The sequence below is a fragment of the Phyllostomus discolor genome, chromosome 6 (genome assembly GCF_004126475.2).
Source record: "Phyllostomus discolor isolate MPI-MPIP mPhyDis1 chromosome 6, mPhyDis1.pri.v3, whole genome shotgun sequence".
Taxonomy (NCBI): domain Eukaryota; kingdom Metazoa; phylum Chordata; class Mammalia; order Chiroptera; family Phyllostomidae; genus Phyllostomus; species Phyllostomus discolor.
Window position 1 is genome coordinate 83,956,069 of NC_040908.2, and position 60,948 is coordinate 84,017,016.

General features: G+C 40.3%; 1 protein-coding gene across 1 annotated transcript; it reads right to left on the bottom strand.

The window, feature by feature from the left end:
• Positions 1-16,222: 16,222 nt before the first annotated feature.
• HTR3B (5-hydroxytryptamine receptor 3B) lies at positions 16,223-60,413 on the bottom strand. Its single transcript, XM_036029979.1, has 9 exons — positions 60,252-60,413; positions 58,769-58,942; positions 29,334-29,378; positions 28,894-29,003; positions 28,294-28,463; positions 27,580-27,737; positions 18,113-18,323; positions 17,795-17,977; positions 16,223-17,174 (listed from the first exon to the last, which is right to left on the bottom strand). The coding sequence occupies exons 1-9, from the start codon at positions 60,411-60,413 to the stop codon at positions 16,939-16,941; spliced, it is 1,449 nt and encodes a 482-aa protein (XP_035885872.1). The 3' UTR covers positions 16,223-16,938.
• Positions 60,414-60,948: the final 535 nt, after the last annotated feature.

Consider the following 60,948-nt stretch of genomic DNA (forward strand, 5'->3'; position numbering starts at 1 on the left):
TTAGGTCTTGTGACTTGAAAGCCTGGACTCTCCACCGCTTGGTCACACGTAGTCACAGAGGATTATCTTGGATTAGACCCAGGCTGATCAGACCCTGGATCCAGTCATGGGAACAGATGGGGTCCTCATTCTTGCCTTGATTCCTCTTGTTGCAAGGGCAGGCTCATTGCACTGATCCTACAGGAACCTGCTAATTAAAGATATTTTTATTGAAGAGTGTCATAAATAAGAATACATAACTTAATGGACCATTAAGTTTACTGTTTTTCTAAGTACAAAGTGCATTCAGCAATGCTGCACTCTACCATCCTGGTCCCAGCAAAACCAGTTTCAACAAATGTCATCTATGGGGTGCTGTGGTCTATTTCAGACTGGTGACTTCTGCAGCCCCTCCTTGTGGAATGGCAGTGGTGAGTCCAGATGCATGGTCTGGGGCCTCCTTAGAAGGGGATTATTTCTTATCTTCTGTCACCTGGGGAAGAGGCCTTGGCTAGCCTTCTGTCCAGACAGGCTAAGATCAGGAAGTAAACAGCATAGTGGGGTTTCTTCCCTCAGTACTGATCCCAAAAGTTCAAGATGACTGAGAGTTTGTTTTTGGGAGGTGAGTGCTTATGTTGCCACATTCCAAATGGAGACAGGCAAGGTGAAGGAATGGAGAAAACAAAGCAAGGGCCCATGACCTTGTGCTGATCTTTCAGAACTCCATGAAACTGTTTGGGGACTCTGGGAAGGATGTGACAATTCTAGGAGAACTGAGCACTTTGTGCTGTACAAGACAGACTCTTTCCATCTTTGCACATGGCTTTGCTTATGTTCCCTGTCTTGTAGCCTTCATCTTTCACACTAAGGGGAGACAGGAAGGGGACTTGTTTTCTGAGTAGGCCAGTGTTGTGACAGCAGCACTGGTCTGAGAGAGAGAAGCATCAAAGCATAGTGAAACCCAAGGGACCACAGTGGACTGCTTGGTCTCACTGTCCCTCCTGCCTGGAGATCTTCCTGCTTTAAGCTTTGGAGATTTGGGGACTTGTTTTCATACGGGAGGTGGTGATCACAAGCCATGAGGGAATAATGGGTATGAGAAACAGCAGAGCAGGCAGGACCCGTCCTCTCTTCTCCCTCTTCCCCTCCTTTCTGGCATGGAGGGATGATGGTCTCATACTAGTCCTTGCACGTACCCAAGGAGGGATATTACAGCCTCCTGAGTATGTCTGATAAGGTGACACTTTCCCCCACCCCTTTCCCCAAATCTCTATCAAATTCTAGCCTTTTCATCTCTTTGAGGGTGGAAACTTATTCTCTGTGCCCTAAACAACAGAGCCAATCCCAGGGTGGTCTCTAGAGTGGGTGACCCTGGAAAGTGCTTCTAAGATTAGCAAGCTGATGGCAAAGGCTAGGCCTTCATGGTGCTGGTGATGAGTCATTAGCCCATCTGGTTAACCTAAAGTTGAAACTAGGTTTGGAAGGGCATCTGGCCAAAATGTCTCTTTAACTCAAGAGAACTACTAAATTTGGGAAGGGACCAGAGAGACCATCTTATTCCTGATGAGTGGCTATTAGTCCATCTGGTCACTCCAGAGCTGGACCTGGGGGCAGAAGATGGATTGGCTTTAATTTCTCTCTCACTTAAATTCCAATCCAGAGACAAAAGGACTGGAAAGTTCTTTCCGTCAATCCCCTCCCACTGCCCCCACCCATTCCGGGACATTAGTGTCTTAATATACTGTTATTAGAATTTTCTGAGAAAATTTCAAAGGAAAAAACCTCACAAACCCCTTTGGGATTCCAAAACAAAGTTTCTTCTAATATATAACTTTAATTGCACTTGGTAAAATTTGAATCATTTCCTTTTATCCTGTAGAAACGACTCCCATCTCCCATCTATCCTCTCCACTGCCTCTGAGAGGCAATGAGAACATAGTGGTCATTTCTGGGCTCTTCCAGAGAAAAGAAAGCACAGGCAGAGAACAATAACATTCACCAACCTTTGGACATTCCTGTATGGTTTACAATTAACCTCCATGCATGTTCTCTTTTTTACTTTGAAACTCTAAGGTAAGTGACATTACCTCCACTTATAGATGAAGAACTAGGATGCTGAGATGTTTAGTGACTTGTCCAAGGCCACTCAGTTAATAGGTGACCAAGCCTGGTTAGAACCCTAAGCCAAGCAAGGGCAGCACCATGAATACCTGATTCTGTCTTCTACCTTTTCCACTAGGGTAAGATATGAAGAGGAAAGAACAACAAACTTAATGGTCATTGCCTCTTGGGGGTGGTGGGATGTGGATATGGAGGATACCAATTATGCCTTTAAATTTTGTAGCATGTAAATCTATAACCTATGCCAAAAAAATTAAATCAGTTTTTAAAAGAAGTAATGGGAAGAATGGTAAATACAAGCCTGTTGTAGTCCTGGTTCCATCAAAAACTATCTGTGTTACCTTGATTAAACCAATGAAAAACTATCTTTTTTTTTTAGAATTCTCTATTTTTATTTTTTAAAGTATATTTTATTGAGTATGCTATTACAAGTTATCCCATTTTTTTTCTCCCCTTTGTCCCTCTCCATCCTGCCACCAACATTCCCCACCCCTTAGTTTATGTCCATGAGTCATACCTATAAGTTCTTTGGCTTCTCCAATTCCTATACTATTCTTAACCTCCCCCTGTCTATTTTGTACCTACCAATTATACTTCTTTAAAAATATATTTTATTTATTTTTAGACAGAAGGGAAGAGAGGGAGATAGAGAGAGAGAGAAACATCAACGTGTGGTTGCCTCTCGTGCAACCCCTACTGGGGACCTGGCCCACAACTCAGGAATGTTCCCTGACTAGGAATCGAACCAGTGACCCTTTTGTTCACAGGCCAGTGCTCAGTTCACTGAGCCATGCCAGCCAGGGTCCAATTATGCTTCTTATTCCCTGTACCTTTTTCCCGTTTTTTCCCCTTTCTCCCCCTTTCCAGTGATCTCCATTTCTATGATTCTGTTCCTGTTCTTATTATTTACTTAGTTTTCTTTCTTTCTCTTTCCTTCTTTCTTTCTTTCTTTCTTTCTTTCTTTCTTTCTTCTTTCTTATTTCAGTTGTTGACAGTTGTGAGTTTGTCATCATTTTACTGATCATAGTTTTGATCATTTTCTTTTTCTTGGATAAGACCCTTTAACATTTCATATAATAAGGGCTTGGTGATGATGAACTCTTTTAACTTGACCTTAACTGGGAAGCACTTTATCTTCCCTTCCATTCTAAATGAAAGCTTTGCTGGATAGAGTAATCTTGGATGGAGGTCCTTGCTTTTCATGACTTGGAATACTTCTTTCCAGCCCCTTCTTGCCTGCAAGATTTCTTTTGAGAAATCAGCTGCTAGACTTATAAGAACTCCTTTATAGGTAACTGTTTCCTTTTCTCTTGCTGCTTTTAAGATTCTCTCCTTATCTTTAATCATCAATGTGTGGTTGCCCCTTGTAGGTATGTCCTCAAGTGGGGACCTGGCCTGCAACCCAGGCATGTGCTCTGACTGGGAGTTGAACTGACGACCTTTTGGTTCACAGGCCAGCACTCTATCCACTGAGCCACACCAGCCAGGGTTACTTTTGGAATTTTGATCTGTTTTTTCATTTGGGCTATATATTTTTTGTCTTGGTGTGCCTGTGACATTGTAAGGGGTGGAGCCTTATGTATTCACCAGGGCAGGGCACCCCACATTGCTGAAATATGGTGTTTTATGTGGGGTAGGGCTGTGAGAGGGAACAATATTGCTTGCTCAGCTCTCAGCAGGCTTTCAGTCCCTTCTTTCACTACTCACAAGCAAATTGGACCCTTCTGGTGCTGATTCCCAGGTGTGTGGTTTATGTACATTCTAGGACCTTGTGGGTCTCTCCAACGAACTCTCCTGTGAGGCTGGGAGTTTCTCCTGCCATCACGATCCCCACAGATTTTAACAGTCAGAGGTTTTGAGGCTTTATTTCCCTGTGCTGGAACCCTAGGTTATACAGTGTGTCTCACTTCCCAGTTCTTCTTCCTAGTTTATCCACACGCAAGTGTGGGACCACCTAGTCCACCACCTCCCCTGCCTAGTCCTCCAATGGCCACCTTGCCCAGTCCTCTCCACCCTCCTACCAGTCCAGATGAATGTTTCTCCTTTAACTCCTTGGTTGTTGGACTTCCATATAGTTTGATTTTCTGGCAGTTCTGGTTATTTTTTGTTTTTAAATTTATTGCTGTCCTCCTTTTGCTTGTGTGAGAAGGCATAGTGTATCTACCTACGCCTCCATCTTGGCTGGAAGTGTTTTTGCAGATATTTTTCTTGTATTGTTCCCAGATCTATTTCCTTAAACCTTCTGCCTATCCAGTGCTATCCTTTGGGACTATTAATAAGTAGTCTAATTCCTTGTCAATGCAAAGTCCTTTCATCATCATGCCTTCTTGTCCATAGGCCCAAGCCCTTCAATTCTTTCAGCACAGAGAATTAGAGCAGGAAAGACCCTGGACAGGGAGGGCAGACACTGTGCATAACCCATCTTGGAGCCTGCAGCACTGTGCCATGTGTCTTGGACCCCACTGGTGCTTGACAGAGTCCATTGAATGAATGGATGAAGGGCAGAACCTGGTGCAGTTTATAACTGAGGAAAATGAATCTCAGTAAGGATCAGTGACATCAGCAAGGTCACCCAATTGCTAACCCCAGAACTAGTTTGTAGTTCAGAGGATTTTTCAGAGTTCCATACCAGAGTGTTTAGAGACTTGGCATTGCTTTGTCCCCTCTTTTCCTTTCAGGTTTGGCCTGGTTGCCTCCACAGAGGCCATCCTAGCCCATCAGCCTTCCTCCTGCTCCTAACACATACCAGACATTTTCTGCCTTACAGCCTTTGCTGTAGCTTTTCCCTCTGCCTGGAGCTCACTTCTCCACCGATGGCCACATAGGTAATTCCCCTTTACCTCCTTCCAATCTTTGCCTAAATCTAACCTGCTCAGTGAAGGCTACCCTGACTACTCCATTAATTCCCTCACCTGCCCTGTCCCACTGCAGCCTTCCTGATCCCTCTTATCCTGCCCTACTCTTTTCTTTTGTTCATGAACCATCACCTCCTAGCATTCCATATGATTGACTTACTTTGATTCTTTATTCTCTGTTTCCACAATAGAATGCTAGCTCCATGAGAGCAGGGAGATTTTGGGACTTCATCTACTGATGTATCCCAAGTACCTAGAATAGTGAATGATACCTAAAAGGGGCTCAATAAATATTTGTTGAATGAATCTCCCTACTCAAAGAACACAGCAGGGGTCCTGTTCTGAATCACCTCACACAGGACACAGTAGGTGCTGAACATACACTTGTTAATAGATAGATGGATTGGTTACATGACATATCTTTGTCAGTCTATAGCACTCTGTCCTAATAAGAAGGAGGCAGAAGGGAATTTGATGACAGAACAGGCTATGTGATGACAGAAACAGGAATGATGAGTCTTGAAGATGGAGGAAGGGGCCACAAACCAAGAAATGCAAGTGATCACTAGAAGCTGAAAAGGGCTAGAAAATGAATTATCCCTTCAGAGCCTCCAGAAGGAAACAGTCCTGCCAACACCTTGAGTTTAATCCAGTGAAACTGATTTTGGACTTCTGACCTCCAGAGTTCTAAGAGAATACTGTATATCTGAGTGGTTTTAAGCCACTAAGTTTGTGATAATTTGTTACAGCAGCCATAGGAAACTAATACATGCCATGCCTCAGCTTCCTCTTCACAACCACCAGCACAAACCCAGGTAAGTTTTCTCACATCATATAAAATCTCAAAGACCAAGTTTGGGATGGGAGGACCCTGCAATCTCTGGAGTGATTTCACCCTGATAGCCTCATGCTCCTCCTCCAGAGTGTGGTTCCAAGCTGAGCCACCCACTTCCTCCTCCTCTGGAGCTTTCCAAACACTGTAAAGAGGCACTGAAGTGTCCTGCTGGCCTGGAGTAGCTTCCCCAAGAGGACCCTCTCAATCTTCCTGCTTCCAAGTATTTAATTAGTCCTAAATGAAGAGTCCTCCAGAAGTGTACAGCATTTTGCCCATTTGCTGACATAATCACATTTGCACATTTGCTGTTGCCACTGATTATCATTCTGTAAAATTTCCTTCCCTTTGGATCCCCTGAAGGTATTTTTATGAGCACAGAGAACAGCAGCACTTTGTAAGGCGTGCTCTCTCATATCACGGGAACATTCTGAACTCTACAGCTTGAGTTGTCATTCCATCAAACTGGGGTTGCTTCTCTTTAGCCTGAGCAGGAAGCAGATGGGGTCTTCAGATTCTAGTCCAGGACAGTGCATATGTCTTTCACGTGAGGGCACTGGAGTAGGGGCCTCTTTTCCAGCAGGATAAACCTCAAGGGAAGCACACTGCACTGGGAAGCAGAAGGCCCCAGCTCTCCTTTATACTCTGCAATTGAGAGTACTAATTCCTTACCTTTGCAGCTTCCACCCCTCATAGGAGTTCATTTAACTGCCACATCTCCCTGTGACAGAGGGGGCCTTTGTTATTATCATCCCTTCTCTAAACATTAGAGATACTCAATGCATCTAGATACTAACAAAGCTACTAGATAATACATCAGATAATCCTGAGTTCAAATTCTACTCTTTTACTTACTCATTGTATGATGGGAGAGTTACTTAATCTCTCTGGGCCTTGGTGTCTGTATATATCCATTTACCCTACCACAGAACTAAATTAGATACAATATGAGAAGTCCTCATGCAATGTACTACACACAGTAAGTGCCCCATAAATGTCCCACAGGTGTTAGCTATCAGTAATCAGCAATGTTACCATCATCCTCATCACTACTTTGGGTTAATTGTTATCCTTTTTCAGCCTCATCTACAAAATGAGAGCTTTGAACAAGCTGGCATAGTTCCTTTCCAACTTTGAGTTACCACTTCAAATGCATGTGCACACAGATGCCCATTCATACACCCCACTGCCCAAAGAGGCAGTGCGGGGGACCCGAGGCCTACAAAGCCACAGTGACAAGCCTGGGCTCTGCACAGGAATCCTCAGTGTCAAGTTCAGGTGTCAGGGTGAGCATCATGGTAGATGAAAGGCAAGAGGGCACGGGATGATGGGGGAGATGGTCTTAGTGGCCGGAAGGGTCAACAAGCAGTAGGGAAACCTGATGACTGGAACTGCAGCCCAGAACCATCTCCTCCTGTAACCCTGGAAGCAGTGCCCATAAAACCTAATGGGCATTTGAAATCTCACCAGCAGGGGCAGGTCTGACGTGGAGACAGCTTTTATCCCTCCCAGGGACTGGAGCTGAGACAAGGTGGTGGGGAGAGAAGGCCACTGGGTGGCCTTGGGGATCTGATGGAGAGACAGGATGTCGGCTGTACTTGAGTGGCACATCCTGCCAACACTAGTACTGCTGGAGGCAGAGTAATAAATTTGGTGACAGCAGCATGGCCTATCTGGTTACTTGGGGTTCTTCCCCTCCTTATCCCCAATACCTAGTGCTTTAATACAGCTTCCCCTGCTGTAGCTTGGCTGGCCTCCTTTCAGGGAGATTGGAGTGCAGTTCCTTCATCTAGAACCTCCTGTGACCATTCTCTGGGCCAGAGTGGTACTAGGTGCCAAAGGTACCAGAAGGATGATTTCAGCATGCTTCCTCCAGTCTTGGGTATACCTCCACCTGGTGTTCTCAGTGTGAAGCTCTGTGCAGTGGAGCTGGTTTGGGTGAACTAAGGGACTGCATCTGTACATCACACAAGGCAAAGGATTCACACAACTGAGGTCCCTGGAGATCCTAAGGCCATGACACAGCAGACAGGAAGGCTCAGGGATTTGTCCTCTGCAGTGAGTGGGTTTTGGGGGGAAAAGGGGGCTTGTCTGACTGCTGGTGCTGGCAGCTTAGTTCACCAGAAAAGAGGGTGTCTGCTGTCAGGGGAAGGAGGGCAGTGGAAGGGGCCTTCCTTTATCTTCACTCCCTCTCTCTTTGGACAGCACACAGAACCATTGCCACCACCTGCCCACAACCTATAATTCAGCTGCCCAGCTGCACTGAGTGGTTGACTGCTCTGATTGTGAGGAGGACAGATTACTGAGTGGATTGCAGTGATTGGCAGGAGCCTGGACGGCCCAGCTGCCCTGGGAGCCGAGGCAGGCCCACATGGCCCTGTATTGTCCCTGAACCCCTAGCTCCCGGGCTTGCTGTGAGGCTCCCTCCCAGAGCTCCCACTTTCTCCCTCTCCATCATTCTTTAGATTCATGCTTATCTAACTGTAATATGCAAATGTGAACCCCCTGGGACTTGGTTAGAATTCCAATTCCCATTCAGTAGGTCCAGCAGGGCCCAAGCTTCTGCATTTCTAACCAGTTCCCAGGAGGTGCTGATGCTGTTAGTCTAAGGACCAGATATGGAGATGGAAATCCTTAGCATTGACATAGCTTTTCCACATATGTCATCTCTCTGGGCTCTTGGAACAGTCCTGTTGAGTAACAAGGTGTTGAGTAATAATAATAATAATCGTTGAGTTCTCAATGTTTCTAGTACAAGGCAATGTGCTGCGCACTTTGTAAACTATCTCATTCTGTCTTCACAGCACCTCGGTGAAAGAGCTCTTTCCCAGAAGTTACAAGTGATAAAAAAAACTGAGGTTCAAGGATAACTCAGTAACTTGTTCAAATCACAATTTGAATGAGCAGTGGAGTTGGAATTCACATTCACATCTTCTTCTAACACCAGACCCAATGGTTTTACCCTTAGAGTCAGTCCATTGACTTGTATTGCCTCTTTTCAGTGAAGTACCAGAAAAAAAATGATTGTATACTCCTGTGTTATTCAGATGGGCTGTGTTACCATTTCTGTTATTTTCCATATTCTGAGGCTATGACATTTGGGGCCTTGCCGGTCCTAGACAGCTACTAGAGACAGCAACAACTCACCCATCTGTTCACTTCTCACGTTCAAACCAACCAATCCAGAGTTCATTGTTCCAACCACCTCTTTTATGGGGTTCTCTACTCTAGGCCACATTATCCACCTGCCCTGACCACCCTAGGGCTCAGGTACTGGATGGCTAGGGACAGTCCTATGCACCAGAGCCTGCTGAAATTATTCAAAATGGGCATTCTTAAGCCTGCTTCCCCTGCCTCACCTGTTTCTTCTGGGGAAACTGCAGTGAAAGCTCTGGCCCAAACTTCCCCTTTCCCTCTCTCTGCCTGCAATCAACATTGGTGTTTCCTTGTGTGGGTTCCCCTGCCCTGCCCGTCCCATGGCATGCCCCCTCCCTCCTCCTAGGATCTGTAAATAATAAACTATTTTTTCAGTGGCAATTGTCTCCTGATCTGTTGTCTTTGGTACACCTCAGACTGTCTATTAATACACTATAGTTTAAAGCAGGAGCATAGCCAAAGGAGTCCCCACCCCACTTCTGTGAAGTCTTAAGTTTTATCTTAATTCTAATTTTTTGCTTCTTCACCAAAGTATCAGAATTTGTTCTTATCAGAGAGTAAACACTTTTCCTAACAACACCATATTGAGTGAAACTGATGATCCAAAAGATGGGCCTTGTTCATTCTGGGCCTTTGAGTATACCCAGCTCACTTCTGTGCCCCTCTGGGGACACATGTGCACCTGTTGAGAATTTGGCATGACCCCTCTCACCTATTAGTACTTGGGGATAGCAGAGTTTCAAACAACTCTCTAGGAATGGGCATAAGTGGAGGGATTTTGATTGGTTTTGTGCATGGTGTTGGGGAAGGTGGACTTAGGAAGAGCATAGCAGTAAGAGGGTTTTTGGTCAGTGTGGTGACATAGGTCCCTAGGTAAGTGCAGAAGGTGAAGAGTCGGGAGCAGACTGAAATTTAGGCAAACTTCAGTTATTGCAAAACTACCAAATTCAGTCTTGGTGCTCAAGGAGCCAGGAGGTGGGATGAGGCAGCGGGAGGATGGAATTGGGGTGGAGGAGGAGGCTTGTGTGGGGAAGAGCTGAGAAGACAAGATTAACAGAGAGGTGGAGAGAAAAAGAATGGTCAACAGCCCCTTGATTTCCTTGCTCTGGGCTTGGAGCTCTCCTGAGAGGATTAGCAAGGTGACTGAGAGTGGGGTCTGATTAGGGGCTGGCTGTCCATGTGCAGCTTGGTCCCTAGTGACACTGAGTAGGGCTGATAATCCCACTGGGCCTCAGAGGGCTCCAGGTCTTTGGAGCCTGGCACTAGGCTTGGGGAGAGGTAGCAAGCTCAAGGTGAAGGGGAAGGAGCAGGGGACTCCCCCCACCTCCAGACCTGGAGTCTGTTGTCTGTCACAGAGCTTGCCCGCTGCCCAGGAGCCCCTTCTCACCCCTTCAGAAACCCTCCCTGCAATTCCTGCTTTACAGACTCTGCCAAATGAAGCGCAAACTTAACTACATCACCCCCCTGACAGGACAGGGAAGGGCACTGCGCAGTCCCCCAATCTAATCATTGGTGTGGGTCATTTCAATTACAGATACCAGAGTGTGGTGGGGGTGTTGCTGCTCATAAAAGCCTCCATGCTGTTGCTCAGCTAATTATGAAGCTCTTACTGTCTCGGCAGGTAGATAACTCAGAACTGAGAGGTTCTGGCTGCTGAGATGGAGTGTGAGCCAAGGAACAGGACAGGGAGATGCCTGTGATGGGTCCCAGGACACAGCTGGAGTTGCAGGGAAGGAGGCATAGCCTTCCTGGAGTGAACATGGAAACAGAGGTCTCTGCTCTGAGGTGACCAGTCACCCACAATCCAGGAATTGATGGAGGAATGCCTTACCTGCAAAGCAAAGATCTGAAGTTTTCTGGACACCCGAGCCATAGGGTAGGGTAAAAATGTGAGTTCCACCTCCTGCTACTAACCTTGCTTTTAGATGTATAATTAGCTCCCTGAGGGGAGAGAGGATCTGGGAACCCTGGAGTGTGCACTGAGAGGAGGGCTAATTCTGCCAGAGGCAGTCTCATGCTGGCAGCTCTTCGGTTTGCTTCCTGGTCTGACCTGTCCAGGCTTAAAGCCAGACCACTGGAGATGACTGGATCTTAGACATGTAAGAGGTGAGGGCTCAGCTTCCTTAACCACAACAGCTCTCCTCCTCCAGCATATCTCAAGAAGGAGATGGGGATGTCTTGGGAGGAGAGTGAGACCCACTGGCACCTAATTAATGGCCATGCAAAAGGCTGCAAAGGCTATAAGAAAACATTACAGCAGTACTTGGAGGTTATTCCAAGATGTAATGACAAACAGAGGGCTCCCTCTCTAGCTTGGGGCTGTGCTTAACCAACTCTATTCTAGATGTCAGTAAAGTCCCCAGCACTGAAACTATGATTTCTTGGTGAGCGCTGAAACTACCTTAGAGATTCTAGGGAACAGCAGATGGTAGAAGCAATCACAGCTGGGAAAATCCTATCTTTGCTTTGTTCTTCAGTTTCCTTCCCCTATGAAAAAGGAATCATGAAATTAATAAACATTTGGAGGGGCTGAGCTAAAACTGCTCTGTAAGTAAGGGCTGTTGGGACTCTATCTTCCTCCCACAGCAGAGGCACGCCATCCCAGGAGCAGGTCTCTAGTGCCATTTGTTAATAATGGCATTGCTTTTGGATGTACAATAGACCTGACTCTAGGACTTAGAATGAGTTCCTGGTTGCCATGTTGAGATCAGGGACACTTGGCACATAAACAGAGGAGGGCTCAGCTTACTGGCCAGTCTCCACTCCTGAAAGGCTGCTTCTTATAGGCTGACATAAAGAACTTGAGACACAGTCTCTGGAAAGGGAACAAAGGAACGAGCTGTAATGGAAGTGGAATAGAGAGTCCCTTTGGCAGCCCCCAACATATAAGTCTCCTACAAGAAGCCAGGTGATGGCTTCAGCCCTTGGCCTCAGGATCCTGGGATAAATGCACTTCTGGGGAGTACCAGAGCCTATTACTGAATTCTGATGGAAGTAGCTGAAAATGGGACCTCACATGAATACCGAGGACTCAAAACTGGAATCCATCTGTTAAAGCAGGTGGCCTTATTTTTATTTTGAGATGTATTATTTACTTTTAAAAGTGATGTTAAATACATTGCTTCATTCTGATCTCCAAAACTCTACAATATGGACAGAGTAAGTATAAACAACCCCAATATCAAATAGGGTAGGCTGAAGCCCTGAGAATTTAAGCTCAAAGTCCCCTAGCTATGCAGTGTTAGAGCCAGGACCAAAATCAGGTGCTTTATCCAAACATGGTTGGAAAGGAAGGAGACTTCATAGTGGGGAGTTCACAGCAGGCTTTCTCCTCCTCTAATAACTGAGGAAGTGAAGAGAGATTTAGGGATCAATTTAGAGGCTAACTGAGCAGGTGGAGGCAGAAGAGGCCAATTGTAGAAAGTAGGAAGTGAGGAGGGAAACAGGTGGAAGTTTGTGTGGACACTTCCTGTTCACAAACTTCTTATATTCCTCATTTCATTAACAGCAGCAGTGGAATTTCATGGACAATTGGCACTGAGCACTAACTGGGAGGTAATGAGAGAGAAGGGATGCAGGTAAAGGCTGTTTGAATTTAAATTCTTTTTCTTCCAGGAGGTGGGGAGGATGGAGAGCGACAGATTTTTTTTTAAAAGCAATTTTAGAGCTGGAAAAGTTTCTAGCAAACAGCTTTGGACTTTTATGTCCTCTGTGGCAGTATTAGGGGTGATAACTGTCATTCAGCCCACTGTGTTCATCTACCCTCCAACTCTTCGTGGTTGCCCTGAGTGAGGGACAACCTGGGTGTATGACCTTAGGTAGATTTTGTCCTTCAGACTTTGGAAGACACACTAGAAATATGTCCACCATCTCTGAGCTAGAATGAGTGGCTCTGTGATAGTTATTGTGGAGTCACCATAAGCAAAACTCTGTATGGATCTGGGCAGAGAGGAGAGATAAACTAGAAACAGAAAACAGTATTACTATTCTAGGAGTTTGTTTTCTACTTGACAAGTGATGTACACAGACACACACACACACACAGCCACAAAACATTCAAAGGGAAAAGAATAAAAGGTAATGTAAGACTAAAGATAGAGAAGAAGATAGAGTCATGAGGTGATACAGTGAAAAAGGTTGGGGGAAAAAGGCTGTGACTTACAGGTTGGTGAAACAAAAGACTATGTCAACTAAAAGTGGAGGCCTACATGGAAATAAAGCCTGTACTGATGAGGATGGCAAGCAAGTTGGCTTGGCTGAATTAAAGACTCAGTAATAGGAAGCAATCAAAAATGAAGAAAGTCAAGTATAAGGGGAGGGACATTTTGTGGTAGGCTTGAATTTCAATCTTAGGATTCAGGATATGAAGACACAGGAACTGCCATATGATAGGCTAATCAATGCAGATATGGCTATGAAAGAATATGATCCAGAAATTGATTAGCTACCCAAGTGTCAGGTGATCTGGGCTCTTTTGTTCAAGATGAGTAGCTGTAGGCATACATAAGAAGCTAAGAGGCCATTGGGACTATGATGGTTATTTTATGTGTCAACTTGGCTAGACCACAATACCGAGATATTTGGTTAAACATTCTAGTTGCTTCTATGAAGGTATTTTTTTTCACGTGGAATTAACATTTAAATCAGTAGACTTTTTTAAAAGTATATTTTATTGATTATGCTGTTACAATTTTCCCAATTTTTTCTCTTATTCCCCCCTTACGCTGAACCTCCCAACCCTCCAGCACCCCCCCCCCCACCCCCGCTTAGGTCATGTCATGCCTTGTACACTTAAGGTTTTTTTGAGTTCTCTGTTTCCTGTACCATTTTTATCTCTCCCTGTCTAATTTTATGCCTACCAATTATGCTTCTTTCTCTCTGTACCTTTCTCCCACTGTTCCTTCCTTCCCTCTCCCTACTGAAATTCCTCCATCTGATGTCCATTTCTCTGATTCTGATCCTGTTCTAGTTGTTAGCTTAGTTTTTGTTTTCATTGTTTTTCTTTTCTTTTTGGTTCATTTGTTGATAATTGTGAGTTTGTTGTTATTTTACTGTTCATATTTTTGATCTTCCTTTTCTTAGATAAGTCCCTTTAACATTTCATATAAGAATGGCTTGGTGATAATGAACTCTTTTAACTTGACCTTAACTGGGAAGCACTTTATCTTCCCTTCCATTCTAAGATTATTTTTTTAAAGATTTTATTTATTTATTTTTAGAGAGGAAAAGGAAGGAGAGAGAGAGAGACAGAGAGAGAGAGAGAGAGTCACCAATATCAATGTGGGGTTGCTAGGGGCCATGGCCTGCAACCTAGGCATGTTCCCTGACTGGGAATCGAACCTGTGATGCCTGGTTCGCAGCCCACGCTCAATCCACTGAGCTACACCAGCCAGGGCTTCCCTTCCATTCTAAATGAAAGCTTTGCCAGATAGAGTAATCTTGGATGGAGGTCCTTGCCTTTCATGACTTCAAATACTTTTTTCCAGCCCCATCTTGCCTGCAAGGTTTGTTTTGAGAAATCTGCTGATAGCCTTATGGACACTCCTTTGTAGGTAGCTGTCTCCTTTCCTCTTGCTGCTTTTAGGGTTCTCTTTTTATCTTTAATCTTGGGTAACTTAATGATGATGTGTCTTTGTGTGTTCCTCTTTGGATCCAACTTCTTTGGGACTCTCTGGGCTTCCTGGACTTCCTGGAAGTCTATTTCCTTTGACAGATTGGGGAAGTTTTCCTTCATTATTTGTTCAAATAAGTTTTCAATTTCTTGCTGTTGTTCTTCTCCTTCTGGCACCTCTATATTTTGAGTATTGGAACATTTCAGGTTGTCCCAGAGCTTTGTAATACTCTCTTCACTTTTCTTGAATTTTCTTTCTTCATTCTGTTCTGGTTAGATGTTTATTTCTTCCTTTTGTTCCAAATTATTGCTTTGAGTCCTGGTTTCCTTCCTGTCACTGTTGGTTCCCTGAATATTTTGCTTTATTTCATTTTGGGTATCTTTCACTTGTTCTTTCATTTTTCAGCTAAGCTTAATCAGTTCTGTGAGCATTTTGATTACCAGGGCTTTAAATTCTCCATCAGATAGGTTGGGGATCTCCTCCTCGCTTAGTTATCTTTCTGAAGCTTTGCTCTATTCTTTCATTCGGGCCATATTTCTTTGTTTCGGCACACCTGCTTAATTGTAGGGGGGCAGGGCCTTAGGTATTCACCAGGCCTGGGAACCCTCCTTGCTGCACTGTGGGAGATGGGCCAGAGAGGGAACAATGCAGCTTGCCTTCTTGTCTGTAGCCACTTTTCAAGGAACTCTGATGTGAGGCTGGGAGTTTCCCCCAGTGCAGCAACCGCCACCATAGTCCACAGTCAGCTCTGAGTCTCAGTTTCGCCTTCAGCCAGCCCTGCCTACACAGTCCACCACCTTGCCACAGCCAGCCCCTCCCACTGCCTCACTACAATTGTTCTCAGCCCATCCTGCCCACACCACGGGGTTTTATTGGTCTGGTTGTTCTGGTTGACTTTTTCTTTAATTTCTTGGTTATTAGAGTTCCATGCAGTTTGATTTTCTGGCACTTCTGGTTGTTTATTGATTTTAGATTTGTTGTTATTCTCCTTTTGGTTGTGAGAGGAAGCGAAGTGTTTCTGCCTATGCCTCCATATTCTAAATTGGTAGACTTTGAATAAAACAGATTATTCTCCAGAAAGTGAATGGGCTTCATCCAATCATTTGAAGGTCTTAATAGGAAAAGACTGACCTACACGGAAGAGGAAATCCTGCAAGCAGAGTGTCTTTAGACTCAAACTGGAACTCTTGCCTGTTGTTTCAAGCTTGCTGGCCTAGCCTGCAGATTTTAGATTTGCCATCCTCTACAATCACATTAGTGTTGTGGGCTGAATTGTGTCTCCCCAAAATTTGTAGGTTAAAGTCCCAGCCCCTAATATCTTACAGTGTGATTGTATGTGGACACAGGGTCTTTAAAAGTAATTAAAGTTAAATGAAGTCATTAGTGTGGGTCCTAGTCCAATATGACTAGTTTCCTTACAAGAAGAGAGAATTTGGACAGACACACACAGAGAAAAGACTATATGAAAACACATGGAGAAGTCAGTCAACTATAAGCCAAGGAGAGAGGCTTCAGAAGAAACTGACCCTGCCATCACCTCAATTTTGGACTTCTGGCCTCCAGAGCTGTGAGAAAATAAAGCTTTGTTTAAGCCATACAGACTGTGATATTTTGTCATGGCAGCCAAAGCTAACTGATATGGAATAGATTATAAATTCCTTGAACCCAAGGGCCATGCATTAAGCCTATCCCCCAGTTCAGTGTCTTACGTGTGGTGTATGCTGACTAAACATTGTACTAGATTGAGCCTGGAAGCCTTGGCATGTGGATTCCCTCCAACAGTAATGCTCTGACTGCTGAGGTGATGTGGGGGAAGATGGACTCAACTGGGATAGTGGAACAAGAGCTTCAGGACACAGATATGGCAGAAATTTTGTGCCCTGGTTGATACAAGCTTGACTTTAGGCATCAAGTCAAACAAAGATGATACACGACTAGCCTGTTCTGTATTTTCTGGTGTGCTTAACACAATGCCTAGAACTTAATTGAATGACTGACTGACTAAGTGACCAAGACAGGGTTGGGAGATGAAGGGATCTTACACTGAAAAAAACCCCTGCTAAAAATACATAATATGCATGTATATCTAGAAATTTGCTAAGAAAGACTGCTATCATTGGTCACTTTGGGGAATGAACTGGGATAAGGGCAGGCTTACTTTCCCCATATGCCCCATACTATTTATGCATTTTCATCATGAGTACATTATTCTTGGGCCATGTAATAGCTGATTAGGTGATCATAACTGGACTGAATGAAGACTTATAGGGGTTGGAGAGCCTTTTAACCCACCATTCCTGTCCTCTAATCTCCCCACAGGAAACATTCAGCTTTCTCAAAGTGTTGTAAGAACATATTGATTGAGAACAGCCAGGTTCATTCTTCACAAGCCGCTCCACAGTGCCCAGAGTGAGCACAGGGTGATGGTGTAGAGTACCAACACCACAAGGTAGCCTTGAAAGAGCAGTCGGTCAAAGCGTTCCAGGAGGGCCAGCCACCCAACCTCCTGTCGGTCCATCTGGTCCTGGGTTTGGAAGTAGCTGCTGATGGAGTGAAGCTGGGACAAGACTTCATTCAGGGTCCCTGACTGGGCCTGGTGCTCCTGACAGGCAGGGGACTCTGTGTGAGAGAGGAAAACAGCCTAGGTCAATCAGGGACTACCAAGACCTCTTACCCCTGGACTTTCCACTGAGGCTGATGGCCTCATCCTTCACGGAAGATTGTGGGCAAAACTGGGAAGTGAGTTGTCTTGGAGTTGGGGACTCTCTCCCTACCTGCTGAGGGGAACCAAGACTGCTGAAGGAAGCTCTGGATAACATGGCAGAATTCTGTTGTGTAAGTAGGGTGTCTAGGCTAGATCCCTCCAGGAATTTTCTGAGGTAGGGGCCAGCCCCTGTTGACTCAGTTGGAGCTTTACTGCCTAGATGATTCTTAAACCTTTGCACATTAAGCAACTACAATCCAAAGTTACACACACTGTTTGTATGTGTCTAAAAATAGAATGAGCTAAGGGAATTGAGGATCTGACCCTCAAGTTAAAATGAGACTTTCTTGGAAGCCAGCAAGAGGTAGCCTTCGGTCTCCAGAGAAGTAATGTAAAATGCAGCACAGAGGCTAAGAAGTAGATGTTTCACATTTTTTCACAAAGCCCAACACACCACCTGGTGCTCCACCAGTGAGAACTAGTGCTGAGGGTGAGAAAGAAAGACAGGTTAGGGAACTCAAGGATTCTCACAAACCTGTCACTCCAACAAGCTGAGCCCTGGGATCCATTCTAAGTCCATCAGTATTGGTGTCCCCTTGAAGGCACAAGAGGGGCTGCTTCTGCCCACTGCACTGCTCATTGTGAAGGAATTTGACCAACAAGATGGACTTAGATAAGCTGAGAATCAAGAAGGCCATGCAAACTGTGAAGAAGACCCCTGAGAGAAGGAATCAGAGGAGGTGGAGTTAGCTGGAGTCACGGGGGCCTCTCCCTCCCCAGATCTGAAATGCAACAGCAGGTCTCTTTCACAAGTCATGCAAGATGGGTGTCTGGCACCCCCAAGGCTGCATACCAATCAGAGGGGTGCTCACTGCACTCTGTGGAATGTCATCAGACATGTTGACCCTAAAGACGGTGTATCCCACCAGCACGCTGGTCTTGAACACAATCCTGGCATGGCAGGTGGGTGGTATGTAGAAGCTCCCCAGGTCCACAAGCATGAGGAAGATGCTGGGAATCAGAAGGCTCACAACATAGATCAGTGGGCGCCTGCGAATCACCACCTGACCAGGGACAAGAAATCTGTTGAAAAGAGGGTCTAAGCCAATGAACAAGTATTTGGCCAAACCCATAGCCAAGAAAGTGTCCTGAAGTCCCAACATTTTGTATGATATGAAAAGTTTATGTAGTTTAGAAGTAGGAGACTATTTTGTGGTTTAGAAAATAGAAAACAAGCTTTTAAGTTTTTACATACAATTAATATTAACATTGATAATAATAATAATAAGCTACCATTTATTTGCCACTTTCTGTTTGCTAGGCACAAGACTAAGTGTTTCATGTGTTTTGTCTCAGTTAATCCTCCTCACAACAACTCTAAGGGCTGAATATTACTAATTCCATTTTACAAACAAGGAAACTGAGGTTCGTAGAGATGTAATTGCTTGTCTAAACTCACATAGCTGGTGAGTACAAAACTGTTTTAAAACCAGGTCTTACATAAAAATCTTTCTTCTTAAACCCCTTGTTATTCAACATATTGCATTGTCTTGGGTTTAGTCTATCTTCTTACTTGGAATGAGAGCTTCTTAGCACCTGTGAGTGTATCTGTTGGAGCCTGGGCAGGAACAAAGCATAATTAAATTAGAAAATCTGAGGAGGACTTAATAAAGAGACTGTTGAGAAGGTGTGGGCAGGTTATAGGAAAACCACAAGAAAAAAGGCAGTGCCCCAGGGATTTGGGGTAACTAAGTGAGCTATTCCTACCCTGAAGGGACCTGAGGAGAAAGCTGTGAGGAGGACTGTGGACAGTTGTGGCTTCCTCTTAGGGTCAAAGCCAGCCTGGTGGTGACTCCACAGAAAGGAAAATGGAGAGATAAGCAAGCACCCCACTTACTCCAACCTTCTGCCACTGGTCCCTATTGGCCAATCATGACCAGGGATTCCAACTCTGCAGGCCATAGTTCAGTCTCCTAGAGCACAGAGCACAAAGAGAAGGGGAACGTGGATCTGTGTGGGGACCAACTGAAGATACCCATCACGGCCTGCAGCATTGCTGGTGTACTCAGCTGCTGACTGGGTTTTGTAGCTGGGAATTTGAGCCTCATAAACAAACAAATGAGCAAAATAGAACCAGAGGCATGGAAATAAGGAACAAACTGACAGTGACCAGAGGGGAGGAGGGTGGGGGGATAAGAGTGGAAAGAAGGAGAAGGGACTAGTCAAGGAACCTATGAATGACCCATGGACATGGACAATGGTGTAGGGATTGTCTGTGGATGTAGGGTGGGTGGGTAGGGTAGAGGAGAGCAATGGGGGGAAAATTGGGACAATTGTAATATAATAATAAAATATTTAATTAAAAAAGAAATATGATTTTTGTTGCCATTTTTCAGTTTCTCTGGAATGGTGACCAGAAGTATCTTTAATAAACACAGACTATTTTCATTTTTCCTGGAGAGAAACCAGGGAATGACAGGGCTGCTTTTCTCACCAGATGGTAGACCCTTTGAGGGTGAAAGCAGCAATTTTTTAAAATCTCTCACAGAACCAAAAATAATACCTATTTTATAATGGTATTCAATAAATGTTTACTGAACAAATGAATGGTCTAGGCCTTTACTTTTGGATTTGGAAAAAAATAATGTCTGAAATTTTCCATTTCTCTGATTCATAAAGCAATTTTAGGTTTTCTATATGTCAGAGAGTATACTTGATACTTTTATGCATGTGATGTGATTTAATTAATTCTTGTAAGCTTGTTGGCAGGTAATATATAATATACCCATTTTATACATTTTAACAAATAAAACTCAGCTCCTTTTAGTAAGGTAAGTGGCAGAGTTGGGATGTGCCTCCACATCTTCTGATTCCAAGCCCAGTGTTCTTTTTCATATAGCAGAGCTACAGCTCTTGATCTGACCAGACCTCTGAGTTCAGTACAGGGTTCTTCTCCCTCAACTCTGTCTCCTGCTATGGACGAGAATTACAGAGAAATCAGCCAAGATGGAGGCCAGGAATGGTGCAGATGGTGGCAGGGAAAGAACTTGACTGGGTGAGATCAGACATCACCTTGCTGATGAGAGCAGGGACTCCCCAACTCAAGCCATTGGGCCTGAGAGCATATTCTGTCTCAGTGGAGCTTGAAAGGCCAGACACATTTGACAGACTGGCAGATTGTAGCCTGGCTGTTGTCTTTCACATTAAACATAATTGGCTGCAGATATCTAAACCAGAGCAACACTCACTGCTTTGCAACAATTTGGTTAAAACACATTTCTACCAAAGTGCAATCAACAGGGAAAACAAGTGACAAAAAGAACTGTCATCAACCTGCACCTCTCTAGGTCCCTTCACAATGCTGTGACTGAGCTGGCTGTGGTTAGGTGGGGGCAATATCAGAGAGCCAAGTGGTCAGAGCCCACAGGGGTCCTGGATTGTGGACTCAGGCTAACCTATTGGTGATCTGGACATGTGGGATGGTGGTTGGTGGGGTTTGGGGGGTGGGGAACCAAGCCTGTTGTCTCTGCAGAATAGAAGCAAGAGACTTCCTAGAGACTTTGTTGTGGTTATTACATGAGGGGGATGAAAAGTATAAGAATACCACCCTAAAGAAAAGTATGGGTAGGCACATTGGTTAAGCAGAAAGAGTCCAGATGTAGTCAAGGTCACAGGGTTCTAGAGCCCTTGGCTCTAAGTGCCTATATGTGCTAGTTTCAATGATCCCAAATAAGGTATTTAACCTCTCCAGGCCTGATTTTTCCCTCTAAAATAGCAATTTACTTTTGCCTTGCCAAACATCTTGGGTACAATTGAGATTAGCTGTTGTACTCTTTAAATAAAGTTCCTATGTAAATAGCACGTGCTGAGATGACTCCTCTCCCCCTCAGAGGCTGATGCAAAGAATGGATATAAATCTGAGCCAGAACCAAGGATGGGCAATGGGACTTCTCAGGGCTCTGGATGTCCAAGAAATTGCAGTTGCTAGGAGAGAATTGTGGCAAGAGCTAGGAGCTTGGGAGGCAGGCTGGCTCCATGACACGGACCCTGCTCAGTTGCACAAAGCCCCACATTTACAAGGGCCCTGTGCTTGGTTTAATGTTCTGCTGGTGCCATTTTGAAATTTTTAATAAATTTTTACAAGGGGCCCTGAATTTTTACTTTCCATTAGGCTCCACAAATTATGTAGCTGGTCCTGTCAGGAGGATATTCCTCACTGGATCAAAAGCAGCTAAAAGAAGAGGGAAAACAATAGGAACAGAAGTAAGCAATTATGGTAGCTTCTGCTGCAACATAAAACAGAAATCTCTCTTATCTTGTGGGATCAGGTCCAGATTCTGGTGGTTAGATGCTTCACAAACCTACAAATGAAGAGGAAGTTTACTCCAGAATAGACCATGCCCAGAGTCTATGCCTGATTTAGATGGTGAGATTTGGGTACTTTTCAGTTTATATTTAGATGATACTTTGATCTTAGAGTTGGAGCAGGGATGGGTTATGATATTTGGGGATATTGGAAAAGGGTGAGCATATTTTGCATGTGGGACAGACATGAACTTTCAGGAGCCAGAGAGTAATAGGTTGAATAATGAGCCCAGGAATTCATGTCCTTCCTGAAAGTTCATAATTTGACCTTATTTGGAAATGGTGATTAGTTAAGATGAGGTCTCACTGGAGAAGATGTATCCTTCATCCAATATGACTACAGTGTCCTTTTAAGAAGAAGAGACACACAAAGGAGAAGGCCATGTTAAGATGAGGCAGAGACTGGAGTGATGTGTCTATCCCCCAAAGACTGCTGGCAACCACCAAAAGCTGGGCAAGAGGCATGGAACAGATTCTCCCTTGGAGTGCTCAGAAGGAAGCAACCCCTTGACTTCAGGCTTCTAGCCTCCAGAACTGTGAGAGAATTCATTTCTGTTGTTTAAAGTCACACAGCTTGTGGTACTTTGTTATGGCAGCTCTAGGAAACTAATACAGGTGGCTTGCCCCATAACACATGGTGAACAGATAACACAGAATGGACTGGAATATATTGCATTATGTTTAGTTGTGTCATCATCATATAGAATTAGGCACAGAGTTTCTCGAGTTAGATTGCCTGGGTCTTAGTCGTGGCTCCACTAGTAACCCTATAACCTTGGGTAAATTACTTAACTTCTCGGAATCCCAATTAATCCATTCATTAAAATGCGGATACTTAGAGCACCTATCTCATAGAGATGTGAGGACCACATGTATAAACTCTTAAAATGGTTCCTCACATAGAGTAAATGCTCAATTTTGTGGTTATTGTTATTATATCTCCTTGGGAAGATTTTGGGGTCTGTGATAGGTATCAGGAGCCTTCTTTTATTTGTGTTTGTGTCCTTGGGTCTTATCATGGAGCCTGGCACAAATAAGAGTTCAAAAGTTATTTGTTGAGTTACATTGTACTCTATTAATAATGCTATTTTGAATTCAATGGGGTGGGATCTTGGAATTAGCCCAAATGGGGGTTCTCTGACTGAAGTTAGCCCCCTCTGAGGGCTACCGCTCTGCAGGTTACACCAGGGGCAACAACCTCTACTTATTCTGTGGGGAAGGTATGTTACCAGCTCAGTGACACACTGCTTGCTCTCTGCAGACTGCCCCTATCTAAAGCCCAGCATTTCTAATGGACTAAAGGAGCTGGTGCCTTTAAATTTCACAGAAAGGGAAGAAAAAGCACTTTAGTTTCAGTCTGTGTTCTCCATTAGACACCCTTCAGGTGTTAGCAATATTATGCCACAATTTCATTATCCATTAAAGCCAGGTAATAATAAGTACACAAAGGTATTTGGAGCCTATTGTTGTTAATGAAAGAGATCAATCTAATTCAGAATGTGTGTGTGGAGAGCTCCTTGGAGATGGAATAGGCCCCAAGGTTAGCTTCTAATTGCCTCCTTGATGGTAGACCCCACCAGTACTCAATTTTGCATGACCGTCTTTATGACATAGTTGGAATTTTGACGCCCAGGCTCACGCTTCATACAGAAGCCCATTTTCCTCTTCTCCCAAGCCCCTCCCAACATTACTAATTCGGAAAGAATGGGAAAGTTGCTGGCATTTAAGTAAGATCCTTCCACCAGAGTAAGAGTTTCTTAAATCTGGATCATGGCTTGACTGAATTAGCAGAGTCCATGATTCTAGGATTACTTGAGTGACCCTGGAATGATTTCCAGGGCTCTGAAGTCATTCCCATTCCCTCTCTCTCCCTCTCTCTCTCTCTCCCCCCTCACCTCTCTCCCCCTCCCTCCCTCCCTCTCCTGAACTGCCAGTGTTCAGAAGGATCTATCAAGTTTATGAACTGCATTCAATAGATATCTCAACAAGACAACTCTACACTAAACTTAAAAAAAAATTAAGTCAGAAAAACAAGATAAATGAGGAACCTTCCTTTTCCAAATGCCCCTCTGTATTTTCCTAAAAGTGCCCTGTGGACCCCCAACTCCTGCCTGAACAGACACTTTACTCAGTGTGAAGATCTGTGGTTGGACTTTAGTTCCTACAGCTGTTTACTCTTTCTATCCAAGATGAGTTCCTAAATTTTATTCCTAACTCCTCCCACTTCTACCCTCATTATTAAAAAAATATATTGCCATACAGAAACTAAATGTTCACCCTGCTGTTTCTGAGAACTAGTAGTGTGTTTCCTCCAATAGTGTGTTGGAGAAAACCTCCCCTCTTGTGGCTGCTGGATCGGGTGCCCGGCTACACACAGACATCCTCGCATGAGGAAGTGCCTGTGCTCTGGGACCCTCGTGGGATGCAGCCCAACTCCAAAGTTTCAGCAGTGTGCGCTAAGAAACAAGACTTGTCCTGTTGCTGGCAGGTATGATTGTACATCGGCTGGAACTAGCAAGGCATCTGGAACATTGGATTTCATTTCAATGGCAACAGTGAACATCAGACCCAGGGTGATGATGTATTTAGAATAGATCATTGTACCTCCTGCCTGCCCCACCTGTCCCCAACACCCTGCTGGGCAGCCTGGACTGGGATACAGCAGGTGATTGAATTAAGAGGGAGATGACTCTTTCCTATCAGGACCCTAGGAGACCCAATGTTTGATTGGAACTGGGCTCTGAATTTCACATCATTGGCCAAGGGCTGCTGAAGGACATGGGTGCCTCAGTTGCTTAATTCAGAGCAGGATGTCTGGTACAGAGGAGGAGAACATGAGTCCAGCCACAGAGCACATAGCAGGAATGGGAAGGCAGGGAGGCTGGGGGAGGTCTAGGGAGACAAAAAATTGGGATAGTCACCAAATCTCCTTTAAGCTCATGAGTCTGGCTCCCTGCCTTACCAAAAATGACCCATGACTCTACTCATTCCCTCTTGTCTTCCAGAGGGCCAGGGTAGAAGCCAACTCTGCTAGATAACCCACCTTAGCCCCCAGGGCAAAGGGACCCAGGGAAGAGCTCTGAGAACATGCAGTCATAAGTCTGCCCACCTCCATTACAGTACACTTCAATGTAAACACTGAATGGAGAAGCAGCATGGCAGTATAGAGAACAGGGTGTCAGGACCATGGCTGCTGACATCCAGGGAGGCCTCTCCTTCCTTAAGCAATCTTTTACACCTTTGTTCATCATAGTACGTAGAAAATCTTTACCACTGTTGAGAAGACAAATTAATATTTAGGGTGAAGGGTGACATGTACCTACAAGTAATGGCTGACCCGTGTAGAAAGTGTGTGTGTTTACTTGTCCCATCTCTTGCTTTTGCTCATCTCTGTCTGCGCAGTGTAGGTAATGGAGTGTGCAGCATTCTCCAGAGTGCTTGGTAGGTGACTGTGTTCCACCTTGCACGTGCTACTCCCTCACATTTCCCTTTAATGCTCTCCATTATTTGGACTGCATTAATAATGTTTGTGGGCTGATATCTTTAAAATTAATGAGGTGTTTACTCTCAGCCAAGAAACTCATTGAAATTAAAAAAGCTTTGGTTTTTCCCCTCCCTTTCCCTCACTAAAAAAAGTGGACAAACAAGCCACAATACAAGCTTTGCTAAAAACCAAACAGAATAGGCAAGAACCCAAACTGAACCACTGGGAAGGTATGAGTTGTGATTAGCTAGTACCCAGGGTTATACATTAGCCAGGTTCAAACCACAGTGCTTTCTAAGAGGCTCCAATTTAACATGAGATTTCCTTGAAAACTGCATACAATACCTTTTAACCACTGGAGGGGCATCCATATCCTCAATAACAGCTTATTTCATCACCACTATCCCTTAGCACATAATTATCCATTGTAACTGTAGCACCTAAGTCTACTCTGAATTTTCCTTGTTATACAAAAGGTTTATTTCCAGGATAATTCATCTCATATACAATCCTGATCTGTCTGTTGTCTCTATTTTTCTTTTTTTTTATTTTAATCATTGTTCAAATACAGTTTTCTCCTTTTTACTCCCAATCCAGTCCCCGCTCCCACCTTCCCCACTTCCCTCCCATTACCACCCTCCCCTTAGTTTATGACCATGTGTCCTTTAAGTTTGTTCCTGTGAACCCTTCCCACTGTCCCCTTAAATTCCCTCTTCTCTCTCCTCTGGTCACCGTCAGCCTGTCCTCTATTTCAGTGTCTTTGGTTATATTTTGCTTGTTTCTTTATTTTGTTATTTAGGTTCCTGTTAAAGGTGAGATCATATGGTATTTGTCTTTCACTGCCTGGCTTGTTTCGCTAAGCATAATGTTTTCCAGCTCCATCCACGCTGTTGCAAAGGGTAGGAGCTCCTTCTTTCTTTCTGCTGCTTAGAATTCCATTGTGTAAATGTACCATAGTTTTTTGATCCATTCATTTACTGATGGGCATCTTGGTTGCTTCCAGCATCTAGCTATTGTAAATTGTGCTGCTATGAACATTGGGATGCACAGGTTCTTTTGTATTGGCATTTTAGTGTTCTTAGGATAGAGTCCCAGCAGTGGAATTGCAGGGTCAAAAGGCAGACCCATTTTTAGTTTTCTGAGGAAGTTCCATACTGCTTTCCATAGTGGTTGTACCAGTCTGCAGTCTCACCAGCAGTGCACTAGGGTCCCCTTTTCTCCACAACCTTTCCAACACTTGTTGTTTGTTGCTTTGTTTATGGTGGCCATTCTGTCTGGTGTGAAGTGGTATCTCATTGTGGTTTTAATTTGCATCTCTCTGATAGCTAGCGATATTGAACATCGTTTCATGTGTCTTTGGATTTTCTGTATGTCCTCCTTGGAGAAGTGTCTGTTCAAGTCCTTTGCCCATTTTTTAATTGGATTGCTTGTCTTCTTAGAGTGCAGTCGTGTAAGTTCTTTATATATTTTGGAGATTAAACCCTTGTCTGAGGTATCATTGGCAAATATGTTTTCCCATACAGTTGGCTCTCTTTTAATTTTGATACTGTTTTCTTTAGCTGTGCAGAAGCTTTTAATTTTGATGAGGTCCCATTTGTTTATTCTTTCCTTTATGTCCCTTGCTCTAGGCTATTTTTCAATCGAATCCATTACCTGGCCTAAAGGATATCCCCTCCTGCCACCCCCTGAAACTACTACCACTAGCTGACTCTATGCAAAAAAGTAGAGCTGAATACTATTGATGTGAGTCCATTGGCTGCATGTAGCCCACCTGTCAGGATAGTTTGCCAGGAGGGCCAGGGAAGGAACAATGGCTGTCTATGAAGTGCAAAGCAATAGGCTCCACTCCCCTGTACCTCCTGTCCCCCCCACCCCAGGAGCATTCTGGGTGGCACATCTAAGCATTTTGGGTTTTCATCACATGTTTTTAAGGCAGTTGTTCTCTCTGATCTGAAAACCACCAATGGTCTCTGAGGACCCTGCAGGTGATTTGTTAACTAATCCCTCAAGATATTCCAGTTAATAATATGGCAATTTTATGCATCTACATCTGGAATTAATTATTAATTTACTCAATTAAAAACAGGACAATAATGTTAAAGAACCACTCTCCCAATTTTGTATTGTTGTTGTATGTTTTTCTCTCCATAGCAATTGGAAGCAAGGGTGTTAGTATATGCTAAAAGGCTGAGGGTTCCTGTTCTGGTGGGTGGTTCATGTCTCTAGTGTCTGAAAACCATTCTCTTTCTATTCACGTGTGGAGTATCTACAGCAGGATTCTGGGATCTGTGTCTGAACCTCTGGCCTCTGAAATGCCAGAGGGCAAATGGATGTCCAGAGTCATCTGAATCAGCTGTTCTTGAATGATAATGAATGAGAATATGCAACAGAGCAGAGATTCCTCTGCCCAGTACAGAGGGCCAAAGATTGCAGAGAAGTGGGCAACATGGAGAGGAAGCAGAAGGACCTACATGAAACTGAATCTGTGCAAAATCTCCAGCGCTGCTCTGCAGGATGTTGTATGTTGAGGACACAGAAAGAAGTTCCCACTCACTGTCATTCAAAAATGCTTTTTTGTCATGCTTAATGTCTTCTCTGCTCCTCAGGAAGGCCAGGTCTACATCTTCCACTAAAAACAATAGAAACAGTTGACTTCTCCTTAGAGAGGGAGGCACCAACACCAAATCCTTCATTTTATTCCTGCCTCTGCATGTACAGTCTTATTGAGATGACAGGGGCATTCAACATAACCATTTTGAATTACGGGTAGAAGTGTGGGTAAACCACACTTACCAGTAATTCAAAGAATTACAGGTAAACCTTTCTAGCCATGAAAAAAAAAACTATGAATCTAGCATTTGGGTCCCACTATTCATAGACTGCATGAATTCATAAATGGAGCTGCTCCTGTGACTTCTATAACATTCTCAATGGCAGTGGAAGCCTAAAATTGTATTCCCAAAGCAACAGCAGCAATTGGGCTATACATCTGGGCACAAACTGCCCTTAGTCTAAATTACACGAGGAGCCAAATAACTGCAAGAAGGTATTCAGGTTTTGAAAAAGTCAATTATATACAAGAATAAAATAAACATGAGGGATGGTATAATGTAATTACATGTATGTGTGCCAACAACCCAGTACAGCTATGTTCCCTCTAGAAGACGGTACCTCTCATAGTTTACCTGTGTGCAGAATGCTATTGAAGGTTAGGCTGCAATTCTGGATATCAAATGGAAAAGCATATGTCTCTAAACTGCATGCAGAGACCACTTGGATGGACTTAGAGTTCTTAATGGTGCCAGATGAGTTCACATAAACATATGGGAGGTCAGGTAATCTTTCAATGTCCACACTATAAGAAACAAAAGAGACCTTGTTGTTACAGGGAGAGCTTTAGTTGTTTCAATACACACAATGGATTACAAGATGGTAATGACCATGACACCCAGGACTAGCCCAGAAGTGTAGACAAAATCACTTTTCCAAGATAATTCACCCTTGCAAAGATGGGTTCAGTTATGACAACCTCATAAATTAACTCTACTATTACATAGAGTTACTATTATTTCTACTATTAACACCACTATTATGAGACAAACAATCCATAAGTCACCTCAAGCATTAATAATTAACTCATGGTACTTTTAGCCTGAATATCCCAACAATATGTTCTTCTTCAAGTTGAGAAACAAAAAATAGCAACAATGAATGAAAGTAAGCAAAAACTGGCCTGAATATTCTAAGCAGTCTAAATCCCAAATAAATATACCCAAAACACTTACAATTCATTAATGATGATATCAGGGGCCCAAATGGCACTTAGAGGTAGGGAGATCTCTCTAATATCATCAAACATGCTGGAGTTCCATGATAAAAACTCATCATCCCAAACCTGTAAGGAGTAGCCAAAAAGTCAACTTATCAAAAAGAAGCAATATCAACCTAACCAAAGAATTGAGGAGACATTTGGATAAATTATCCAACTGATCAGCCTGTTGGTACTATCCACTAGGATAGAGGACTTCTCATCCAACTCTTAAGGAGAGTAACCCCAACCATAAACAATAGCCATACACTTACATGGATTCAAATAAATTGGGTTTGCTACAGACCTAAGGAACTGTAAACATTAAGATAATAATATCTATTCCCTAGAATAATAATAATGTTCAACACATCAAGATCAGGAGTACAGCATGCATGGAAGGAAAGAATCATTTACCTCACGGTACCATACATTTGTCTTTAATTTTTGGTTCTGTACATCCTGCAAAACAAAAAGAGTTTTTTTTGCAAAACAAAATACATACCAAATATTATCACGTCAGTAAATCAAAGACCAATTCAATGATATGCTAACTCACAGGAAGAAAATCCAATCTAAATAAACAACCTAGGTGCCATCAGTAAATGAATGGGTCAAAAAACTATGGTATATTTAGACAATGGAATTCTATGCAGCAGAAAGAAAGAAAGAGCTCCTACCCTTTGCAACAGCATGGATGGAACTGGAAAGCATTATGCTAAGTGAAATAAGCCAGGCGGTGAAAGATAAATACCATTTGATCTCACTTATAAGTGGAACCTAATCAACAAAACAAACAAGCAAGCAAAATATAACCAAAGACACTGAAATAGAGAACAGGCTGACAGTGACCAGAGGGGAGAGGGGAGGGAATTTCAGGGGAAAAGAGGAAGGGTTTACAGGAACAAGTATAAAGGACACATGGGCAAAAACTAAGGGAGAGTGGAAATGGGAAGGAGGTGGGGAGCATTGGGGGGGTGGGCTGGGATGGGAGTAAAAGACAGAAAACTGTACCTGAACAGCAATTAAAATAAAAAAAACAAAAACAAAAAATTAGTCACGGGGATGTAAAGTACAGCATAGAGAATATAGCTGATAATATTGTAATAATTATGTGTGGTGGGTATTGGAAATGTTGAGGGGACCCCTTTGTAAAGTACATAATTGTCTAGCCACTATACTATACCCCTGAAACTAATACAGAATCTTACTGAATGCCAACTGTAATCAAAAAATAAAATTTAAAAAACAATGTGTCTCTTTAGAGAAAAATGTTAAATAGCAGTGTGAGAATATAATAAAAAATAATAGTCACCAATAAATAAATAAATAAATAAATGACACTGATTTTAAAAACCTGTGTGCAGATTCTATTGAAGGTTAGGCTATAATTCTGGATTATCTTGACTTTTCAAGATCTGAGTATTTTCAGCTCCTGTTTATTACACACACTTGTCACTATGAGATTTACTATATTATCTATGACACAATGGCTGCACTTGACATCTTGAGTGATTTGCTAATCTCTTTCCCACTCTAATTAGTTACTCTGCCATTAATCAAACTAAAAAATGATATGCAGCCATAGCCAATTCTGGACTAAAGGATGAGACCAAGGTTTTATTTATAATCAAGATATTATTCATACTCTTTGAATGAAGTGTTATCTCAGCTGCTATTGGCAGCCATTCCTAAGTTACCTTATGTTTGGATTTCTCTTCTTACAAAACAGACTAAATGAGCATCTGTAAATGAGGTATATTTTTGATTATGTAAATAGATGTGATTTCCCATGTCTGCAAAGAGTCAGTGATTTTTTAAAAGGCCCCCCCAAACAACCCTAAAAAACTCCTTACTAATTTTTTATCTCTAATCTAGCAAAGAACATTCTAAAATGACTATGTTTTAGGATGGAATTAAAAGAGAAATTTTATATAAAAATTAACTGTAAAGGAATCATAAATCCAAGTGTGAGAGCTAAAACTATAAAACTTATAAACAAAATACAGAAGTAAATCTACATGACTCGGAATTAGGCAATGGCTTCTTAGATATGACACCAGAACAAGCAACAAAAGAAAAAATAAATGGCACTTTATCAAAATTTAAAAAATTTGTGTTGTAAAGTACATCATCAAGAAGTGAAAAGACAGCTCACAGAATGGGAGAACATATCTGCAAAGCATTTATCTGGTACAGGATTTGTATCTAGAATATATGAATAACTCATAACTCAACAACAAAAAAACAAAGAACTCAAATTAAAAATGGACAAAGTGCCAAAGCAATTCTGAGAAAGAAAAATAAAGCTGGAGGGATCATGCTCCCTGATTTCAAACTACATTACAAAGCTATGGCAATCAAAGCAGTATGGCATTGGCATAAAAACAGAAACATAGATCAATGAAACAGAATATAAAGCCCAGAAATAAACCCATACATATATGATCAATTAATTTACAACAAAGGAGCCAAGAATATACAGTGGGGAAAGGATAGTTTCTTTAATAAATAGTGTTGGGAAAATTGGACAGCCACATACAAAAGAATGACACTGGGCCACTATCCTACACCAGTCACAAAAATGATCTCAAAATGGATTAAAGAATATTAAACCTGAAACCATAAAACTCCTATAAGACAACATAGTCAGGCCCTCTCTGGTGTGACTCAGTGGACTGAATGCCAACCTGTGATCCAAAGGGTCACGGGTTTGATTCCCAGTCAGGGCACATGCCTAGGTTTTGGGCCAGGTCCCTAGTAGGGGTTGTGTGAGAAGCAACCACACATTGATGTTTCTCTCTCTCTTTTTCTCCCTTCTTTACCCTCTCTCTAAAAATAAATAAATAAAATCTTTATAAATAAATGAATAAATAAAATGAAACAAAAAGGAAAACATAGTTGGTAAGCTCCTTGACATAGTTCTTGATGACGATTTTTTTCAATCTGACACCAAAAGCAAAGACAACAAAAACAAGAATAAATAAGTGGAATTACATGAAACTAAAAACCTTCTGCACAGCAGAGGAAAACATTAACAAAATGAAAAGGCAAACTACTGAATGGGAAAATATAATTAGAAATCATATAATTGATAAGGGGCAAATATCCAAAATACATGGAGAATTCATACAACTCAATAACAATAAATCTAATTAAAATGGGCAGTAGGTGTGAATAGACATTTTTCCTAAGAAGACACACATAGGTACATGAAAAGATGCTGAACATTATTAATTGTCAGGGAAATGCAAATCAAGACCACAATGAAATATTACTTCATACTGTTTGAACATCTATTACCAACAGACAGGAAATAACAAGTGTTGTCAAGGACGTGGAAAAAAGGAAACTGTTGTGCACTGATGATGAGACTGTAAATTGGGGCAGCCACTATGCAAAACAGTATGGAGGTTCCTCAAAAAATTAAAAATTGAACTATATATGATCCAGCAATTTCACTTCTGGGTAATTATTAAAATAAAATGAAAACACTAATTCAAAAAGATATATTTACCCCCATGTTTATTGCAGCATTATGTACAACAGCCAAGGTATGGAAACAGTTAAGTGTTCATTGATGGATGAATGGATAAAAGATTTGTGGTATACATATACCATGGAATATTATTCAGTCATAAAAAGAATGAAATCACACCCTGACCAATGTGACTCAGTTCACTTGGTTGGGCATCGTACCACAAAGCAAAAGGTCACCACTTCAGTCCCCCATCAGGGCACATGCCTGGGTTGTGGGTTTGGTCCCTGGTCGGGGTGTGTATGAAAAGCAACCGATCGATGTTCCTCTCTCACATCAATGTTCGTCACCTTCTCTCTCTTTCTTCTTTCCCCTCTCTCTAAAAATAAATAAATAAAACCTTTAACAACAACACCAACAACAAAAATATCTAAGCTCAGCCCTGGCTGGTGTGGCTCAGTTGGCTGGAGCATCATCATGTAAACAGAAAGGTCGCAGGTTTTAATCCCAGTCAGGGCACATACCTAGGTTGTGGGTTTGTCCCCAGGTGGAGCATGTAGGAGAGGCATGATTGATGTTTCTCCCTCACATTGATGTTTCTCTCCCTCTCTCTCTCCCTCTCTTTAAAATCAATAAGCATGTCCTCAGATGAGGATTAAAAAAATCCAAGCTCATAGATCAAAGAGATTGGTGGTTGCAAAAAATGGGGAGTGTGAGAAATGGGTAAACTGTATTTTTTTATAGTTGAATTAAATTTTAACATATTTTTAAAAGAAAACAAATGAACAACTTGTTTTCAATCATAAATGAAGGTTTAAAAGCATTGAAAAGCATTGTAAGTCTTACTGATTATAAGCAGCCACTTACTATACAGCATTAGCTTTCCAAATGATAATTATATTTGAACCAAAAGAATTGTAGTAAAAATAATCTGAAATTTTGTATTTCTTAAGAAAATCATAGTATTTAAAATAAAACACTCAGAAGAACATCTACTAAGGCTTTGAAGGTTACGTGCTTTATGTACACAACTCCAGTTGATTTCTTTTTAAATATAAGGACAAAATTCAATTTCTCTATGAGAAAATCCTATGCAGAAAAAATGGACAAAGGACTGAATAGACATTTCTCCTAAGGAGATATACTCATGCACCACTTAACAATTTGATATGGTCTCTGAGGAAGGCATTCATTAAGTGATTTTATTATTGTGCAAACATAGAGTACACTTACACAAACATAGATGGTATAGACTACTGCATACCTAGGCTTATGGTACAGCCTATTGCTTCTAGGCTACAAGCCCATATAACATGTTACTATGCAAAATAACAAGTGATCAAATCAAGCACGAGAGAAAATAATATTGTACATTCAAGAAATGCAGTAAACACAAGATGTATAAGGCTGCTGCCAGCGTATCATAGAATGCTGCTTAACAGCAAACTTTTTTATAAGTAGAAATAATAATGATACTCTAAAATAATGATAAAAAGTATACATTGTAAATACCTAAACCAACAACATAGTTGTTTGTTGTCATTAAGTATCATGTACTGTACATAATTGTATGTGCTATATTTTTATAGGATTCAGTGCAGTAGGTTTATTTACATCTGCATCACCTCAAACACATGAGTTGTGCTATGATGTTACTAGGTGGTAGAAGACTTTCAGCACCCATTATAATCTTATAGGATCACTACCACAAATGCATTTTGTCATTGACCAAAACATTGCTATGCAGTGTGTGACTATACAAATAGCTAACAAGCACATGAAAAGATGTTCAACATCACCGTTATGAACTAAATTGTGTTCTTCTTGCTAAGTGACACTAGGCCCAGCACTAGCAGCAGCTGGCTTTGGTTCATAGCTTGACCTTGCCAAGGCACCTCCAAGCCCAGCAGAAGTAGCATCCATTGCTTTGTAGCTCAGGAGTGGCCCTGGGCAGGACACAGGTGGTGGTTGACCATGGCATGCACTGCCTGGGAGGCTCCAGAACCACCTCCACAAATGACACACTCAAGAGGTGAACTCAGTCGGCACCAGAGACTTGCTGAAGTAAGTCCTGCTCTGTGGGTGGGTTCCTGCATAGCTGAAACTCCACAGTGGTCGCAGCCATTCCTTATAGCTGATCAGCCTGGGGGTAAATCCCTCCTGACAGCAATCAAGGCTTAACTACAACAGAAGAGTGTACAACCTACACAGGGGGTGCACCTAGAGTGCCCAGGTTAAGTGACTGGGGAGGCTCTGCTATGGGACCCAACAGAACACCTACTACATAAAGCCACTCTATCAAGCCTGGGAGATGTAGTAGCTCTACCTAATACATAGACATCAACACAGGGAGGCTGGCAAAATAGGGAGACAAAGAAACATATCCCAAATAAAAGAACAGAACAAAATCCCCCCGCCCCCTCAAAGAAAAAAAAAACTAACAAAATGGAAACAAGAAGTCTTCTAGATGCAGAGTTTAAAACACTGGTTATAAGGATTCTCAATGAATTTAGAGGAAGAGTAGATGGGAGAACATTAACAAAAGATAGGAACATAAAAACAGAACTAGAAAACATTAAAAAAAAGAACCAGTCAAAAATGAAGAGTACTTTAACTGAAAGTAAGACAAGGAATCAACAGTGGAGCAGATGAAGCAGAGGACCAAATGAGAGATTTGGAAGATGAAAAAGCGAAAACCACCCAATCAGAATAGAAAAAAAAACAATTTTAAAAAATGAAGATAGTATTAGGAGCCTCTGGGATAACTTCAAGTATACCAACATTTGCATTATAGGGGTGACAGGAGGAGAGAGAGCAAAGAATTGAAAACCTATGTGAAAAAATAATGACAAAAACTGCCTTGACCTAGTGAAGAAAACAGACATACACATCCAGGAAGTACAAAAAGTCTCAAACAACATAAACCCAAAGAGACCCACAGCAAGACACATCATAATTAAAACGTCAAAGTTAAAGACAAAGAGAAAAAAAAAGACAAAGAGAGACTCTTCAAAGCAGCAAGAGAAAAGCAGTTAACTATCTACAAGAGAGCTCCCATAAGACTGTCAACTGATTCCTCAACAGAAACTTTGCAGCCCAGAGGGATTAGAAATAAATATTCAAAGTGATGAAAAGCAAGGACCTACAACTGAGATTACTCTACCCAGCAAAACTATCATTTAGAATTAAAGGACAGGTAAAGAGTTTCCCAGAGAAGAGAAAGCTAACGGAGTTCATCACTACCAACCCAGTATTACAAGAAATATTAAAGAATCTTAAAATAGAAGGGGGCATGGGTGGAAAACATGAAAGGATTAAGAAGTACAAATTGGTAGTTACATGTCCTGTCTGGGTGGCTTACTGGGTGGAGCATCATCCTATACACAAAAGGTTGTGAGTTTGATTTCCAGTCAGGGCACATACCTAGGTTGCAGGCTTAGGCAAGTATGGGAGGATGGGAGGCAACCAATCAATGTTTCTCTCTTACATCTCTCTCTCTCTCTCTCCATACACACACACCCCGTTCCTCTCCCTCTAAAATCAATAAACATATTCTCAGGTGAGGGTTTTTAAAAATGCTTAAAAATGAAATTGGGCCCTGGCTGGTGTGGCTCAGTGGACTAAGCACTGGCTTGTAAACCAAAGCATTGCAGGTTCAATTCCCAGTCAGGGTGCATGTCTGGGTTGTGGGCCAAGGTACCCAGTAGGGGGCATGTGAGAGGCAATCACACATTGATGTTTCTCTTCCTCTTTCTCTTCCCCTCTGTCTAAGGGTAAATAAAATCTTTTTAAAAATTAAATTGGTAGTTACAGAATAGTCATGGGGGGGTAAAGTACAGCATAGGTAATATAATCAGTAATATAATAACTCTGCAAGGTGCCAGATGGGTACTAGACTTATCAAGGTGATAACTTAGTAAGTTATATAATGTCTAATCATTGAGTTGTACACCTGAAACTAATAGAGTGTTGTATGTCAACTGTAATTGAAAAAAGTGATTTAAAGTAAAAAAAAAGACATGATAAGTAAAAAAGTCAGTCACAAAAGACTGTTGATTGTATGATTCCATTTATATGAATGTCTAATATAGGCAAATCTAAATGAGATGTTTACAACCGGAAAAGCTATATAGACAGAAAATAGGTTAGTGTTTGCCTATGGCTGGTAGGGGTGGGACATGGGGTGTGACTGCTAATGGTATATCCATTCTTTCTGAAGTGATATAATATTCTGAAATTAGTGGTGATGGTTATGCAACTCTAAATACACTAAAACCCCCTAAATTGTAAAGCTGTTAATTTTAAATTATATTAATAAAGACAAAGGAACTCCTTTTTAAGACATTTCCAAGGAATTTGTAAGTAAGAAGGCTAACACAAACAGTTAATGACATCACCTTAAACTCATTTTCCATTCCTTTCCATGTATAAAAATTACATCTTTGGAAGAGGAAAAAAAGAAATGGAAGATTCAAGATGAAGACATGTGAAATAGAATAAGTAAAACATGTGCCTTGGTGACTTAGGTTCAGAGCTAAGGAGTCATTTAGCTAACTTTTGTATCTGTGATATTTAGTACAGTATCAAGCTATATAATTTCACAAAGTCAATATCAAAAATAATATCAAACTATATGATTTTGTTAAATTTAACTATACATTTAACAAAATAATATAGTTTGGGGAGTTGATGGTATGAAAGCAAATCACAACTCCATTTTTTTCCAGAACAAGTATGTTAAATTAATTATCCAGTCAATTATCCAACCACATCAAAAATTTATCATTTTTGTACATAAGGTCAAGATTCCCCTCTCTTTAATCCAGGTTGGGTGGAGGATAAAGAGATACTATTGGTATTTAGTCCATTTGGATGGTTCACCTGGAATTGTGCAGTACACAGATACACATAGGATAACATCATTTAAAAGAATAACAATAAACTTTTTAGATTAAAATTCCCTCTTTTTGTGATCAAGAAAGCAAGTTATGAATCAATAAGCATTTCAGATTTCTTGAGAAAGAATAAGGGGACTTCTGGCTAAGTTGGAGGTATTGATAGGATGCTTTGCCCCTTGCACAACCATAAGAAAGTAACAACAAATCCAAAAACAAAAATCAACAAGATGTGCCAGAAAACTGAATTGTATGGAAGTCTTACAACCAAGGAGTTAAAGAAGAAATATTCATCTAGATGGTAGGAGGGGCAGAGATGGGCAACCAGGGAGGAGACAACATGCAGAATGATGGCCAGCAGAATGGGTGGTCCCACATTCATGTACAGATAGAAACTGGGAGGGGAAACTGGGGAGCAAGAATTTCCAGCCCCAGGACAGACCACACAACTCAGGGTTCTAGCACGGGAGGGAAAAAAAAAACAACAACAACCTTATAACCTCTGGCTGTAAAAATCTGTGGGAACTGCAGTGGTGAAAGAAACTGCTGGTCTCTCAGGAGAGTCTGAGGAGCCCACGAGGTCCTAGAACATACACAAGCCCACTCACTGGGGAAATCATCAACAAGACAACAGCTGGAAGGGTGCCAGTCACTTGTGGGAAGTAGGGGAACTGACTGAATGTGGGGTGAGAGCCAAGCAAGAGGCATGATTCCATCTCTGACCGCCCGCCTACATACAGTGACACAATGCCATGCAGTGGGTTGCCCCACCCTGGTGAATACCTAAGGCTCTGCCCTTTATAATGTAGCAAGTGCACTGACAAATTGAGGAGAAAGAGAAATATGGCTCAAATGAAAGAACAGATCAAAACTCCAGAAAAAGAACTAAATGATGAAGAGATGGCCAACCTAGCAGATGCAGAGTTTGAAACACTGGTAATCAAGATGCTCAGAGAAATGATTGAGCATGACAGCAAAATAAAGGAAGAAGTGAAAGCTATGCAAAGTGAAATTTAAAAAAATACATAGGCAACCAACAGTGAAGGGAAGGAAGCTGGGACTCAAATCAATGATTTGTAACAAACGGAAGAAGTAAATATTCACCCAGAGCAGAAAGAAGAAATAAGAATTCAAAAAAATTTATAAGACGCTTAGGAACCTCTGGGACAAGTTTAAACATACCAATATCTGAATCATAGGAGTGCCAGAAAGAGAAAAGAAAGAGCAAGAAATTGAAAACTTATTTAAAAAAATAATTAAAGAAAATTTCCCCAATTTGGCAAAGGAAATAGACATACAAGTACAGGGAGCTCAGAGATTTCCAAACAAGTTGGACCCAAAGAGGGTCCATTTAGAATTGAAGGGCAGATAAAAGACTTCCCAGACAAGGTTAAGCTAAAGGAATTCATTATCACCAAGCCCTTCTTATCTGAAATGTTAAAGAGACTTATCTAAGATAAAGAAGATCAAAACCATGAACACTAAAATGACAACAAACTCACAACTACCAACAACTGAATCTAAAAAAACAAACAACTGAATAAGCAAACAACAGGAACAGAATCAGAGAAATGGAGATCACTGAAAAGGGGGAGAAAGGGGGGAAAAGTATAAGGAATAAGAAGCATAAATGGTAGGTACAAAATACACAGGGGGAGGTTAAGAATAGCATAGGAAATCGAGAAGCCAAAGAACTTATATGTACAATCCATAGACATGAACCAGGGGAGGACTGTGGAAGGGAATGGGGGTACTGGGTAGAGGGTGACAAACGGGGAAAAACTGAGATAACTGTAATAACATAATCTATAAAATATACATTTAAAAAAATTAAAAAAAAGGATTGTAAACAGTTATGGAGTGTCAGTGGCTCAACAGGGGCTAGTCTGAGTGAACTTGTGTTACAGATTTTTGTGGACTTCAAATGAATGCTTGGGAAAGGCAGTTTTTAAAGTAGTATACAAAGTGAAAAGACTGAATTCACAAGCATTTCTACAAGGAGCAGTTTGGAGGAGGATCAGAGGGGATGCCCAACCAAAATCAGCAATGCAGGGGTTTATCTGTGGAAAAAGGCCTCTACTGAGAGCGCCAGGCTAGGTGACACAGCTTACTTCTAAGTTAGCAGCTGAGAGATTCTGAAATAAGTCATGCCTCCCACAAAAGCACAAAAGCCTTAGTTCAGTTAGCTGCAGTCAATGAGAGTTTCCCACAAATAAGAAAAAAAAAAGTCCAGTTGCAATTTATGTTACCAGGAAATATAGATGTTAATTACTTTTTCACAACAAACATACTTCTACATCTATGAAATGCCTTGACCAGTTTCCTTATCATTGCCATGCCAGTTCAGGAATGTATCTTGTTGACTCAGTCATGTGGCTGGGAGAAGGTCTCTTTTGTCATAATGCTTTATTTTCACTTCATTTTTATTCAGTTGATTTTTTCCTTTTTCAATATATTTATTCTTATTTATTTTATAACCCTTAAAGAATAACAAAATAGAGGTAAATCTCAGTGAAATTATTAAAACAATAAAATAATTTTAAAAAAGAGAAAGATTGGAAAATGACCTCTGGGTTGTTACCAGCTGGTTCTTACTAAGTGCCATGTTGAAGCTGTAGCTCATTTTTCTCTTCTTACCCATTGCTTTGTCATATTATATGTGATAATAATGTTAAGAATTTCTTTTCTAACATCTTATGGGGGTGTCTGGGAGGATTCGTTATTCAGCCCTAAAGAACACAACATCAAGAAGGAGTTTGAGGCTAAAACTGAAATTTTTTTTTCTTGTCAAAGGAAGCAAGTTTCTCAATGCCAGCTGGCGAACATAATTGGTTCTCTAGTGGCATTATTCACAGCTTTTCTCTCTGTGTATCTCTCTCTCTCCCTGGTTTTTTCTTTAGATACCTTCCATCTTGCTTGTTAAAAGCAAAGGATATTTCAGAGAATTGGAATTCATTAGTCTTCCTAACAGAGGGAGTCTATTTAGATCTAAATTGGTGGTTAGCAAATATACAGATAATTCCCCCACATTCTTGTTTATCTCTCCCATTTCTGAAAACTATAGAAACAGATGCCTCAATGTCTGGCTGGGAGGCTCTAGTCAATGTACTGGAATACAAAGGTATCTAGGATTCCAAATTGACAAAATTCAATAGGAACAAATTGAAACTTTTCACTGTTGAGTAGATTATCTCTATAATCAGATTTCCCTAAGGTACTCATAATACCCAGAAATTCTAAGACAAGACTGTAGTCTTTCGTATAAACAAAACAAGAGGCAAAACATTATACTGGAAGTGAGGTGCAGTGATGAAAGCTGGACTGGAAGCTCTTCACTCCAAACAAAAGTCGCTAACACAAGCTGCTGGCAAATGCATCCAACAAGTTATTTATTCACATTGGGAGTGTCCTTGTCTGAGCAGAGTCCATGAGTGATTTGATCAAGACTTTCAACACTGGCCTTTAGGAATGAACTTTAGGTTTGGCTCACCTGAATGTATTACTTTCACAAAGCATATTAGACTGAATCACTCATAAAGACAATCCTATAATTTGTAGTTACATATTTTAATTAACTAATTAGTTTGTTAGACAAATATCTTTGAAGTAAGAGATACTGTGTTACATATTGGGAGAAATGTGAGTAATAAAGTTCTTCCCTCAAGTAGCTTATTAATAAATTAGGGTACATGACATTTTAACAAATAATTACATGCATTGAGAAATATATAGACTTCAGTGGATTTAAAGAAAGGTGACATCACTGTCAGCTTGGAAAATTGAGGAAAATTATACTAGGAGCTGGGATTTAAAGGATTATAATATTTTGTAGATGGAGAATGAGAACGAAGATATTCAGTGGAGGAAAGGGCAGAATGAATGACATACAAGAAGGAAAACAACAAGGGGTTCCATTGCAATGGAGTATTGAGCACATGTAGACAACAAGACACGTTAAGACAGCAGAAAGAGATTAAAAGAGAGGAATGGGATATAAGATGTTTGCAGATTTCTCAAGGAAAGTTTGCCATATCCAACAATATAATATGTCTCATGTATTCTAGTAATATCTCCTCATTTCTTAGTTCTTTTCTGGAGTTTTTATCTGTTTTTTCATTTGGGCCATATTTCTTTGTCTTCTGGTGTTTGGCAGTCCTCCTGGTGTTTGTTTCTGTGTATTAGAAATAGCTTCTTTGACTCCAACTTGGCCCACCTGTTACATTGTAAGGGGTGAAGCCTTAGGTATTTGCCAGGGTGGGACAACCCACTTTGGTGCTTTGTGGCACTGTATGTGGGGGAGGGGTCGGAGAGAGAACAATGCTACTCCCTAGGCTCTTGTCCTGTTTCCAGTCACTTACACCACTTCTGGTATGCAACCAGCACTCTTCTAGCTGCTGCCCTGGTGCTGAATCCCAGAGTGGGTGGGTTTGCATATATCCTAGGGCTGTACAGTTCCTTTAAATGAACTCTTCTGAGAGACTGGCAATTTCTTCCATTGCCCCAATCCCCACTGGTTTTTACAGCCAGAAGTTATGAGATTTTATTTTCCCAGTGCTGGAGCCCTGGGTTGCAAGTGCTCTGGACTGGGGCTGGGATGGCTTGCTCTCCAAGTGTTCCTCCTGATTTTATCCACCATACATGAATGTGGAATCACCTGTTCTGCTACCACACAATGTCCTCTCCACCCTGGTTCCCTATCTCTCTCCATCCTACTTGTCTGAATGAATATTTCTTCTTTAAATCCTTGGTTGTAGGACTCCAATACAGTTTGATTTTCTGGCAGATCTGGTTGTATTTTGTTTGAGGTTAGTTGTAACCCTTACCATGGTTGTGTGAGGGGGCAAAACATGTCTACCTATGCCTCCATCTTGGCCAGAAGTACTCAGTGCCTAATTCTTAATCAGAAAATCAGAGTCTATGATTCATAGCACAGCTATAAGATATTAACATAGAAAGACACCTCCATTGGTTTCTCAAAAAATTAAAAATGGAACTGCTTTATGACTCAGCAATCCCACTTCTCAGAATATACATGAAGAAACCCAGAAGACTAATTTGAAAGAATATATGAACTCTTATGTTCATTGCAGCATTATTTACAATAGCCAAGATATGGAAGCAACCCAAGTGCCTGTCAATAGACGAATGGATGGATCTAGAGGGTATTATGCTAAATGAAATGAGCCAGACAAAGAAAGACAAATGCCACATGATTTCACTTACATGTGGAATCTAAGGAGCAAAATAGATGAACAAACAAAAGAAAAACAGATTCACAGATACAAAGAACAGATTGATGGTTGCCTGAGGAGAGGGGGAGTGTTGGGGGACTGGATGAAAAAGGTGAAGGGATTAAGAAGTATGAACTGGTGGAGATGGAATAGTCATGACAACGTAAAGTATTGCACAGGGAATTATTAATATTGTAATAACTAAGTATGATGTCAGGTGGATGCTGGAAATATTGGGGGAACCTCTGTAGAGTATGTGATTGTCTAACCACTGGCACCACATGATTCAAGTTACACTTGATTCAAGTGCTGTTACAATTAAAACTAGTACAAAATAATATTAAATGTAAACTGTAATTGAAAAATAAAATTAAAAAAGGAAGAAAAACACATACATTAAAATAAATTAGAGAGGAATTATTGTTATTTTAACTTAATTTAATTTAAGTACATTAAAATAATCACATTGTTTTGCAGGATATATTAGGTATATACATGTAAAATTGAGGACAAAAGTAGTACAAAGGATGAGAAGCAGGTAAATGGAATTTTGTTGCTGTAAGATTCATACATTTATGTGAAGTGTAATAATGTGAATTCTAAGTACATTAATTGAACAATAGATAGGGAAATCCCTAAAACATCATTGAAAAAATATAAAGAAAGATGTTAAAAGACATTAGAAGAACTAAAATTAAATGTTAAAAAAATTCAATTTACCTGAAATAGGGTAGTATAAGAGGAAAAGAAGAATGCAAAACAAATGGAACAACTAGGAAATAAATAACAAGATGGTATTGGTAAATGGACAAAAGATTTAAATTAAAATGCATAGATTGTCTGGTTTAAAAACCAATACCCTGGACTACTGCTCTGCAACAAAAAGGAATGAACTATTTATATACACAACAGCTTTGAGGAACAAGAAGGGAATTTTACTAAATGAAAAATACTCTATCCCAAAAGCTTCGTACTGAATGGTTCCATTTATAAAATAGCCCATTTTCTTTATTTTTTCACATTTTTTATTGTTGTTCAAGTACAGTTGTCTCCATTTCCCCCCCATGACTCCTCCCCCACTCCACTCATCACCACCTCCCATCTTCATTCCTGCCCCTCTTTGGCTTTGTCCATGTATCCTTTATATATGTTCTTTGACAACCCTTCCCCTTTTTCCCCATTGCCCCTCCCGCCTCCCCTCTGGTTACTGTTAGTTTCTTTATTCAATGTCTCTGGTTATATTTTCCTTACTTGTTTGTTTTATTGATTAGGTTCCACTTATAGGTGAAATCATAAAAGTCTTGAGGACTTCTGGTCAAGATGGTGGTGTAAGCAGACATGGCTCACCTCATCACACAACCATATCAAAATTACAACTAAAATATAGAATAGCTATCACTCAGAACCATCAAAAATTAAGTTGATTGAAAATCTGACAACTATGGGATTAAAGAAACCACACCCATCCAGACTGGTAGGAGGTGCACAGACAGGAATGGGTGAGCCCCATACCCATGTGTGGTGGATAAAAATTTGGGAGGGATATCTTGGGAGCCAGGAGTCCCAGCCCCACACCAGGGCCCCCAGCCCAGGGTTCCAGTACCAGGAAGATAATTCCTCACAAGTTCTGCCTGCAAAAAGCAGCAGGAATTGAGTCAGTGGAAGAATCTTCTAGAGTCCCAAGTTGTTCTTAAAGAACCCACACATGAACTCACCTACTCAGATTCACTCCCTCTGAGCCTCAAAACTGTGGCAGCACCTGTAAGGCACCAGTGGCATACAGGGAGGAACTGAAGTGCCTGCCATCAAGGTGGGTAAAGGTCATTGTCCCTTTGCTAAACCCAACCCCCACAGATCTGGCCAGCTGGTGCCATATCTGACATTCCATCAACCTGGCTAACACAGTTTGACCCACCTTGGAGATACCCAAACACTCTGCCCAACCCAACTTACAGGCCCACTGAAGCTGCTTTTCCTTATGAATGGATGGTCTTGTCTCATGCTTCACAACTTCCTAAATTCTACCAAACAAGCAGCAGCTGGTCTCAGTGAGCCCCAGGCCTGGAATTAGCAGCAGCCAGCCTAGATTCACAGCTTGGCTTCTTCAGTGAATCTCCAAGCCCAGCACAAGTAGCAGTCATCTCAGATTGCTTTATAGCTCAGGCAGGTTAGCCCTGCACAAAACACAGGTGGGAGCTGACCTTGGCCTGCATCACCTGGGAAATCCCAGGGCCAGCACACCCAGTGTATGGCTAAAGACCATGTCAGAGCACCACTACTCTGCCACTGCACCGCTGATCCTCCATAGTGGTTGGAGGTTGGTTGGTTGGTGGTTGGTGGTAACAGCCAATCCTCTCACAGCTGATTGGCCTGGGTAAATCCCTCCCATTGATCTGCCAAAAGCAACCAAGGCTCAACTACAAGAGGAGGGTGTGCTCAGCCCACACAAAGGGTCCACATTGTGTACCTAGCTTGGGTTATAGAGAAATCTGTACCACTGGGCCCTACGGGACACATGCTACATTAGGCCACACTACCAAGACACAGAGTCAAAGTAGCTCTACCTAATACATAGAAACAAATACAGGGAGGCTATCAAAATGAAGAGACAAAGAAACATGGCCGAAGTGAAAGCACAGATCAAAACTCCAGAAAAAAGGGCTACATGAAATGGAGATAAGCAATCTGTCAGATACAGAGTTCAAAACATGGGTTATCAGGGTGCTCAAGGAATTTAGTAAGGACCTCAGCAGTATAAAAAAGATCCAGTCAGCAATGAAGGATACAGTAATTGAAATAAAGAACAGTTTATAGGGAAACAACAGTAGAGTGAATGAAGCCAAGAAACAAATCAAGGATTTAGAATATAAGGAAGCAAAAAACCAACCATGCAGAACAATAAGAATAAAAAGAATACAAAAAATGAGGATAGTATAGCAGCTTCTGGGACAACTTCAAGAGGTGCAACACTAGCATCATAGGCATTCCAGAAGGAGAAGAGAAAGAGCAAGAAATTGGAAATCTATTTGAAAAAATAATGAAAGAAAACTTCCCTAATTTGGTGAAGGAAATAGACATGCAAGTTGAGTAAGCACAGAGTCCCAAACAGGATGGTACGAAGAGGCCCACACCACAACACATCACAATTAAAATGCCAAAGGTTAAAATAAAAAGAAAATCTTAAAAGCAGCAAGAGAAAAGAAGTTAGTTACCTACAGAGGAGTTACCATAAGAACATGAGCTGATTTCTGAAAAGAAACTTTCCAGGCTAGAATGGATTGGAAAGAAATATTCAGTCACAAAGTAGGTACCTATAGCCAAGATTGCTCTATTCAAAAAAGGTATCATTTAGAATGCAAGGGCAGATAAAGAGCTTACAATAAAGAAAACCAAAGGAGATCATCACAACCAGATCTTTATTTATTTATTTACTTATTTATTTATTTGGTTAGTTAGTTATTTACTTTTATTTAATCCTTATTGTATTTTTTTCATTACCATTTAGTTCCTTTATACTGCTCTCCCCCAAGAAATCACCACACTTTTGTCCATACCCATGAGTCCTTTTTCCTTTTTGCTCAATCGCTCCACCCTCTAACCCCCCTCCCCCAAGAGCTGTCATCTGTTCTCCATCTATGAGTCTGTCTCTGTTCTGCTTGTTAGTTCAGTTTGTTCATTAGATTCCACATGTGAGTGAAATCTTATGGTATTTGTCTTTCTCTGACTGGCTTATTTCACTTAGCATAATTTTCTTCAGGTCCATCCATACTGTCACAAAGGGTAAACTTTTCTTCCTTTTTATGGCAGAGTAGTATTCCATTGTGTAATTGTCCCATAGTTATTTTATCCACTCATCTACTGATGGACATTTGGGAAGCTTCCATATCTTGGTGATTGTAAATAATGCTGCAATGAATATAGGCAACCTTATGTTCTTTTGAATTAGTATTTTGGGTTCCTTTGGGTATATTCCAGGAGTGGGATGGCTGGATCAAAAGGCAAATCCATTTTTTTAGGGGGGGGGGGGGTTAAAAAAATGCATTTATTTATTTATTTATTTTTAAGGTACATTTTTTTTATTATGCTATTACAATTGTCCCAATTTTTCCTCCTTTATTCCCCCTCCACCCTGAACCCTCCAACCCTCTAGCATTCCCCAGCCTTAGTTCATGTCCATGGGCTGTACACATAAGTTCTTTAAATTATCTGTTTCCTATACAATTTTTGGCCTCTCCCTGTCTATTTTATGCCTACCAATTATGCGTCTTAATCCCTGTACTTTTCTCCCTCCATTCTTCCCCTCCCCCTCCCCACTGAAAACCCTCCATGTGATCTCCATTTCTCTGGTTCTATTTCTGTTCTAGTTGTTCACTTAGTTTTTAGTTTTTGTTTTTTAGGTTCAGTTGTTGACAGTTATGAGTTTCACTGTTCATAGTTTTTGATCTTCTTCAATTTCTTAGATAAATCCCTTTAGCATTTCATATAATAAGGGCTTGGTGATGATGAACTCCTTTAATTTTACCTTATCTGGGCAGCACTTTATCTGCCCTTGCATTCTAAATGATAGCTTTGCTGGACAGAGTAATCTTGGATAGAGGTCCTTGCCTTTCATGACTTCAAATACTTTTTTCCCCGTCCCTTCTTGCCTGCAAGGTTTCTTTTGAGAAATCAGCTGATAGTCTTATGGATACTCCTTTGTAGGCAACTGTCTCCTTCCCTCTAGCTGTTTTTAAGATTTTTTTTTATCTTTAATCTTGGGTAACTTAATGATGATGTGCCTTTGTGTGTTCCTCTTTGGATCCAACTTCCTTGGGACTTTCTTGAGCTTCCTGAACTTCCTGGAAGTCTATTTCCTTCACCAGATTGGGGAAGCTTTCCTTCATTATGTGTTCAAATAAGTTTTCAATGTCTTACTGTTGTTCTTCTCCTTCCAGCACCCCTAAAATTTGTATATTGGAATGTTTCAGATTGTCCCAGAGTTTTCTAAGCCTCTCCTCATGTTTTTGAATTCTAGTTTCTTCATTCTGTTTCAGTTTGGTGTTTATTTCTTCCTTTTGTTCCAAATTGTTGCTTTGAGTCCTGGTTTCCTTCCTGTCACTGTTGGTTCCCTGAATATTTTGCTTTATTTCACTTTGGGTATCCTTCATTTGTTCTTTCATTTTTTGACCAAGCTTAATAAGTTGTGTGAGCATTTTGATTAGCAGGGCTCCGAACTCTCTATTCGATAGGTTGGCCATCTCCTCATCACTTGGCTCTCTTTCTGGAGTTTTTCTCTGTTCTTTCATTTGGGCCATAGTTCTTTGTCTTGGTTCACCTTAGGTACTCACCAGGGCAGGGCAACCCTCCTTGCTGCACTGTGGTGCTGTCTGTGGGGAAGGGGCCAGAGACGGAACAATGCAGCTTGCCTACTTGGCTCTAGCCCCACTTTCCAATAAACACTCATGTGAGACTGGGGGTTTCTTCCACCCTGGTAACCCCCACTGTGGTCCACAGTCAGCTCTGAGTCTCAGTTTCCCATTCAAGACAGCCCCGCCTGCATGATCCCCCACCTTGTCCCGGATTCTCTCTGTCGGCCCATCTTACTGGTCTGGTTGGTCTGGTCATTCTGGTTGACTGTTTCTCTAATTCCTTGGTTGTCAGAGTTCCATACAGTTTGATTTTCTGGCACTTCTGGCTGTTTATTGATTTTAGATTTGTTTTTGTCCTCCTTTTGGTTGTGAGAGGAAGCAAAGGGTTTCTACCTATGCTTCCATCTTGGTTGGAATTCAGCAGATCCATTTTTAATTTTTTGAGTTACCTCCATAGTGGCTGCACCAGTCTACATTCCCACCAACAATGCAAAAGGGATCTCCTTTCTTCACATTCTCGCCAGCACTGGTTGTTTGTTGGTTTATTGATGATACCCATTCTGGCAGGTGTTAGATGGTATCTCATTATGGCTTTAATTTGCATTTATCTGATGGTTAGTGACATTGAGCATCTTTTCATCTGTCTATTGGCCATCTGTATATCCTCTTTGGGGAAGTTTCTATTCGGGTCCTTTGCCCATTTTTTAATTGGATTGTTTGTTTTTTTGGTGCTGAGTTTTATAAGTACTTTATAAATTTTGGATATTAGCCCCTTATTTGAAATTACCAGCAAATATGTTCACCCATTCTGTGGGTTGTCTTTTTATTTTATTGATGATTTCCTTTGCTGTGAAAAAGCTTTTTAGTTTGATGTAGACCCATTTGTTTATTTTTTCTTTTGTTTCCCTTGCCTTGGGAGATATTTGTGATAAAATATTGCTGTGAGCAATGTCTGAGATTTTGCTTCCTATGTTTTCTCCTAGAATTTTTATGGTTTTGGGTCTAACATTTAAGTTTTTAATCCATTTTGAATTTATTCCTGTGTGTGGTGTATTCATTTTTCTGCACATATCTAGCCAATTTTCCCAACACCATTTATTGGGCTAAAACAATCTTTAGCCCATTTTATGTGCTTGCTTCCTGTCTAATATTAATTGACTGTAAATGTGTGGGTTTATTTCTGATCTCTCTACTCTGTTCCATAGATCTATGTGTTTGTTTTTAGGCCAGTACCAAGCTGTTTTGATTACCATGGCTTTGTAGTGTAGTTAGATATTAAGTACTGTGATTCCTCTAATTTTGTTCTTGTTTCCCAGGATCAGTATTGCTATGTGGGACCCTTTGTGGTTTCATGTGAATTTTTAGACTTCCAGCCAAGATGGAGGCAAAGGTAGATACACTTTGCCTCCTTGCACAACCAAAAGAAGGACAACAACAAATTTGAAAACAAAAAAATAACCACAACAGCCAGATCAAAGTGTATGGAAGTCTGACAACCAAGGAGTTAAAAAAACATTCATTGAGACTGGTAGGAGGGGCAGAGATGGGCAGCCTGGGTGGAGAGGACTTGTGGCAAGGCAGCAGCTGAGGACTGGGCTGGGAGGGTGGCAGGGTGGTGGCAGCTGGCAGACCAGGCAGTCCCACATTTGCATGCAAGTACACCAGGAGGTAAAACTAGGGCGCGAGACACACCATGCAACCCAGATTTCTAGCACAGGAAATAAAGCCTCAAAACCTCTGACTGAAAAATCCTGTGGGGGTTAAGGCCAGAGGAGAAACTCCCAGCCTCACTGGTGAGTTTGTAGGAGAAACCCACAGGGTCCTAGAATGTGCACAAACACACCCATATGGGAATCAGCACCAGAAGGGCCCAATTTGCTTGAGGGTAGCAGGGGAAGTGACTGAAAACCTGCCGAGGACCTTCCAGGACAACTTTAAACATTCCAACATTGGAATCAAAGAGGTGCCAGAAGGAGACGAGGAAGAGCAAGAAGTTGAAAACTTATTTGAAAACATAACGCAGGAGAACTTCCCCAATCTAGTAAAGGAAATATACTCCAGGAAATCCAGGTCTCTTACTGTAACCTTGGTTTTAAAGTCTGTTTTGTCAGATATAAATACTGCTAGCCCAGCTTTTTTTCCTTTCCATTTGCATAAAACGTCTTTTTTTCCAACCTTTACTTTTAGTCTGTGTGTATCTTTGGATCTGAGAATGGTCTCTTGGAGACAGTATATATATGTGTCTTGTTTTCTTATCCATTCAGCTACCTTGTATCTTTTGGTTGGAGCATTTAAACCATTTACATTTAAAGTGATTGTTGATAGATGCATATGTAGTGCTATTTTATTGTTAGACTGTTTTCTTCATCTTCCTTCCTTCCTTCCTTCCTTCCTTCCATTTCTCCTCCTCCTCCTCACCCTCCTTCTCCTTCTCCTTCCTCTTCTCCTTTCCCTTATCCTTCTTCTTGCAAGCCCTGTAACATTTGTTGCAGTACTTGTTTCATGTTAACAAACTCCTTTAGCCTTTTCTGGTCTGGGAAGTTTCTTGTTTCTCCTTTGATTTAAAATGATAGCCTTGCTGGGTAAAGTCACCTTGGTTGTAGGTCCTTGCTTTTCATCACCTTGAATATTTCATGCCACTCCCTTCTGACCTGAAATGTTTCTGTTGAGTAATCAGATGCCAGTCTAACTGGTGCTCCCTTGTGTGTAACTACCTGCTTTTCTCTTGCAGTTTTTAGGATTCTCTCCTTGTCTTTAAACTTTGTCATTTTAATTATGATGTGTCCCAGCATAGGACTCACTGGGTCCAACTTGTTTGGGACTCTCTGAGCTCTTTGGACATGTGTCACTTTTTCCTTAACTAGATTAGGGAAGATTTTGGTCATTATTTCTTCAAATAGGTTCTTGATCCCTTGCTCACTTTCTTGTCTATCTGGTATTCCCATGATGTGGATGTAGTTATGCTTCAGGTTGTCCAAAATGTTTCACAAGTTCTCCTCCTTTTTTTAAACTTCTTTCTTCTTTTTTCTGCTCTACCTGGTGTTTTTTTTTACCTTGTCTTCCAAAATACTGATTCTATCTTCTGCTTCATGTAACTTACTTTTTATTCCTTCCAGTGTATTATTTATTTCAGATATTGCATTCTTCATTACTGACTGGCCATTTTTATGGGTTCTAGGTCTTTTTTCATGCAGTTGAGTATCTTTATAATCATTACTGTAAACTCTCTATCTGATAAATTGCTTGTGTGCATTTCATCTAGTTCTTCTGGAGAATTCTCTTGTTTTTTCACTTGAGGTCTGTTTCTTTGTCTTCCCATTTTGGCTGCTTTGTATTTTTTGCCTCAGATGTTAAGCTAATCAGCCACTGACCTGCTCAGCTTTTAACTTAATCAAGCTGTAATCCATAGCCTGGTTCAAGCACCACAGGGTGGGGCAGAGCAATTCCTGTAGGTGGTGCTATTGCTTCCCCTCAGGCTGATTCCATTTGGAGGGGAGTGCTGTACCTGAGTAAGATGGCTTCTGCTGTATGGGAAATGATTCAGAACAGGGATCCTGGTAGCTGTTCCTTCGGGTCTCTGCCCAGAGCCACACTGTCCCCACCCTCCACAGGCTGTCCTGAAGTGTCTTTATTCCACTCTGCCCTCCCTTGGTGGAGGCTACAAACAAAATTTTGTGTGTTGGCTCCTTAAGAGACTCTCTAATTCTCCAGTCATCTCACCCTGGCAGACAGAAACCCTGTTGCTTTTCACAGCTGGATGTATTCTGGGTTCCTTTCCAGGTCTGGTGCTGTAGGCTGAGGAGCCAAGCTTGGGTTTTAGACCCCACACTTCTCAAGGGAAACCATGGCCACTGAAATATCCCTCCAGGACTTCAGCAGACACCCATGGGAGCCCAGCCAGCCCTCTTGCACCTCCTCTGCACTGGCTACCAGTCATATTGTGGTAAAGTGGTTCTTTCTGTCTGTCCTCGGTTATAAGGCTTCTCTCCAGGTAGTATTCAGTTGGTTATTCTGAATTATTCCTCTACAATTTAGTTGTAATTCCAGATTGGTCCTAGGAGGAGGTTACTGTAGCTTGCACTTACTCCTCCACCACCCAAAACCATCATTATATGAAATGTTAAAAGGCTTATTTAAGAAAAAGAAAATCAAAACTATGAACAATAAAATGGCAAAAATACATATCTATCAACAAATACATCTAAAAAACAAACCAAGTAAACAAGAAGAAAGGGACAGAGTCATGAATACAGAGAGTGTTTTGATGGTTGCTGGGTGGGAGGGGGCTATGAGAGAATGGGTGAAGAGGTGAGGGGATCGAGAAATACAAATAGGTGGTTACAGAATAGCCACAGGGATGCAAGGTGCAGGATAGGAAATGGAGTAGCCAAATAATTTGTCCACATGACCCATGGACATGAACAATGGTGGGGGGATTGCCTGAGGGAGTTGGGGGTGCTGTGTAGAGGGGGGACAAAGGGGGACAAATTAGGACTATTGTAATAACATAACCAGTAAAATATAATTTTAAAAATAGTCCTGAAAGTACAAATACAAAGTGGAGATGTGATTGATTGGTTGCCAGTTAAAGATTGGAAACGATCATAGCTGGAAAGGAACAATACCACGAAGCCCTGTGGTGATGACCATATAGCTTGACATGGTGGTGGTGGCTACACAAAGCTACATATATGATAAAATTACGTGGAAGAGCACACACAAATCTGAATACGTGTCAAACTGAAGAAACCTGAATAAGTTCTGTGGATTGCACCAATGTTATTTTTCTAATATTGATACTTTATTATATTAATGTAAGATGTTAATATTGCAAGACATTGGGTGAAGGGTGCACAGAATCTTCCTGTAAATTTATTTCTAACTTCTTGTAAATTTATAATTATTTGAAAATAAAAAGTTGGAAAAAATCAAGACCCAACTACGAGCTGTCTTGAAGAAATGAATTTGAATATACCACAGAAAGATTAAAAATAAAAGAATAGCAATATATATACCATGCAAAAAGGTAGCATAAGAAAAACTTGAATAAAAAGGAATATTACCATAGATGAAGAGGGGCATTTCATAATGATAAGAGGATCTGTTCATCAAGAATACATGAAATCCTGTGTGGGTATACACTTAAGAACAAAGCTGAGAAACAGACAAACCACAGCTACACTTGGTGATTTTAACACTCCTCACTATAAAATTAATGAAACAACAAAAAATATAAAAAGTTAGAGAAGATTTTAATAACATGATCAAACACATCAAATTGAAATTTATAGAACAGTATACACTTTTATTCAGCACTGTACTGGAGGTTCAAGCCAGCACAATAGGCAATAAAAGGAAATAAAGGTAAAGAATGGAAATAAAGATGTAAATCTATTCTTATTCACAGACAACATGATCTTCTACATAGAAAATCTGAAAGAATATGCAAAAAAGCCCCTGAAACTAATAAGAGATGGTAGAATTCACAGGAACCAAAGCTTGTACGTATACATCAATTGCATTTTTGTGTGCTAGCCACGAACAGACATTCTGTTTAATATACTGGTCATAATAGCATCAAATATGTGAAATGCACAATATTACCAGGTATTATAGAACTAAACAAATGGATAGATGCACTGCATTCATGGATTGGAACACTATTAAGATGTCAATTCTCAAGTTGATCTATAGACTTAATGTAATCCCAATAGAAATTCCATCAGATTTTTCCTACTAGAAATTAGTAAATTGATTCCAAAGTTTATATATAAATACAAAGGATCTAGAAGAGTGAAAAGAATTTTGAAACAGAAGAATAAGGTTGGAAGACGCACTATCTAATTTCAAGACTTCCATAATACTATAGTAATTGAGACAGCATACTGGTGTAAGGAGAAACATCGAACTGTTGGATGGAATACGGTCCAGACATAGACCCACAGTATATATAAACTTTTGCAACTCAGTAAGATAGTAAACAATCCTATTTTAAAAATGGGTAAAAGATTTTAACAAATACTTTACTCCAAAAGACACACAATTGGCAAATTAGATATTCACAAAAAATGTTCAGTATTATTAGTCTGCAGTAAAATAAAAGTTTAAAAACCAAGTGAGCCACCACCACAAATCTACTAGAATGGTTAAAATTTTAAAACATTGACAGTATCAAATGCTGGCAATCATGTGGAGGAACCAAAACTTTGATACATTGCAGGTGGAATTCAAAATGGTAAAGTTGCTTTGGAAAACAGTTTGCAGTCCTTTATAAAGTTAAACATGCAACTCAGCAATCCCATACCTCTTTATTTATCCTAGAGAAGTGGAAACATACAAATGTTTATAGTGGCTATATTCATAATAGACACAAAGTGAAAACACATCCAATAACTGACATCTAACCCACATATCCCACAACTGTTAAATACATAAATAAATTGCAGTACATCTCTACAGTGGAATACCACCATTGATGCATGCAACAGTACAACATGGATGAATCTCAACAGCATTAAGCTAAGTGAAAGAAGCCAAAAACTAAGGGCAAAATACTATATGATTTCCCTTATACAGCATTCTTGTAAGTCAAAATTATAGTAAGAGAAATAAGCTTAGTGGCTTCCAGGGACTGAGGATAGAAGGAAGAGACTGGCTTAAGAAAGAAGAATCTTATTTTGTGTAATTTATACCTCAATTTTAAAAATGTCTTAAAATTTTGTAAGATTCAGCAAAAGCAGTGCTTAGAGGGAAATCTACAACTTTTTATGCTATAATTAGAAAAGAAAAATTAAAATCAATAATGGAAGTTTCTGCTCTAAAAATATATAAAGAAGAAAAATTAAATGCAAACTGAGAAAAGAAAAAATATGAGTAGATATCAATGAAATAAAACAATAGATAAAATTTAACAATCAATATTTGATATTCTGAAAAAAAAAGAAAATTGATGAACCTTGTCAATATTAGCCAAGGGAAAATAAGGGAAAATACAAAGTACTGATACTAGAAATGTTAAAGACAATATCACTAGAGATCCTCTGGACACTAAAAAAATTTTATAAAGCAATATTATGAACCGATAAATTTGACAACTTGGATGAAATATACAAATCCCTTGAAAAATACAAAATACCAAAGCTGAAACAAGAAGAAATTGAAAATTTGAACATTCCTATATGTTAATGAAATTGAATTTATATTTGAATGCCTTCCCACAAAGAAAAGTCCAGTCTCAGATGGTTTTACTGGTGAATTCTATCAAACAGTAAGGAAGGAAAATATTCACATTACACAACTCCTTCAGAAAATTTCTATTTGAAAGTTGAAAGGAACACTTTCAACTAATTTTATAAGGTTAACACAACCCTGATACCAAAACTAGACATACATTACAAGAAATGAAAACTATAGCCTAAAACCCCTCATTAACATAAATATAATCTATATCAAGTAGAGATTCAAATCTAGAAGTATATAAAAAGGATAATATATCAAGATCAAGTGAAGTTTATCCTAAGAATTCACAGGTAGTTTAACACTTGAAAATAAATCAAAATAATTTACTCTAGCAACTGCATAAACAGAAAAAAATCATATGATCATCCAAATAGATTTTTAAAAATCTGATGTAATTCAACATCAATTCATAATTTAAAATAAACTCTCATTATACAAAAAATAGAGAAAACTTCTTCAACCTCATAAAGACCATTTTAAGAAAAAAACCCAACAGCTAGCATCATACTTATGGTGAAAGATTTTCCCCAAGAATGGGGACAAACAGCGATAGTAGCTCTCACTACTTGTACTGACATTGTAGGACAGATCTTAAGAAATACAATAAGTCAAAATAAATAAACAAATAATGAGCATAGAGATTGGAAAGGAAGAAGTAAAACTATTTGCAAATGACATAATTGTGTATGTAGACAATATTAATCTATAAAAAAACTAATAGAATGAATAAGTTAATTTACTAAGGCTGCAAGATCACAGCATCAATATACAAAATTAATCATATTTCTCTATAATAACAAACAACTAGAAAAGAAAAAAATTAAGTAAAAATTTTAAAGTGATATTTATAGTAACATCTAAAATACTTTGAAATAAATTTAATAGGAATATGTGTAAAACTTCTACATTAAGGTTATAAAACACTACTGAAGGCCCAAATAAATGGAGACACACACCACGTTCAAGAACTAGAAACTCAATATTGTTAAGATGTCAGCCTCCCCCAAAATACCTCTGTAAATCCCACAATACCAAAACAAACTCTGAGCAGTTTTTTTTAAATAGAAAGGGACTGCAGCTCTCCCCTCCCCTCCCCTCCCTCTCTCTCTCTGTCTCTCTCTCTCTCACACACACACACACACACACACACACGCACGTGCGCGCTCATGCCTTTCCCAGTTTCCTTCCCCTGGCTCATTCTCTTCTGAGGAGCCATTTTTTCTTCTAAGTTCCAAGGACCCTTCTTTTGCCTCTGTAAGTCATTTCCTAAATCCATGCAACCCAACTGGCTCACCTTTATTACCTCTCTGTGATTTTCTAAATAAACTTTCTTTTATTATAAAGACAAATAAAAAAGATGAAAATAGAAATAGACAAGATGATCATAAAAATTGTGAAGAAATACTAAGGTCATAAAAAGCCCAACTATCTTAAAAATGAAGAACAAAATCCAAGAATTTATGCTGCCTGATTTCAAGAGAAATAAACCAACACTTACCAGTTAATTTAATTTTAACCAAGACACCAAAGCAATTCAATGGAGAGAGAAAAGCCTTTTCAAAAAAAATTAACAAACAAAAAAACCAGTTCCCCCACAAAAACAACAACAAAAATCTTGACCCATACCTCATACCATCAAAAAAATTAATTCTGAACAGATCATAGAACTAAATCTAAGGAACTAAAAGCTACAAATTTTCTGACAGAAAATACTGGAAAATATGTTTGTGAACTTGGAATAACAAAGGTTTCTTAGTACCCAGAAAGCACTAACCATAAATGAAGAATTGATAAAAATGGACTTCACTAAATTTAAAACTTTCTGATCATCATAAGACGCATTAAGAGATGAGCAGACAAGCTACAGACTGGGAGTAAACATTCACAATACATACCTGACAAAAGACTTGTGTATAAGCAACTCATAAATCTATAATAAAAAGACCAACAGCGAAATTTTTTTAAAAAGGAAAATACTTAAATAGCTACTTCACAAAGAAGCTATGTAAGTAGCCAATAAGCACATAACAAAGGGCTCCAAATCATTAAAAATCAAGAAAGTATAAAGTAAAACCACAATAATATACCACTGCACCCTTACCAGAATGGCTAAAAGTTACAAGTCTGATAATATCAAATGGTGATGAGGATGTGGAGCAGTGGGAACTCACATAGATGACTGGTGGGAATGTAAAATTACAACCAGGTAAATTACAACTGGGTAAATCAGTCTAGCAGTTTCTCAGTGATTCCACTTCTAGGTTTTACCTAAGAAAAATGAAAACACATATACACAAAAGACTTGGACAGATATATCCATACCAGCTTTTCAAATAAATCCTAAAACTGGAAACAACCCAAATGCTTATCAATAGGAGAATGGACAAAGAAATCATGATATAACCCATAGCCAAATACTACTTATCAGTAAAAAAGAAAAACTGACATACTCAATGACATAAGTGAACCTCAGATACATTATACTGAATGAAAAATCCAGACACCATAGAGGACATACAATAAGATTTCATTCATATAATATTCTAGAAATGGCGAAAATAATCTGTGATGAAAAAAATCAGGACAGTGGTTATATCTACACCACTGGATAGGATGGATAGGATGGGATTGACTCAGAAGGAAATGAGGAATCCTACTAGGGTGATAAAAATGTTTGATATATTGATAGGAATGGATTATATGTGTATACACACTTACTAATTTTATCTATACATTTCCATATATGTACTGTATACTTCAATTAGAAAAAATAGTTTTGAGAAGTCAATTGAAAAATAATCATTAAACTACTGTAACAAAACAAGTTCAGTAAAGCCTGCTCATAAGAAAAGTCAATGTATGGTGCCAGATGGGTACTAGACTTATGGTAGGGAGAATACTTTGTAAGGTATACAAATGCCTAGTCACTATGTTGTACACTTGTAACTAGTATAATATTGCATGTCCACTGTGTTGAAAAATAAATTAAAATAAGACAAGTCAAATAAAATCTGGAACCTATTATTGGTATTGAAGACTACGTAATTAAGAAAAAAGAGAAAGAGGAAACAGGGATAGTCATCAGGGCCATTATTTATTGAGGGCTTAATAAGACCTCTGCTAACTGCTTCACATGAATGTTTCTCATTTAATTTTCACAACAACCTATTTTTCAGATACACTAGGAAAAACATGCTTTGGTAAACAAATGTTCTTCCTCACTATCCTTAGCAAAAAACTTAGGTATAAGGCCTTTTATAAACTCAATACCATGGCACTTTTTCTCTTTTTAAATTTTCAGGCAATAATTTGCAGCTGTTTTCTTAAATCTACTACCACTAAGAAATGTGAACCACAGGGAAAAAATGACCATTACCTTTTTTTTGTTTCAGTAATACTCATAAAACATGCACCAGATCTATGACTAGAATTCTTGAAACATTTTAATTCTGTGAAATTCACATTACTAGACTACCCCTCACAATATAAATTGGGGGCTAGAAAGCAGGATTTGCCTAATAAATATTCTACCTCCTGCTCACCACTAAAATGAGCCTAGTATAACTCCCCTACCATCTCAACTAGAATCTGAAGACTAAAACTACTCCTAAGCTTCTATGTAATAGCAGGTAGTGTTACAAAAGGGTAAGATGGTCCTTACCACATCGAGTACAGCACGGAGGGATACATCCAGGTGTACAGTGGTGGCTTCCGTCCAGTCATGAACTGGCCTCACTTCCTTGTGATATTTCTGTAATAGCTGCTTGGTGAGATGATACAAAGCAGAATTCCTGGGATGAGGTGTATCTATGGCTAGGATTCCTGGAAAAGGAAACTATCATCGTGAAGATGAAAATAAGAGGAACTTAGCATCTTTAGGAGATTTCACTCTTCCATTTGGTGGCTTACTCCAATTTGCTTAAGTTTACAGCTAGCTGGTAGAGTTTTCGGCAGTTTTAAATAACTGATGTAAATAAACTGATGGCCCAAGTGCCCAAAAGAGCAATCTCATCGCAAAGATGAATAAATCAACCCCATCTCCAAGGATACCAATGATTTCATTTTTGCAGCAAACATGCATCTTGAGGACAGAATCCTTTCTTTGTTCCTGTATCATCTTCTCCTGGTACATGGAGAAACCTTCCTATTCACTTAGCCAAACTTAAGTTTCCCATTGGATTTTTCTTTTGATTTCCCATTTGTAATTCAACAGTTAAATAGAAAACCAGACAAAAACATGGATAAACCAATGAAAGCAAAGATCTTTGTGGATTTCTAAATAATGGGGTTAATGAGATTCCAATTCTTACTTTTCTCCTAAAAAAATCAATTTTCTCACTTGGTATGTCTTTAAATAAAATGCACTTGTCAGAAAATGAGATCTTCATTTTGGGAAAATTCTCTTTGATTTCAGGGAACAACCATTTCCTGAGATCCAGGAATCTTGATTTGTAGAGGAACAGTGATTGGTGTTGAGGAAGGGGATGCCAGGGGAAAAGAAGCCAGAGAAATGAGCATCAACAATTGGAAGTGACAAATTTGTGAGGGTTTTCTCTGAATTGCAAAAATATATTTTGTTCACAAGCTTTGCCAGCCTTTGGGGAATTCAAAGCTTCACTAAGTCATTGGACTGAAGCAAATTGCACACCTCCTGCCACAGTGCATGAGTGAAATCTGTCTGCAGTGTCCTGCACATGAATTCATCGGGGCTTTCAGTGGTTTTGATGGTTATTTTGATGAGCTGTTGAAGGTATGCAGGATTCAGCAGGAAACTGTAAATGAGATATCTTCTCCCTCTGCGACAATCCTGTTTATACCCATTTCTTTATGAATGATGTCATGTCACTTGCTGCCACAGGCAGCAATTTCTATGATTTATCAGTGTCATTGTGACCAAAATGCCAACAACAATGCTGGAGTAGCAATTCCAGACTCATTGTGGGCAGTGGAATATTCACTTTCATTACCATCAGAACTGGAAGCCTAATGAGAATATTAACTTCCTAACTGTTCACCCGAGAAGATGCTTAAAATGGCATCAGCTATTCAGGCGTGCGAGACTAAGGTGGGTGGCTTGAATCAGACATCATTTTTAGGGTGTTTTGTGAATTGTGATAGTCAGAAAATGTGCTGTAAATCTCTACCTGAGATCGCTTCTTGCTGGCATACCCCAGGGGTGAGAAGTCAGAGGCACAAAGCAAAGCTTGTCTGGTGCTTTCTTTGCAACTTGCTTTGGGCAACTTCGCTTTTACTTCGCTTGGAAGCTCCCAATTCAAGTCCCAGTTGGGGGAATACTGAAACTGCATGTTTCAATACCAGAAACTGCCTCAGACAAGTTAAAACATAATTCTGAGAAATGAATCTGTGTTCCCTATACCCTCTTCTCATAAAGACTCAGATTCCCCTCTACTATCTTTTCTAGGAAACAATCAATAGGTCCCCTATGGATAAACATATTTCCTAGAACATGTCAAAGTCTTTGGATAAACAGAGAAAGTTCTGGAAGCTAGAACTAGGAACAAAAGAAAATCAAGCAATGATAGGAGAAAATAAAAAGCAAAAGGAAGTAGGTTTAAGTTAAACTATAAGGGGAAAGAGTTCTTTGTTTAAAATGGGAAGAAATAATAAATTACATTTCTACTATGAATGCAAATTTGCCTGAAGAGAAAGATCTATTACAGAAGAGAGATTAAGGATTTAAGTGACCATTAATTAGCAGTAAATTATGCCCCTTGAAAGCTAATGTGACATTCACACAAGCACTAAATGACTCACAGTTAAGTGATGTTTCAACAGACACTGATGGAAGCTATCAACAAACCCAGGGACCATTCCTCACTA

Bases quoted from the DNA above. Each gene is read 5' to 3' on its own strand.
- HTR3B (XM_036029979.1), bottom strand. From the start codon at position 60,413: ATGCAGTTTCAGTATTCCCCCAACTGGGACTTGAATTGGGAGCTTCCA. The intron at 29,004-29,333 runs GTAAATGATTCT...TACTCCTTACAG, and splicing joins CAAATGTATGGTACCGTGAG to GTTTGGGATGATGAGTTTTT. The intron at 27,738-28,293 runs GTAAACTATGAG...TATTGTTTTTAG, and splicing joins CAATAGCATTCTGCACACAG to TGGAAGATGTAGACCTGGCC.